Source organism: Hippoglossus hippoglossus, chromosome 7 (genome assembly GCF_009819705.1).
Source record: "Hippoglossus hippoglossus isolate fHipHip1 chromosome 7, fHipHip1.pri, whole genome shotgun sequence".
Classification (NCBI taxonomy): domain Eukaryota; kingdom Metazoa; phylum Chordata; class Actinopteri; order Pleuronectiformes; family Pleuronectidae; genus Hippoglossus; species Hippoglossus hippoglossus.
Genome location: NC_047157.1, coordinates 4,108,254 through 4,173,155, shown reverse-complemented (window position 1 = coordinate 4,173,155; position 64,902 = coordinate 4,108,254). Strand labels below are relative to the sequence as shown.

At 40.8% G+C, this 64,902-nt stretch overlaps 3 protein-coding genes across 3 annotated transcripts; all 3 read left to right on the top strand.

The window, feature by feature from the left end:
- Window positions 1-14,416: 14,416 nt before the first annotated feature.
- Window positions 14,417-25,325, top strand: nsfl1c (NSFL1 (p97) cofactor (p47)). The gene is made up of 9 exons (XM_034591314.1): window positions 14,417-14,554; window positions 15,993-16,093; window positions 16,232-16,309; window positions 17,531-17,696; window positions 17,869-17,985; window positions 21,126-21,235; window positions 21,621-21,758; window positions 22,892-23,062; window positions 24,136-25,325. Exons 1-9 carry the CDS (start codon window positions 14,453-14,455, stop codon window positions 24,296-24,298), a joined length of 1,146 nt encoding a protein of 381 aa, XP_034447205.1. The 5' UTR covers window positions 14,417-14,452; the 3' UTR covers window positions 24,299-25,325.
- Window positions 25,326-29,646: 4,321 nt separating this feature from the next.
- On the top strand, window positions 29,647-39,497 carry fkbp1ab (FKBP prolyl isomerase 1Ab). The gene is made up of 5 exons (XM_034591332.1): window positions 29,647-29,793; window positions 29,997-30,044; window positions 35,008-35,120; window positions 35,708-35,871; window positions 38,067-39,497. The coding sequence occupies exons 1-4, from the start codon at window positions 29,757-29,759 to the stop codon at window positions 35,834-35,836; spliced, it is 327 nt and encodes a 108-aa protein (XP_034447223.1). The 5' UTR covers window positions 29,647-29,756; the 3' UTR covers window positions 35,837-35,871; window positions 38,067-39,497.
- A 1,518-nt stretch (window positions 39,498-41,015) lies between these two features.
- Window positions 41,016-62,186, top strand: sdcbp2 (syndecan binding protein (syntenin) 2). The gene is made up of 9 exons (XM_034591323.1): window positions 41,016-41,200; window positions 49,170-49,220; window positions 50,083-50,179; window positions 53,414-53,514; window positions 54,140-54,304; window positions 55,408-55,583; window positions 57,894-58,065; window positions 59,226-59,317; window positions 60,606-62,186. The coding sequence occupies exons 2-9, from the start codon at window positions 49,170-49,172 to the stop codon at window positions 60,658-60,660; spliced, it is 909 nt and encodes a 302-aa protein (XP_034447214.1). The 5' UTR covers window positions 41,016-41,200; the 3' UTR covers window positions 60,661-62,186.
- The last annotated feature ends 2,716 nt before the right edge of the window (window positions 62,187-64,902 follow it).

Genomic DNA, 64,902 nt, shown 5'->3' with positions numbered 1-64,902 from the left:
CTGTTATTTTTCATACATTACATATACTGTATATTACATGTAACATGGGATCTAGAGCCTTCAGCCGCTCTGCTCCCTGCCTCCGGAACTCCCTCCCACCAGACATTATTATTATTATTATGTTTGCTATTTCAGAGGTTAGTTAAGCACTTTTCAAAATAAAAGCTCTAGATTTCAGCTTGATGTAAAGCATTACATGTTCTTTGACTTAAAAGACTAATTGCTTGAGAGGAAGGGATTCTATGAATGTTGTCGTCATGATAGAGATCAGCTACTGTGACTCCCGCGAATGTCCGTGTTTCAGTCCGATAAAAACGAAATACGCATAATGATCTGCCTGCAATTTTTGACCCGCGGTTTGACCCAGTTACCAACCACTGCTGTAGTTTATCAGATAACGTAGAAGAAGACTTGTTCAGCTCAGTCCACACACTGACGCCTGCACTGACAGAGCACTGGTCGGCTGTTTCTTTTATTTTGTATCAATATGAAATGTATCATGTGTCCAAATTGCACCAAACTCAGCACTGCACTCTCTCTGTATTCACAATAAGCATGTGCCAAGTGTGAAGCTGATGAGATGAATGGTCCATGAAACAGACAGACGGCTGTTTGTGAAATTAGTAGGTGGGTTCCCTGTGACCCGGAAAATAAAAGCAAACGTCCTGCTTTAATTTCTTTTTTCATTAGTGATATTGTGGTGTTATCAATAGTTTCAGCTATTTTGTGTTGGTTCGTAAGAGATAGATTGAAAACAGAATGGTCAACATGCTGCAGCGGACATATGTTGATTACATAACCGTTATATGGGTCAAGCTTAAAATACACAGATCCTACATTTCCCACAAAGCAGCCCATTTGCATGTTTTTTTGAGGCTATGCTTTTTTGCAGCTTACTGCTGAAAATGTTTTTGGTTTAATTCCATCTGCAGTGTAAATGTGTATTTGAAAAGTTTTCATCAGCTGTCACAGAAAGTGGCAAATGCTCTTGAATGGTGAGGAAAACATCATCACTGCAGATGACTAGCCTGCAGCTACAGAGGTATTAATTGATTTCGTTATTGGGCTGATTTATTCATCAGTGCGGACAGTGATTTGTAAGGCTTTAGCAACAGTCATGCATCTGTATAATCCTGTTAATTGCTCTCAGTCTTTCCAACTCTGTGCTTTGTCTCTCTGCCTCTTTCTCTCTGTTCTCTCCATCTTTCTCCCTCACGCTGCATCTTGCTTTTCTGTAACAATGAAATTTCGGTGGCTTACATAAGCACATGCATAGAGGGAGAAAGGCTGAGCCTTTTTAAAACGCAATGGCTGTACCAGAAATTCAAAGCCCCCCCCCAAAAAATACAAAAAGACAACAAAAAACACAACGATGAAAAGAAGATGCTTTGGAGCATGTGTGTCGAGTGTCGAAAGGCCAAGTTTGGATAAACCAAATCAATACATTACTCAAACCAGTCATAAATAAGCATGTACAGCTTCAAAAAAAACTAAAAAGGTGTCAGAACATGAGAAGTAAAACCCAGGAGCCACTGACTGAAGTCACAATAAAAATATGTATATATTTTCAAATTCACCACAGAGTAACCAGCCCCTCCCCCAACACAAACGCATCTACTCTACTGTACTGTACACCAACTCAGACACTAAAGGCTGCCAAATGTCAACTGAGATCTGGGGCAGTTTCCTCGCAGGCATGGCACAGACGCCCGTATGCAGCCAGATGAGGTCCTGTATCTAGCGGAGCATGTGGTTACCACGGTGACCCTGGTCTCTCTCCCTAACCACCAATGGGAATGCTGGAAAGCTGCAGAGGGGGGATTGTCTGGGAGGCATTTAGAGGAATGTCATGTGGTATTACCCCCCAAACTGTGTGTGTGTGTGTGTGTGTGTGTGTGTGTGTGTGTGTGTGTGTGTGTGTGTGTGTGTGTGTGTGTGTGTGTGTGTGTATGCGTGTGTGTGCATGCATGTGTGAGTATTGGACGTTTAAAGGGTTTTAAAGGGCTTTGGAGGCTGTCTGGATGCTCTGGTGTGGTAATAAAACACACACAAAGAGACCAGGCTGTTTAATGTGTGTTTATAGGCAGTTTTTTATCTGTGTCTGATTTAGGTTTAGTAGCCATTAAGAGCAGCGCACAGCACCGAGGGGCTTTATTACCCTGATGATTACACAGGCTCATTGACTCTCTTTTTAAGTGTTAGGTGCTATTTAAATGGACACATGTGACCCTGCCCACATATTCTGTGTTTTCTGCATTTCCTGATGACTCTTGCTTGCAGTTGCAGGCACCAAAACAAAAATATAAACATTAAATCATGGAGTATTAAAAACTGTCCCTACAAAATGATTATGGGAAATTTTTGTATTGTATATCTGTCTCCAAGAGAAAACTGTGTGTCCTCTCTTCAGTAGTCATATTCTTTTAAAGCTACTCCAGTCAGGAGGCATAAAGCTACGTTTAGAATAAAGGAAAGACGAGGAGGGAAACAGTATAGCTGGCTCACCTAAATAAAAAAATTAATGCTTACCATTACCTGTAATCTGCACTTAAAGAGATAGTTCAGCAAAAAATGTAAACCACACAAGCAGTATTGAGGCATGTCATGTTTTCTTTCTGTTGTTTTATTACATCTGAAGAAGAGGTCACTTTGGCTGAAACACTGTTTACCCCTGCGACGCCTGTGTTATTTTGACTCTAACACTTCACCCAGCCCTCCATCGGCATAGTGGTGAGTAGATACTGGGTGAATTTAGATTTTTCTGTGAACTATCCCTTTAAGTTGTTTTCAGACATGAACTTCGGAGGATGTCCTCAGAATCAAGTTCGGACTTTCTCCAGAGTTTGTCACGCATGAGAAACACATCAGGAGATTCTCAGTCCAGATGCGTTCACAACAACACAGAAATCTCCAGAGCGTTCAGGTGAGGGGTGGTGCAGCAGACAGAAGAAGGATGTGACTCGTTAGTTCTGCTGCCACGGTTTTTTTCTTCAGCACATGGACACTGACGTTGGCCCTATCAGCAAAAGCTCTTTTGACGTTCTGTCAGTGTCTATGTGTATGGCACCACTTTTTCATCCTGAGATATTTGCATAGTTTTAGTGCTTCTGTCGATTGGTAGAAATGTCTGCAAACCCCCACTCGCTCGTGGTGAATCGTGTGGAGGATCTGTGTTTGCCTCATTGCGACATTCTAAGGAGTTTTTTCTTGGAGGCTGGCAGGAGGACTCCGCAGAAAGTCTGGAGCCTCTCTCTCGGACATTTGGGTTCTCATGTACAGCCCCTTCGTATGTGCAGAAATTATCCTGAGATCAGTGCATGTCTGAAAGCAGCTCATATAGGTTTTGCTGAGCAACAGTGACTTCTGAAGCCAAAAGTGTTAACTATTCCTGTTGAGTCCGAGCAGTCAGGAGGTTTTCAAACTATCAATCATTGACGGCGGCTGTGTCCCACTCTGAAACAAGGCTGGATGTTACATCTTTCCTAATGATCCCCAGCGTCCTGTAACAAAAGTCTATAATAGTCTTTGTGTATAATCACCTAAAATTGAGAATCATTGTTTTTTTATTACCTTGCAATGAGCCCTATATATTCTCTTACCAGCATGAAGACTGAAAACAGAGTGAAACAGCTGATTCTGTCCATTTGTAATAAAATCCAACGAATAGTATTTCCAAAACTTCCCAAAAAAAATAACAATATATATTGTAGTAAACCAGTATTTATTGTGTATACCATAGCACATGTCAGTGGTCAGTGGTGTTGGAGCTGCATCAGTCTTGTGTAATCTCTGTGTTCCATTCTGTTGACCTCTGACTGTGTGTGACAATCGTCCATTATACACATATCATGTTCAGATCTCATAGTGGATCATCAAAGAAAAGAAAAGAAACTGCTCTGGTGGTTGGGATGCATAAATGACAGTCCTGTTTGTCCTGTTATCGCATTTCCAATGACGTATAGTGTATCCAAAACATTCTGGCAGGTTCTTAAAAGTTGAGGTTGTTTGAAGCTCCAGGTTATGAACTGTGAATATCCCATGGTGAAAAGCAGTAAATGGATCAGTCAGAGAATTTAGGCTGAAAGACAAATGTCACCTTCATAAGAAAATGCTTAAATTTGTGAAACATATACTAAATACACTTCATGACAGTAGTATAAATGTATGTATATATCTGTGTGTTGCACTTACGAAAGACACCATAAAGTAAAACTCTTGTGACATAAGGAGCAAAAAAACAACAACAAATAATGATTTTGTCTCAAACGTTGAGTATTAACTCTAATGCACTTCCCTCATCTCATTAAGTCACATGAGGTAATTAGAGCAAATTTAATTACTTCATGTGACATAAGGAGCAAAAAAGCAACAACAAATAATGATTCTGTCTCAAACGTTGAGTATTAACTCTAATGCACTTCCCTCATCTCATTAAGTCACATGAAGTAATTAGAGCAAATTTAATTCAAATATTCTTCAATAAATATGATGAAACTAATTTACACAACCACTTGTTTTCTACAAACAAGTCAAACAGACACTAATTACAGATTGACTCTGTATCCACGCTGTATCCACGCTGCCCTAAAATTTGAATTGAAAGTGCACAAGATAGCAAATCCTACTTTATAAAAGTGTGTCAGCTGTAAATCACTGTGGGTTTAATTAAAACGTGCACACTGCTGTGTCAGTGTGTTACGATGTGGGAGTGGTGGGTGCTTGACCCTTGGTGACACTGATGTGGAGGGAGAAAACATACAAAGTAAAAAGAGGAAATGTAGGAAGGAAAAGGGGCAGGAAATGGGGGAAACGAGAAAGGAAGAGACAAAGGTGTGAAAATAAAGGAAGGGGGAGAGACGATGGGGAGGAAGGGGGAGACAGCACGCTGGTTGTAGTAAATCTCTCTCTGGCAGACGAGCGAGGAGAGGGTTGTGTCCAGATTTATGGCTGCCTGCTGGGGTAATAAGAGAATGGATTGGATCCTCTTCAATTGCCCCCTTCACTGCGTTGCATTGCCTGCAGCCAATATCAGAGTAACCCCAGTGCTGCTATATGATGATCTATACACTCTGTGATCTGCTACATTAGGCAGACTGTTTAATCCAGCATGATTCAAATTCTTGTTATATGTAGGTCAGTGGCTCCTCTCTGCAGACATGGTTGTGCCAACTGTATCAAGTGATTGTCTGCCGCCATGGATATAGTGAAAAAAACTGAGCTGGCTGTTTGGTGTTTAGAGCGAGAGACAGGCAGAAAGACAGATTTTGAGTATTCGTACGTGCAGAGAAGCACCTTGTGAGATGCAGAAAAAACCTAATGAGCTATCTTAACAGCATAATGGCTGCATAGATAATAAGCCCCTTCCTCTTTCCTTCTTCCTGTTGATACCAGACTGTTTCTCTTCTTCACATTGTACAGCCTCATGGGCTGAACCAAAGCTAGAGATGATGTTGTCTGGATTACCACCCTGCCTCACATTACTCAAGGGAAAGTAGTGATTGGAAATGTAGATATCGTTGCCTACAGCAGCGTTGTGTTACTTCTCGAGAAGATTTCACAGTTGTGGAAAGTAATTATATTCAAGCAGTGTACGCAAAAATCTTTACATGCTTAATTTTGATGCTGCCTCACTGTATCCCAATAAATGTATTTATTAGCTCAAAGCTATAAGCTAAATATGCACCTTACTGAATCAGGAATTGTTCATGGATATTGGACATATAATTGGCCACAATTGTAAATTGTGGCCGCTTTATGGCCCCTGATTTTAAAATATCCTTGAACCACCACTGATTTTGTATATATGAAAGGTTAAGGTATCTCCAAAGTTATAACAGTAACAAACATCTTGTGGGAAACTTGTCTGGACCAAATTTCCTGGCAAAGTGTCCAACAGTTGTTTAGATACTTCAGTTTGTACCGAGAGATTTCTTCACCAAGGCTAAAAGCTCCACCAGACATTTTCAGGGCATCAGGTAATTAAATACTTAAATGGTTTTGCTTTGAGTAATTGCACTTTTTCTACCACTACAAGTTGATGTCATCATATTTTGAGATCATACAACTTGCTGCAGCTTATCTATGTCAAGCATGTGTTTCTGTTCAGGCATCAGGACTCAATGTCACACAATAATCAGTCACGAACTGCCTTCCATCCTATTTCTAACCTGTTTCGATGACTCTATAGCTAAATGTGCTGAAAGTAAATATGTTATTGTAGGTGGTTTTACTCTATTGCATGAATGGGGACAAACGCTTCTTCTTGGGCCCCTTAGTCCCTAATTCTCCACATATTTAACACATTATAGAATGATGCAAGGTATGTCCCTGGTGTATTACGTCAGCCAGACCCCAAGAAAAAGATTTGACAGTTTGTAATTATGGTTGAGCTCTTGATGGGTGAGAACAAAGCCCCACAGTGACAGTGAGCCCCCGGGACAGCTGACTTCACCTGGACTTCAATGATGGTGTCTGGTGGTCACAAAGTTTCTCCTAAAGGGAAATACCAGTGTAACAATGTAAATGATTTCAACAGACTAAACCACTGCTGGTGATGACACTGATACAAGCAGTGTCCTCTGTCTCCTCTGGCTCCTTAATAAAGATATAACAGCATACTGGCTACACATTCTGTGGTAAACTGAATGAATATGATGATCTACTAATCTAACTTCTAATTCCACAAACATCAACAAAATAAACTGCAGCTGATGAACCGTCCATCTAATCAGCTTTATGCTTAGCATAAGTAATGTTAATGGAAAGGAAGTGCAGAGTCGAATTTGGTGCGATTTGGACATGGTATAAGTTCAACAATATTAAAAATGGAATAAACATACGACCAATAATCTGTAGCAGTCAGTGGGGGCGCGGCTGTTTGTCTTCAGTCTGTGGACTGAGTTGAACATCTTCTTCTACGTCTTTTAATAAACTACAGCAGTTGTCGACAGCTGGGTAAAAAACGTGGGTCATTTTGCTAATTTGATTATTTTTATTTCACCATATCAGACTGAGATGTGGACACAGCCCCACGACAGGAGCAGATCTCTGTCATGGCAACAACATTCAGTTGCACAATATTCTGTTGTTGCTGCAATGCTTTATAATGAGCGGAATTACAGAGCTTTTATTCTGAAAAGGTGTGCACTTGGTTCTCAAGATTGTGTCGTTTGCAGACCTCTGAAATAGCCAACATGTAATGTATGAAAAAATAACACCAGACAAGTAAATCATTTAAACTTATATATAAAACACATATGAACAATAATGAGGCAAATTCCGTTTCATTTTATGAAAAACATTGAATTTAAAATCTTCATAGCAGATAAACCAGATAGGATGAACACAAAGTTTTGTAGCTTCACTCTGAACCATAGACTGTTTATAAAAAGCTCTGCACACAAACAATATACAGTGACATTGTATTGTAGAGCTGTTTGAGGAGAACTCACTAATGACAAGGAATAGTTCTGTAGAAGCTCCAGAGCTTTAACACAGGACAAGCGAACAGGCAGGTATAACAGACACTGCACTAGTAAAGAATATTTCATCATGTTGCAAAGAAAATAAAACAGGGTACTCGAGTTATATAAATATAACTGATTGGATAAGGTGTTATTGCCAAACTTTTTTTTCTCTATCACGTGTTGCCCAGAATCCCCCTGCATGCTGGCTGCTCATACATCATGTCCAGTCTTGTTTTCAGATTCCCACTCTGAAGAACCAATGGTTTGTGACTGTTGACCTTTAGCAGGGCAGTTAACTTAACACAAGGCCTTGACCCCTCACAAAACGTTGCCACTATTAGCTACTGTCTGGAGGCCTGGAGGCGAGGGAGATATATTGTTCTGCTTGACACTGCTGCAGTGGGAGGAGAGTGAACAAGAGTTGGGGGAGAACAAAATATACTAATGTTGTTATCTATAATGAGACTATCAGGGAACAGGACAGTCCAAATGACAGGTAAGTATAAGGAAATCAGTTTTATTTGACCAACTATACTTTTGATGTACGTTTGCTTGCTGATCAGAACAGAAATTCACACATTTAATTTAACAAGTAAGAGATAAGATGTCTGATTTATTTTAATGTGCCTTCACATCCTTATGCTTCCCATAACGTATTTTTCTAAAGTGCATTTCCGTCAAAAGGTTAGGTGTTTTCCTGAAACGAGACCAGTTGAGATCAGGGTGGGGTGATGAGACATAAACGATGCTGTGGTTCTATTTCAACATGGCGCCATTGCCTGAGGGAAGGAAAGAAGAGCAAGATAATTTAACAACTTGTGCATATGTGATTTAGAGGGGTGGGGTACACAGATATGGAGGGATGGTCAGGGTTTATGGATGCTTGTCCTAATCATGCTCGGTACAACAGGTTCACTTTTACAAGCTGCTGTTTTACCTGTCTTTCACAATGCTCTGCTAGTTATTGACCTGCAGGTAGCTCAAGGTTAAATTACCCTGCTTGGCTGCTTGAGGTATCTCACAGCAGGAGTGTATTTCTCCTCAGATGGCAGAGTGCAGGAGGTCAGATAATCAGGATACTCACACAAGATCTGCCCTCCTGTTCTTACATTCAAAAATAATTGGATTTTTGAAGAATATTTTGTCGTAATGATGAATGGGGATTTGTTTTTAAATACTACAGTATGAAGTTTACAGTGTTGTTGAACAGGAAATATTTTTGCATATGTGAGCACAACGTTTTCTTTTTAAATCAATAGCTCGATATTTTGGGAAAGATATTTATTTCCTCTGTGATTGCTAACCATGGGACTGGAGCCAGGAGGCATTTAGCTTAGCTTAGCATAAAGGCTAGAGGCGGAGGGAAACAGCTAGCCTTCTCATTTAAATTCAAAAATATATGCTTAACAATACTTAAAGTTCATTAAGAGATGCTCTTGAAGACATTAATCCAGGACCCTAATATTAGTAGGGTGATAGCTGTGTCTCGATTCAGGGGCTGAATCCTTCGGAAGCTGCATTTGAAGACCGATTTGAAGACAGCAACTGGTTGTCACATTTCGAAGGCTCTACTGCTTTACTATCATCCTCGAGAAATAAAGGCTCCAATGCTTCAGTTCAACAGAACAGTGGTTAAAAAAAACTTTTAAAACTTCCATTAAAACTTTCTCGACGAGCTGGTGACAGACAGTCTCATTTTGGTTCAGCCTTCACGTTCTACGCTATGGTCTTCATCTGTGATTAAAGTATGACTTTGAAGTTGATCAAAGGAATCCTCCTTTGATAGGAATCCTCCTTTGATCAACTTCAAAGTCATACTAGTGTTGTAGAATGAAACAGATCATAGCAAATTAGCTCACCTATTTAAGAGAAACATTTGTCAGTGGAACCAGACACGACGACCGTGAGCCAACGTCAGACACACGAGAAACTTCTCTCCAGTGACTTTCGACCATCACAAGAGAATACTCGACAAAACCTTTTGTACACAGCTACAGAAGAAAGTACTCTACAGAAACCTTCTTGCTACACTGCAGCACCTGTTAATCGACATGGAGAGGATCAAAAGCTCAGGAGATGAGCAACACAAGTGCAGCATGAAGAAAAGGCTCCGCCGGGCCCTCCAGGACTCGCAGAGGGAGAACCAGGAGCTGGCGGCTGAAAACGCCCGTCTGAAGGAGCTGGAGGCTGAAAGCGCCCGTCTGGAGGAGCTAGAGGCTGAAAACGCCTGGCTGAAGGAACTGGAGGTACTAAACGGCCGACTGGAGGCTGAAAATGCCTTGCTGAAGGCTGAAAATGCCCGGGTGAAAGACCTGGAGGCTGAAAACCAACGGCTGGAGAAGCTGAGGGCTGAAAACGCTGCTCTCAAAAAGCAGATCACCATGGAAAATATTTCCTGGGGAGAAGAGAGCAAGAAGATGGTCGAGAAGTTGAAGTCTTCTGCCTCACTTCTGTTGAAGTCCAAAGATGACCTGAGCAGCTTGATTCAGCTCGTGGAGTCTGAAAAAGCCCAAAAGAAGGAGCTGGAGAAGGAGCTCAGAAACATGAACATGAGCTTTAAAGTAAAAGAGGAAGAGGTCGTCTCCCCGAATGCAGACCTGAAGCTCCAGCAGGACAAGCTGCAGCACTACATCCTCAAAGATGAGGGCAAGTCCGAGGAAATAGAGGAGCTGCAAAAAAATATTAGAGACTTAGATGAAAGGAGGTCCACTGAGCACGAGGAGTCCCTAGAAAAGGAAATCAAGCTGGAGGACACCATAAAACTCCCGATCCAGCAGAACATTGTGCTTCAGGTACGTTACACCAACTCATTCTGGTTGAATAATATTGGATTGTTGATTTGTTTCCGATTCAGACTTTGAAAAAGAAAAGAGTGAAACTTATGTTGTCTCTGTGTTTTCAGGAACAGGTCTTGAAGACTGACAGCTACAAGGAGAGGGTCAAGAAGGAGAAAGAGGAGAAGAAAGAAAGGAAGAAGAGCGAGAAGGAGGAGAAGATGGAGAAGAAAGAAAGGAAGAAGGAGGAGAAGATGAAAAAGAAAGAAAGGAAGAAGAGAGAGAAGGAGGAGAATGAGGGGACGACGAGGAGGAGGTTCCCCTGTTTTCTCTTCAACTTCAAACCCTCCTAATCTCCTCTCCCATCCTTTCTCTCCCTCTGCCCTGTCAATCATCCTCTCATCCCAGCTCCCCCACCTTACACCTTAACCCCCTACCCTCCTTACCCTCTTCCCTCCCCTCCCCTCCTCACCCTCCATCTACCTGTATGTGTTAGAAAATGAAAAAGAACAATCTATCAATAACAGTGACCTTTCCTCTGTCTAGTGATTCCAGAAAGCTCTGTCAGTATGTGACTTGTATATCTCAAGAACTGTTCTTCTTATCAGCTACACACATGTTTATTCAAAGGCCGATTGAAGAGCAGTTTTTGTGACTGTTGTGATTTCTTTTTTAATAAACTTTGAATAAACAGACAACCAGCGCTGTGGCTGATGTTTGGTCCACAATCAAAATGATGAAAACCAAACATTTATATGTAAAAAAAACTAAATATCTATTTATATTTTATTCCTTTGTATTTTAGCTGGAAAACACACATTCTCCGCAGCACTATCCTTTTATTAGATTTAATTATATTATTTTGAAAGACACTGACAGACTATGTATCTACTTAACTAAGGTATGTTTACTTAGTTTTTCTGCTTATTATTCTGCATCAAAATATACAGAGGCTGTACATCACGTAATAACTCAGCTGCAGAGATCACATGGTTTTGTTGACACCCCATCGACACCGGTGTCAGCTATCCTCACAACAAACTCTCTTTACGTCTTCATCCTCTATGGTTCTACGTTGCCCACGAAGACCACCTCCTTTGTGGGCCGGGTAGACACCTGACTTGAGACAAAACTTGCGTGTGAGGATTCAGGAGAATTCAAAGATGAAATCTCATTCATTCTGATGTAAGAAGCTCACTGGGCACATACCCTGAAAAGGTGTCCGCAGGCTTCCTCATGGTTCAGCATTTTGGAGCAAATTGAGCTTGTACAGTCAAAGCAAGGCTACCAGTTTGTCCTCACATTCTTCATGCTAAGTCACACTATCAACTCCCAGCTTTAGCTTCATATTTTACAAGTAGACATGAGTATGGTATAGATTTTCTCATCTGAATCTCAACAAGAAAGTGAAAAGGTATATTTCTCAAAACAATTTCCGGCAAAGTATTCTATTTAAAGTATAGTGGCTTTATGTTTGCTTGTCTCACCCAGTTACTATACTGAATCCCATTCATACACTTTGTTTCTTTCCATCAGGTTCACTGGATCAGTTCCTTGCATCGTCTTTTCTCTCTGTGTTCTGCCCCTTGAAGACTTTCAGGGCTTCAGACATTTCTCTCTTTGTGCTGACATTCAAATTGACATGATGGTGCCCACTGTCTGTTTTGTAATGATACACTGCTGGTGATATTACAAGACAACAACATGAGCCTTAAGTCTCATGGGAAGATAAAGCACATACAAAAACACATGCCTTCAAGGCTTTCCTGAGGCGACATCCACAGCTGTCAACCCCCCACCTTGGTTATGGCTGACTCCGACTCTCCTAACCTGGTGTGATCAGCGTCAGGTATAGTTACACAATACCAATGTCTGATTTATCGCTTTTGTCTGTAGTTCATAATTTTTCTTGTTTCTTTCTCTGTTTCTCCTGCACACTTCTTCTTGCTCTCAATGCTTCAGTCTGTGGTAGCAGCTTTCTCTTATTTCCAATGTCTTCGTGGTGTCTTTCCCTCTCTTGCCCTGATTCTGGGTGCTGTTGCCTCATCTCACAGACCCTGAAGCTTAAAACATCCAAAGGGGAAACAATAAATTGTAAAATCGCTGCTGCTTAAACCTCCTCAGTGCTTTGTGCTGCATTTTTTTCTGACTTTATTTTTGTTCTTTGTGTGCATCGAGGAGAAGTGGGGGTTGGGCTCCACAAGGTGATGTGACAACATGGTTTTCGCACTCTGCTGCAGTTTAATTAGCCCCAAAGATCAAACAACCAACAGTGAACGCATGAAGGTTCGTCGACCTGTTTCCCACCAGAAACAATTAAGACGCTCCCAATCTGTCTAGTGCTTATTGCTTTGTGCCATCTGACCAACCTGCTATCACAACTTGGGTACCAGGGTATCTCCCATGGCAATGCTCTCTCCATCTGTTTGTCACACCGACATCAGAGGCAGGTGTTTACTGGAACAGTTTGTCAGAGGTGAGCTGTCTCACACACCTGTTTCACTGCGGACTGGCACAAGGAGACAAACTTGTGTTTGGGGCTGAAAAGAAAAAAGAGATAAGACACAGATGATGTGACTGCTCTATTAGAAGCTCTGCGGTCTAATACTGAGATGTCACATTTCAGTTATTTCACAGATCGGAGTAAAGTACAAGGAAAGTCATACAAACAAATATAGGATGGGTGGAAATGGGACACCCCTGATAAGCTCAACAGTCCAGACTCTGCTTGTATTAATACATTTACTACCACAAAATACCTAAAACCCCAAATCATGCAACTAAATGGTCGCAAAATACCTTTCTAATCATCATCCAACTGTAATTCATACTGCTTATCTGTTTGAGGGTTGCAGGGGAGCTGGAGCTGACATTGGGCGAGAGGCGGGGTACCTGGACAGGTCGTCACCATATCACAAGGCCAACAACTCTTCATGCTCACATTCACACCTACGGTTAATTTAAAGTAAACAACTAACTGTAGTTGCATGTTTTTGGACTGTAGTAAGAAGCAGGACTAGCTGGAGAAAACCCAGTGGGGAGTAACTACCAAAAATTGTTTTAAAGTTTAAAGGTTCAGTGTGTAGGATTTAGTGTCATCTAGTGGTGACGTTGCAGATTGCAAACAACTGAATCATCATCTTCCCCCTGCAAGCGTGAAGGCAAACCTTTTGTGGCCTTCAGTTACTGTAAGCCAGTGTTTGTCCCTCTTCTGTAGAAAGATGGCGGTACAACTTGGCAGCCTCTGTGGAAGAAGACCTGCTGCCTATGTAAATATATAGGGCTCATTCTCATGTAACAAAATTCAACAATTCTCAATTTCAGGTGGATATACACTCATAAAACCATAACTATTTAGATTATATGCAATTTCTAAATCCTACACACCGGACCTTTAAGAACTTATCAGTATGATGCCAAGGATTTGAATTCTCTCTATGGCCCGAGGTTCCACAATATATCAATTTCAACTGAAATGAAAAACAATGAAGGTTGTCTAGCTTATGTTTAAGATGATATGATACGAAACACATTAAATGAGAAGAGACTAAACAAAATGAAAAATAATAATGAACATGAGCATCATCATACTCAAAGACAAATGTCCTAGAAAAATAAACACTATGAATAAAGTAAATATTTTATATCAAGTGTATTTGTACTATGTGGTGGATCATGATCGTGGTGGCTACTGATCATGGACTATGATTAATTTACAAAAAGACCGCTTGATATACAATAAGCGTACTCACATATTCTACCATTACTGGCAAAAACTTCTCCAATTCAATTGTCATTGCTGCTCAGATCCTCCTCAGTTTCTTTTATCAAACATAAAGACTTTAAATCACAAGTTTTATGCACATCTGCTGTGATCCCGAGTCAACGCTTCAGACCTTTTGTTCTACACAGACAAAGCGCAGGACTTATTGTGTAACCCGTGGATAGACTGCCACCTAGTGGTCAAAACATTAACAGCGCCACAAATCGTGAATGTGATAAAACTGTGGACTTTTAAAATAAATAATCCCAAATATTCTTGTAAAAATGATAGAAACGTGTTTAATCCACATGTCAGTCGTGTTATTATACTCTCTATGTGTGTCTACGCCTCTGTGATGATGGTTCCTGCTGTGAAACCACATAGGAACCATCATCTGTTGCTTGTTTCCTCAGGTGGAGCCGGACGAGTCGGCGGAGGAGCAAATCAAAATGGCGAGCCAAGAGGAGTCAGTGAGGGAGTTCGTCGCTGTGACCGATGTGGACGAGGAGAGGGCCCGCTTTTTCCTGGAGTCCGCCGGCTGGAACCTGCAGGTACGTCCTCTCGGTGCTTTTCAGCCGAGTTGCGGTGCAGCGTTCTGCGGCCAGTCCCGAGGAAACGGCGGCAACATGTCATGTGTCAGACGGATAGCTCGCCGGCTAACGCTAGCCCTTGTTGCCGGTAATTTGTGCAAGTCACCCTTTGACAATGGCCCGGCCGCTTTCTGTCACCAACAACACGGCTGCTGTGCTGCTCGTCAGCCGACACGGTCTTAGTTTCAAGAAGTCCCTTCCCTGTCGTCTCACTTAACATTATCTGCCGTTAAGTGTGGCTGACGCTAGACTGCGTCCGTTGAGCCGTGCTAGCTAGCGTTAGCCTGGGTTAATGTTGGTTTAACCTAGCTAACAACTCCGGTTAGCTACTAATGCTGTTGAAGTGAGTGTCTGTGGGCAGGAAAATGAAGTCGGACACTTAACCACTCGTATTGTTATTATACTGTGAGTGAGATACATAGAGAATGAAACCTAACGACTGTTGTGATTCAGTTTCTCTGCGGTTAGAAAGAGAAAGTACACGAATCAGCTGCGGTGCCATGTTGTAAACATCAGTCCTGTAGAGAACAGACAGGACATACAGTTACTGAGGTGATCACACATGTCACTTGTTAGACAGGCGGTGAGGTGTCAGGATGAAGATGCTGTTAGGTGCGTTTGAGCTGGACCTGCTCAGACTGCGGCTGCACGGGAGGACTAAACAAATCTTCTTCCCTTAGCGTCAGTGAGTCGAAAACACATCTCATCTAAATCAGTGTCTTGTTTCATGAAAACATATGAGGGAAAAGTCAGTGATATGTGTCAGAGGAACCCTGTTAGAGAGAGAACATGTTTATTTCTTTCTGTTTCATTGGGAACCAAAGACTTGACAGTAAAAATACATCAAAACCTGTATTACTCATTTCTCACTTTGTGTTTTGATGTATGCCTCTTAAGTCCTGGCCCCATTAATTAATATTAATCTAAAAGATTACACATACATGTACTTTCATTAAAACCTCCACTAATCCTTTTTTCTTGTATAGTTTGTTTATGTCCTTAACAAGTTCTTGTATGTATGTTCTGATTTATGATTAAAAACAAAAGTCCGAAATAATACAATTTAAAGGATGAACATACAACCTATAAGATCACAACTTATTTTGCACCAACAAAAGCTTTTTAAAGCTGAAAATGAAAACTGTAGTAAAAAAACTACCAGAACAACATTGAATACATCTCTACGTCTTTGGAGAGAAACAAATGGCTGATAATGCATTTGAATTTCTTAGAATAAAAACATAAGAGTTTTCCAGGTGCTGCAGCTGGAGGAGAATAACGGCTCTTCTAACCAGCATGCACTGTGTTAAGATCAGTGTGCATCATGTTAAGTCAGCACTGAGCAGAGCCACTTTAAGTGGAATGCATCTGTTGACTTGTTACCTTTGCCTCTTTACAGCTTGCACTCGCCAGTTTCTTTGAGGACGGAGCTGATGACGACATAGTGACACTCCCTCAACCTGAGGGAGGCTCCTCGGTCTCCCGGTCTGCAGGTCCAAGGTGTGTTTGTATTGTCTTTTATTAATTCTCTGCCACTGTATCCACATCAGTACAAAGACTTGGCTCACTCCTCATCGTCTGTATAATTTAACGACATTCAATTAAATGCATGAACCCGGTGTATTTCTTTAATATCAGCTCGCAGCCCAGAGTGACGTCCTTCAGAGATCTGATGCATGAGGCAGAGGAGGAGAGTGACGAGGAAGAAGGTCAAAGGTGAGTTAAATTTCCTGCATCGTCTGTTTGTTTATCAGTAGTCTTCACTTAACAGTGACAGTACATGATAAAGCACTAAGTCAAGACTTTTTTCTGCCATGATTGATTTGATCGCCATACGAAAGATATTTGCCCTTCCTCCACAAGAAACTCACAAATCATGGTATTAGAAATGTTATAGAAAAACATTCATGGCCCTGGTAGAGATTGAGTGTCAACCTCTGAGTGAATCAGGGATTGATATAGACGCAGGGACAAATATATAAATAAAATGACTGCTCGTGTGTGTAGTAACAGTAGCTCTCGTTGGGACAAAGTTCTAGGTTTTACGAAGCGTTCTGTCTGTGCTCTACATCCACAGTGTTTGTATGGTAGAAAGTCTCACTCAGTGGGTGTTAGTCCAGAATGCACCAAACTATTTTAGGTTTCACCTCATTCATTGTGGACAGGTTGTTCACAGTTTTTCTGCGGCATCAGCATATTGTCCTGCTGGAGCAGTGCAGCGGACTGGCTGTTAAGGGACTGTGTGATGTTGATAATGGAATTTTTGTCCATTTACATTGCAGTCCCTGAGCAAGCTGAACTAATAAACATTAATTGTTTTATTTAGAATCAATTATACATAATTTATATTAGGGCAGCATGATATATGGAAAAGTTATCTTCTCATGATGTCAACATGCGTGATATGCATAATGCAAAAGACAGCTTGAACTGCGATAAATGGTGTTGCCTTCACACTCTGTATGTCAATATATTTGGCCAATCAGATGGAGCCCTGCTGCCTTAGATAATAAATGAAAGATATTGAGATCATTGACAGGTTTTCGTCAGCTGCTCTCTCTCTCTATATATCTCTATCTCTCTCTGTCGCTAAGACTATGCTGACGTCTCTGACTCGCTACAGTTCGCACCTCAATTGTATTTCTTTGTCATAAAGGTTTGATGATGATAATCTTGTTGAATCATGGTATTTGTGACATGGTATATTACTCTCAAATATCAGTATTGGCATCAGCCCCAAGTATCCATATCGGTCTTGCTCGAGTCACACAGGCATGAAAACCTGCAGCACTATGCATTACACATAGATCTATCTAACTATTTTACTTATTTGACTTAGTTGATCATTCATTTTACTTTCCTTAATCTGTACTCTGTTACGTGTTCTGTGGAAGAATTCCCTTCTGTCTTGATTCACCCTCCTATGTCCCCCTCCAGGTTTTTTGCAGGGGGATCAGAGCGCAGTGGGCAGCAGATCGTTGGACCTCCCAAGAAGAAGAGTTCCAATGAGGTGGTGGAGGATCTTTTCAAAGGAGCCAGAGAACATGGAGCTGTGCCTCTGGACCGGAGTGGGAGAGGTCCAGGAGAGACCAGTAAAGCCAAGGTAAGAGAAAGCTCATCAGAGCAATCTCTTAATAGCAGATGAAGTTTATGTATATTTTGATTTGGTTTGGGCAATTTTATGACCGTCTTTTTTATTTATAATTCTCCTTCCTCTTGGTGATCCAATCCCATTGACTCATATTGTGTTTTTATTATCACCTCTCATCACCCAGGCCTTTTTGGGGGGAGGTTACAGGCTAGGAGCAGCTCCTGAGGAGGAGTCCGCCTATGTGTCTGGAGAGAGACGCGGCGTCGGCGCTGGCGGCGGCGGCGGCGGCAACCAGCAGGATGTGAGTGTACATCCTGATGGACTTTTTTCAGTGATTGTTTTGTATCAAGTACCTTTGGCACTATGAGACACCATAGTTAGGGTCAGGCACCAGTTCTTACATGGAGGTTACCTACTGGACCGAATAACAATGCTGATGGTTCTGGGAGCACATAACGTTAGCCTACTGGTTAGCTAGTAGCTACCTCTAACTCGAGTTGACACAACAAAATTATTAAAGCTAAATGTTCAAAGGTGTGGCTGTGTTTCATGAGAAATGATTCCGACACCAGGGACATGCAGCAAATGTTTGAAAACAATTCCGTTTAAAGGGAGGAACACGACAAAGTTAATGGGGCACCTAGTGATGCATTTGAAAGCAGAGGGATGCTCCGTGTTTGACTGCTTGTGTGACCCCGTTCCAAGCGTACATGTGACCAAATATTTGTCTAAACATTTTCCTTGATTAGTTCCAGAATTTATGAGACACTATTTTAACACATTGAATAACAGCCCAACATTTTGTGCGCACTCTCTGCTACACAAAAGACGAGTGTTAAGTGACCAGAACAAACCGGATTCATGATGCAACACCATTGATTCATAACTAAGTAATTATGATTGTCTGTGTGAAGAGCAACAGAGACGAGCAGACACTCACACACACACAATCCTAGAGGAAACGCGGGAATACTAACCTAATACAATACAAAGCTAAAAGCTCATGTAAATCATAACCATCCTGTTTACTGAGCTGGTAACGTATATCCTGTGCCAAATGTTTAAAATGTAACCAAGGGCAAATTTTGGTCCCTTCAATTCATTGTTTTGATTGTCTGTGGTTTGTTTTATTTATTTTGGATATTTTAATATTTTTTACTCTAATTCAATCGTCTGACTGAATATTCTATTTTAAATGGTTTCACAATAATGACAATATCAATCAATCAAATTTTATTTGTATAGCCCATATTCACAAATCACAATTTGTCTCATAGGGCTTTAACAAGGTGTGACTTCCTCTGCCCTTAACACTCAACAAGAGTAAAGAAAAACTACAAAAAAAAAACCTTTTAACAGGGTAAAAAGAAGGTAGAAACCTCAGAGAGAGCCACATGTGAGGGATCCCTCTCCCAGGACGGACATAAGTGCAATAGATGCCACGTGTAAAGGAGAACATCAGAAAGATAAGAGTATTTGCAGCATTGATTTGGAATAAACACTTATAGCATAATGGAAGGTCAATGAATTATCAGATGCCAACACGATGCAGGATGCGCCATTATTATCACGATCAGCCAGCACGATACAGATTCCGCCATACAGGATCCACCATTCCGATCACGATCTCTGATACGCGATCCACCATCATAATCCACGATGTGGCCGCAGTCGCGGCCCTGGATCTGCAGACGATAAGGCAAAGGGACTCCGGGGAAGAAGTCAAGTCAGTAACATGTATTGATGAGATATTAATTTCTTTGACGTGATAAGGATTGAGAAGAGGAAGGAGAAGCTGGGAAGAGAAGCTCCGTGTGTCATGTGTCCCCCGACCTTCTAGACCTATAGCAGCATAACTAAGAGCAGGTCAAAGACAAGCCTGGACCGGCTCTAACTATAAGCTTTATCGTAAAGGAAGGTTTTAAGCCTCCTCTTAAACGTACAGGAGAGGAGCTTGATAGCTGAAAGCTCTGGCTCCTACTCTACTTTTAGAGACTTTAGGGACGACAAGTAAGCCTGAATTCTGGGAGCGCAGTGCTCTAGTGGGTTGATATGGTACTATCAGCTCTTTGAGGTATAATGGTGCCATATTATTAAGGGCCTTGAAGGTGAGGAGGAGAATTTTAAATTCTATTCTAGATTTAACCGGAAGCCAGTGTAGTGAAAAATTGTTACAGGCCTACCTTAATATTTCTAATAATACATCAAGTTAGAGGTTTCCTTGTTCAGTTTACAGGTTTAGTTTGGCACCTGACATGTCTCCAGTAAGGTGTTAAAAATGTCTGAACAATGGAGACAGCTGATCAGCACAGTGCTTCAGGGTGGATGGGGAGACAGAGTCAGGTCCGGCTGCTTTGCGGGGCTTCCCTCTCCTGAAGAGCTTGTTAATGTCCCTCTTTGGTGCTTTTTTGAAGAAAATAAATATCGGTTTAGCATCGGTATCCGGAAAACCCAAACGACACGCAACCTTATTTTTGACTTAGTCGTACAGCACATCTTACAAACTACCTTTGAGACACGATAAACCTACCTGTGGCCTCCTCTCTCTTTTACATGTGATTTAAGGACTCTTAAATCTTTACAGTATCTCTTAAATTGTCATGTGTCTCATTCTCTTCTGGGGCATTTGAGTTCAAGGAACAGGTCAAGCTTAAATGGGTTTGCTCTGGAACATCACATGAGCAGAGTCACAAACTCAGAAATAGTTTAAACCTTGTATGGGGACATATACACATTTTGTTCTTCAATTTGAAATGAAATAATGGATACTACTTTCAGTACAGTAACAGTAGGTTTTGTTTCACTGTTGAAATAACTGCGTGGGAGATCTTTTTCTCTTGCACGGTCACGTCTTCACTCCTTGTATCGACAGACGACAAACAGCTGCTCATGAAACATTTAGTAGCCACGTGTTCAATTTGAAATTGGTCTGTCAAAATGAAATGTGACATTTTGAAGAAGCAGCTGTGCTCACTAGAAACTAGAAAATAACAACCAGATTGTTCGACTGAGGGGGAAAAGTTGTGTGGATCAGCAGAATACGTTTGCATGGTTGAAAAGAAAGTCTTTCTGACCTCAAAAATAATTTACTAGATACAAACTGTTACTGACAATATATGGTCTGAAGGCCATCTGTTTCCCACCTCTGCTTCACAGTGAAGGTGACGCTAAATAAATCTAAAGGTCTAATGATTCTTAGTTACAAAGACTTTGATTCAGTTTGTGGTTTTTAAATTTCAATAGCTATTTACAGACTGGGCTAAAACTTAAGAGAAACCAAATTCTTTTTCTATAATAATTCATTACATGTTCACAATCAGGTGGGCAAGCACATTAAATAAGCAACAATTAAGATTAGTGTTAATAGTTGGTTACTTTATCACACTGGCTTGCTACCTCATAAGCCCTGGAATTAAGTGTGTGTGTGTGTGTGTGTTTTAGGTACATGTGGTGCTCAAACTGTGGAAGACAGGTTTCAGTCTGGATAATGGAGAACTCAGAAACTACAGCGATCCTGGAAATTCCAACTTCCTCGAGGCAATCAGAAGGGGGTGAGAACACCCTGCCAACTTCATCTAGGTTACACATATGGTCATCATAGGCCTTAGAAAACACCCTGTCTTTAATGTTATATTTGTGTGCGCGCATGTCTTTCTGTAGTTATGAGGGCCAATTTTGGTTCAATACCATCATTGTGAGGACATTGTGGCTGGTCCTCACAAATTCAAAGGGTTGTTTGAGGGTTAAGACTTGGTTTTAGGGTTAGGGTTAAGCAATTATTTGCGATGGTTAGGGTATGGGGCTAGTAAATGCATTATGTCAATGAGTGTCCTCACAACTATATTTGACCACGAGACACCATTGTCTGCTTGAACAGCACACATTAGCAACACTGACAGCATTCAGCCCCTGTTACTGTTGGTTGTCACCCTGCAGAGAGATCCCCCTGGAGTTGAGGCAGCGGTCTCGAGGGGGCCAGGTCAACCTGGACATGGAGGACCACAGGGATGAGGACTTCAGCAAACCCAAGTTGGCTTTTAGGGCCTTTGGAGGTGAAGGACAGAAGTTGGGAAGGTGAGATTGATGAGTCTTGTTTTTCTATTTAACATGGTTTGTGAATCTTTACAGTTCCAAAAAGCAGCAGCTGAGTTCAGTGTAAGTAAAGGTTGGTAAATCAGTCTTACTCGACATGGGAATGAATCATCCTAATTCTAGGTCTTGAATGTCAGACGACATTGTTATTTTTACTCCAAACTCTTGGAGCACATTCAGCTCTCAATCAGAGTTGTCTGTCCTGTCTAAAAATATATCAGCACACATAAAACAGCAATACATTTCAAATAGTACATGTGCTTTACGTTCTACACTTTTTTGTATCGAGTGAATACAAATCTAATATCCACTTTGTGCAGCTTCTTTCACTTTTAGCAAAGGGATCATATTTTATAGAATTAGATGCCAACTTAGAATTAATAAAGTAAAGAATACTAAGCTGCTTTTTCCTGCTTACAGCATAGTGCATGGTTCATCTTTGAGAGCAGCTCAGGACAAATCACTTGTGAGCTCAAAGCAGGAATACATCATGAAAACCCTTTTAAAACCACTGAAAGCAGTTCTTGGCCTTACACAGGATTCAAATGTCTTCTTACAAAGTCTTTAAGTTCATATTTGTTTGTATAAAGAAATTAATGTTAAAGCTATTGTCTACAGTTGGTAAGTTCATATTTCTTTGTGCCTGCTGTAGACGATGGCATTCATTTTATTTCCGTATGTCATTGTGGGATATTGGAAGCCCACTAGTGAAAAAGGATTATGTCATGTAAACTAAAAATGAGATTGTTTTGACAGTAGATTGTGCAGCAGGAGGCTGTTAAGTCTTTTTTTAGGAATTTGTATATTTGTACTGCTGGGACTGAAAATAAATGTTATTCTGCAAAAAACTGTCCATCAAAAACAACATATCTCTATATGTGATTATTTTGTTAAAGGCTTAAGTGTTTCTTTATAAAAAAAAAAAATGTAGTTACCAAGTACACAAGATACAAATGATCAGTTGAGAGAACTCATATTAAAAAAACAACATTCCAACATAAAACAAATGTTAAAATATTACAACTGACAAACTGAGATGATTGTCCTGGGTAAATATGATCCATCATGACCACGACTGGACAAAATATTAAGTGTGATCTTCTCCCCCCCTGTAGTGCCACCCCAGAGTTGGTTACAGCTCCGGCCTCAGCCCAGCAGGACCAGGCTGCCAACGAGGTCCAAGCCAGCACCTCAGTGGCCCTCGACCCCTCCCAGCCCGTCACCAACATTCAGATCCGACTGGCTGATGGTGGCAGGCTGGTCCAAAAGTTCAACCATACCCACAGGTGACTGTGACAGAGACTTGTGTTCCTGCATGTTTACTGTGCCATTTCAAACAGCTGAAAATTACATCTCTGCCGGGTGTTTCCCCCTTTTTCAACCCAAAATGCATCATTGGCTCTGTTCCTGATAAAACACCACGAGCAGCAACTAATGGCAGAGAAATTAACCTATGCTTGTGTCATTGTAGCAGCTGCTTACAAACACCAAAGATCAAAGGAAAAGTGTATAAATCAGTAAATCATACTGTACTATAGCCTAACAGTACATGTCGCTGTTTCCAGCCATGTCCAGCTCTCTCACTTATCATTCATGAAATATTAATTTGGTCAAGATGCAAGCAGAATTACCATTGGTCAGTTACTATTTGCTTTAATAACTAATTTCTTTCTTGCTCAGTAATCTGACAACATACAGTTATGTGGATGACAAAACCTGACGCAGTTGTTTTTTATTAGTTGAAGTTTGAGTTTGGTTCAGATCTGTTCTCTTCAGCAAAATCAAGTGCGCTCCTCTAATAATTGCCTCCTTTGTTTTGTCAGTGTCCTGTGGAAATTAGTCTTTTGTAATAAAATAATCAACGTACTCTCTTTCACTGTCTTCACAAGGTGCAGTTGCACTTTGGTATTGACAGAGATCGCTTCTCTCCAGAGCAAACTGACTTTGTGCATGAATAGATCCTCTGGAGTGTTAAGGTGAAGGGTGGTGCAGCAGACAGAGACAGGACGTAATGTGTGTATGGCACCACTTTTTATCCTGAGATATTTGAATATATATCAATATATCTACATACATTTTTTATTTTTATGCCAAAAAGTAGATTATACACAATTTGAGCACACACCTCCATATGTTAGAGTTTACGTTCTTAGAGGGGATGGGGTTCATTTTACAGTGGAAGAATGATACAAAAAACACACAGATTTGCAAGCTCTGTATCAGGTACAATAAAAATGATTGATTACCTTACCGATTGTAAGGAGTCCGAGTTGCTGTTGTAGTAACAAAATGTTCTTTGAAGATCTGAACTGTAGCTATGGAATAAGAACCCTGCATAACGTATCGTTGTGTCCCTCAGGGTGTCTGACCTGCGCGAGTTTTTGGTCGCGGCCCGGCCTACCATGGCCGCCAGAGAGTTTGTTCTCATGACCACCTTCCCCAACAAGGAGCTGACGGACGAGAGCGAGACACTGCAGCAGGCCAACCTCCTCAACGCTGTCATCGTTCAGCTGCTAAAGTGAAGTGCCGAGTGTAAGGTCAATCCCTGCTGGTGCGGCAGAGTAGTGCAGCCACGTGAAACCTGCTGCCCCTTCTGAGGGAGGAGAAAACATGGACTTATATATGGACTTCTAATTTCTGAGTTTTGTTTTCTAAAGTCAAATGTAACATTCTGCTCCCCCTCCCCACCACCACCACCACTCTCACCCTCCACCCTTGCGTGGTCTGTGATGGGCACTAATAAAGGGGGAAACTTAAAAACCTTCCTAAATCGAGCAGAGAACTCTCAAAGTTCTGGAAAGCTGCAGATGCTGATTGTGGTCGTGATGGGGACGTGTTCCCCTGAGAGCAGTAGATGGTCTAATCCAAAATCGCAGCAGCAGTCCAGCTTTCTGAGGAGCAGCTTGGTTGCAGAGATGGTCAATAAACCTGGCTCTTTTTTTTCATTAACTTGCTCCCCTCTTCTCCTTTTCTATTAACCTTCATTTGGCCCTTCAGCTGTGTTTACTGTCAGGTGCTGGAGCCCTCACCAGACCACCGGCAGAGTCCCAGTTCCAACCGCACAAACCAGAACCACATAAGGAATACTAGTCTTATTAAAAGTACATGTTGACAGTGTGGTTTTGTAAACGTTTCCTTTTCTCTCTGTAAACTCTGCTTGGAGAGAAAAGTAAAACGTTGTCACAAAACACTTTTTTCTTTTCCTCCAAGCTAACCAATACCAGTAGCCTTACTATCCTTTATTCACCTCCACAAACACATTTGTTCAAAATCCAGATGGAATTATTTTTTTAAGCTGCCTTTTCTCCCTCTTTTCTCTTTTCCTTTACAGATTGTAAGGTTGTCCCGGTTACACATTTTGATATTGTGTAACATCACAGCTACACATGGCTTTTTTGTCAAACAAAAGATCATATAGATTGTAAACTCTGGTTTGTAGTAGTGGATTCCTATGACACACTGACATCTTCTATGCATCCTGGGGCAACACAGAAATATGTTTGGACCTCCTGGTGTAATAAATCCATTTTATGGTTGATGTATAAAGAACTTAATCGTCTTGTGTTTTTGTTATAGTTAGAAAAATGGCATTTAGACCATTTGTGAAGTGAGAAGCATGGATTCTAGTTAGATTTTTAAGAAATGCAACTGATGCCTCCCACCCCCTCCCATCAGTCCTCTTTTCAAAGCTATGCCCCCAAAACACATGAACATGCAGTGTCCGAAAACTGCTGGAAGCCGACTTGTACGTGACTTGCAGGATAATTTTGGACTTTTGTCTCTGCCACTGGTGTATGTCTCTCCAGTTTGTGAAGACTGTGGTCATCCAGAGTTGCATGGGCAGGGTGTGCGAGGCAGGTACGCCGTAATCGGAGGTGTTTATTACGATCCTGCAAGGTCCGAAAGACAGCGCCTTTTTTCCCCCCAGAAGATTTTGTTGTTGCTATTGGGACTTGAAGAGGCTTTCAATTAATAAGATAAAGTGTTTCAGAAACAACTTACCAACCCTACCTTGGCACAGAGCATGTTGAATCATTCATTGATCATTTAAATGTTTCTGTTGTGTTGGAGAGAGACCTTGTATCTTTTTATCTACCATCACATTTCCAAAATATCTTACCATCGATTAAGAGTATATACAAATAAAAAACACCCAATAGGTTGCTGCATCATAATTCAATAACTCAATTATCACCTAACTTGTTATATATCTGCTGTTTGAGCAAAAAAGTCAAGCTAAAATCAACACGGATCCTTAAACCATGTTTTATATCCGTCTTGTTTATAAGAACAGTCTTTTACTGCATTATCTTTGCTTGAAAATCACTTCTAGTAGCTTTTTTAAAATGTTTATCCCCAAATAGAAGAAGCTCAATGATTTTTTTATTTTTCTGACCTGAGTATCGTCAGATGATGTTTTTTGTTAAAATCGACCCTTTCACAATGTTAACCATGTGCAAAGAGCTTGAAAGTGAACTTCTCCCATGTGCATGCAGCCATGGCGACCCCCATGAAGAAGGTAGGTCAGGTTGTATGTTGCCTGAAAGGAAAAATCACAGTGTGCAAATCAGCCGGCGCTGCTTGTTTCAAAGCTTTATACGCTGTCAGATAGTCAGAGGTGAATATACATCTTATCGTACTCTTTGTCCTCTGACTTCATGATGTGACTAATCATTAGAAGAAATATTTGACTTTTAATGAGCAATAAAGATTTATGCTTGTTCTCCTCTCAAGATAATGTGTGAGGTCAGTTTTACAGAACAAGTGTTGGATTCTTACAAAACTGTGATAGGCGAGTTTTAAAATATAAATATATTAACTCAGATATTTAACCAAATGCTGTGGTTTTGTTGTACATTTTTACATAGAAGCAGTGCTGACATTTTCATAGTGTCTGTATGCTGCTTTAAGATCTTATTGAGGGTTTTCAACAGTGAGCATATTACCTATGTCTATCAAAAATCTTTGGTGGAAGAAATGTGACACAGTCATGTAGTAGAAGAGTTACAACAGGTATTTTAAGCTGCTTTCAGACATGCACTGAACTCTTTGAGAATCTCCCAACATTTTCCGGAGGGCCTGTATGTGAGAACACAAATGTCCGAGGGAGAGGCTCTGCAGTTTCTCCTGCCAGCCCCCTGGTGAAAACTCTGGAGAGTGTCCTGTGAGAAAACAGCAGGAGAACTCATTGCAAGCGAGTGAGGGTGTTGTTTGATGTTTTTTTTTAAAAGCGACATACGCAAAAAGGAAAACAAATAAAAGAAGACAACTCAGAATGAAAAAGCAGTGCCATAAATGTTGCAGACATTGATGGAGAGAGCTTATAGTGATAAGTTCCAACGCCGGTGTCAATTTGCAATAAACAAAAACATGTTATCTCCACAGCCGAATCTGCTCCACCTTCCCTCACCTGAACGCTTCAGGGATTCCTGTGTTGTTGTGAACGTGTCTGAGCGGAGAATCTCCTGCTGTGTTGTTCATGTGTGAAAGACAATCTCCAGAAAAAGTCTGCACGCCGTTCTTCGGGACATTCTTCAGAGTTCATGTCTGAAATCCACTATAATGTATGTGCCATGTCAATGCTTCAGTACACCCTTGACTCTTGGGAGGATATAATATGTTTTTGGTTTGCTTTCTTGTCATAACTTCAGTCAGCTCATAGTATTTTCATTGTCTGCTATCCTGTTTTCTGCTTTGCCATATACTATCTCTCATGTCGTTTCAGAACTCAGCCACTCCCCCCTGCTCTGCATCACCTCTTCCCATGGATTCCAATTACCTGGCCTGCCCCACCCCCAGACTCACCTGCTTTCCATCAGTCAATCAGTATATATACCGGCCCATTTCCTGTGTTCTGTGCCAGCTTGTCTAGTGTGTTTTCCTAGCGGCCCAGCGTTGTTTCTCGTTTCTCTGCTCTGCCTGATTCCTGTTCTGACCTGCCTTCTTGGACCCTGGATTCCCCTTTTGCCTGCTCTCTATTGGATTTGTTTGCCCTCGTTGACTGTCTGCCGGGTTTTGACCCCTGCTCGTTCATTAAACCTGAACTCTTGCTACATCTAAACTGCTCAAGTGTCGTGCTATTGGGTCCTCGTTTGCCATTTTGTGTACCCTGACATTTCTGCAGAGTTTTATTAACTTAACAAACTCAGTCTGACCCGCTGTGCTGTATGTTCGGTGTCACCTCCAGTTACAATCTCACTCTCACGTATGTTTTTCTTCCTTCAGTTTAATGTATTTTGAACCAGCATTTATCTCCTTGCTTGTGGACACCCATATGAACACTCCATGGCACCAGAGCCAGTTAGCTGCTTTATCACAGTGGAAAACAAAAACCGGAAAAAAAAACCTGTTTCGCTGCATTTAATGAGTATTACGGGAAGTTAGGAATTGAAAAGTTAAAAGGTGAAAATATTTGACGATTCTAAGAATAGAATAGACGGTGAGTGGATAAGATGCAGGTGTTGCTATGGCTGCACATTTGCTGTGGTGATGTGAGTGCCTGCTGGGACAGTGCTGTGCTTTGACTCAGAGTGCCTCACCTAGAATAGCATCATTTTTCTCTGCCTGCTCACTTTGTTCACTCTCTTTTCATTAGTTTTACACTGCAGTCACCTGAACCTGAACCTTAAACAAAAACTAAATCTAACCTAAACCTAAACCTTACCTTGACCTCAAACTTGAACCACACACATGCATACACTGGACAGTGTCACAATGTACACACTGCCTAGCAGATATCAAGTTAGTCACAGATAAGGAAGAAAAGAAAAACCTTTCTCTTGTGCCTTCAAAATAAAAGCATTTTTCTCACCTACCGCTCCTGTCAGTCCCCAGAAGTGGAAGCGAGGCTGGACTATCAGTTGATCAAAAAGAGACATTTTACAGGCCCCAGACCTCCAGGGGCCCTAAAAGCATATGAAACAAGACGTTTTAACATGTCACTGTTGGAAAATCACAGGTTTATCACATGCCCCTTGTATTGTTCATGCTGACTCACTGTCACACTGTCATGACTCACTGGGACACATGAATAGAACAGAGTTATTGTTAATGATTAATTGTTCCATTTATTTATTAGGGAGCAGGTACAAAAACAACAAAGATGGAAACTGGCACGAAGGGCCTATAATTTGTGTTCCAGAGATGTTTGAGGAGAATAAAAATCTCTATGACACACAAACAAGTATGTAAGAGGAAGAACTTCTGTTCAAACAGAACAAAGAACAGTCTAACAAACGATATATGGTGCAGAGTGAAGTTAGAAAACTTTCATCCAACCTTGTCTATCCACAGTGAAGATTTTGTAGTCAGTGTTTTTCATAAAATGAAACTGAATTGGCTTTATTACTGATTACTACAAACCAAGTTCACAACAGCTGTAGTTTTTCCGAGGACACATGTTCAACTTGGTCCCCAACCTGAAAGGCACACTGCCCCACTGACTGCTACAGAGCGCTGGTCACCTGTTTATTCAAAGTTTATCAGTACTGAACATATGGCAAGTTTAAAGTCCATAAGTTTAAGGGATCAGTATGTAGATATAATATAAATGGGTTAATTTGACCTGCACAGATTTAAAGTCCTTCTTTGACAGACAGTCTCCTGACTCTGCAGCCATTGTGTCATGAAACAGTAGGTAACATGTTTTAAAGGTTCTGTTGTATTTAGGTACTTTTTGCCGAAGTTAATTTGATAAGTGAACCTTATTTTTGGGTGTATATAGTCTATGGTATATACATATGATAAAGGGGTTCATGATACAGTGCCTCCTGGCGGCTGACATGCCTCTGTGAAGGTTTTACTTTGGAGGTTACGGCCGGAAGTGTTGTTGTGTAATGTGATAAAGTGACGCTGGTGTCCCTGCAGAGGAGAGAGAGAGAGAGAGAGGACCGCGGGAGGAGCGCGCACATTCACAGACAGGCTGCGGGAAGAAGAGTATCGCCGGGCGCAGGGAGAGCTCCACAACACACCGCCTCAAACATGGGAGTCGAAATCGAGACTATAACCCCGGGTGACGGTAATGCGACTGCACAAATAATAATAATGATAATAATAATGATAATCATAATCATAATCATAATCATAATCATAGTATAATATGTAAATGTGCATGTGTCAACCACTAGGCGCATGTTTGCACTTCTCTGTTTTCATGTAACTAATACAGCCGCAGAAAACACCGCCTTAATTGCCCGTTATTCCTCTTTGGTCTCTCCACAGGAAGGACTTTCCCCAAAAAGGGGCAGACGTGCGTGGTGCATTATGTGGGTGAGTAGTTGTGCGTGCACGGATCAAACTCCGCTGCACATTTCAGCCCCTGCACTTGGGCATTTTTCTACTAATGAAGGCCGCGCAAGTGGAGTGACGGCCGCGGGCAACTGTCTCCTGCAGCCGTCTGACAAATAGCGAGGCGTGTGGTAATCCTGTAAGTGCCACAGCTAACACCGTAAATCCTCACAGGGACGCAGGGATGTGCTGATCCTAAACGCCGTGCAGCGCGTTCAACTGTGCGATCAGACGTTTCTGTTGCAGGCAGTGATTCCTCAGTAGGGCAAAGAGTAAAATGACTGTCAGTCAGCTGCATGAAGATTTAACCCCTTCAACACACCACCACTCTCTGGAAGCACATTGGTGCTCACGGTATGTGGAGGAGGATAGTGGTGTTGTAGCGGTGGTGATGGTGATGGTAGTGATGGTGGTGATGGTGATGATGGTGATGGTGATTATGATGGTGATGATGGTGATGGTGGTGATGGTGATTATGATGGTGGTGATGGTGATTATGATGGTGATGGTAGAGATGGTGGTGATAGTGATTATGATGGTGATGGAAGTGATGGTGATTATGACGGTGGTGATAGTAGTGATTCTGATGGAAGTGATGGTGATTATGACGGTGGTGATAGTAGTGATTCTGATGGTAGTGATGGTGATTATGAAGGTGGTGATAGTAGTGATTCTGATGGTAGTGATGGTGATTATGACGGTGGTGATAGTAGTGATTCTGATGGAAGTGATGGTGATTATGACGGTGGTGATAGTAGTGATTCTGATGGTAGTGATGGTGATTATGAAGGTGGTGATGGTAGTGATGGTGAATATGATGGTGGTGATGGTGACTATGATGCTGGTAATGTTGGTGATGGTGGTGATGGTGTTGGCGATGTTTGTGACTGAGATGATTATGATGAGCGCTCTGAACGCTACAGTTTGGGCCAAAGGGTTGTGAGAGACAGACAGACAGGCAGAGAGAGAGAGAGAGAGAGAGAGAGAGAGAGAGAGAGAGAGAGAGAGAGAGAGAGAGAGAGAGAGACATTGAGAGAAAGAGACAGTCACCTCAGACAGACATTCAGCTCAGACAGACAGACAGCTCAGACAGACAGACAGCTCAGGCAGACATTCAGCTCAGACAGACAGACAGCTCAGGCAGACATTCAGCTCAGACAGACAGACATTCAGCTCAGACAGACAGACAGCTCAGACAGACAGACAGACAGACAGACAGACAGACAGCTCAGACAGACATTCAGCTCAGACAGACAGACAGCTCAGACAGACAGACAGCTCAGACAGACAGACAGACAGACAGACAGACAGACAGACAGCTCAGACAGACATTCAGCTCAGACAGACAGACAGCTCAGGCAGACATTCAGCTCAGACAGACAGATATTCAGCTCAGACAGACAGACAGACAGACAGCTCAGACAGACAGACAGCTCAGACAGACATTCAGCTCAGACAGACAGACAGCTCAGACAGACAGACAGACAGACAGACAGACAGACAGACAGACAGCTCAGACAGACAGACAGCTCAGACAGACAGACAGCTCAGACAGACAGACAGACAGACAGACAGACAGCTCAGACAGACAGCTCAGACAGACAGACAGACAGCTCAGACTGACAGACAGTTCAGACAGACAGCTCAGACAGACAGACAGACAGCTCAGACAGACAGACAGCTCAGACTGACAGACAGCTCAGACAGACAGACAGCTCAGACTGACAGACAGTTCAGACAGACAGCTCAGACAGACAGACAGTTCAGACAGACAGCTCAGACTGACAGACAGCTCAGACTGACAGACAGTTCAGACAGACAGCTCAGACAGACAGACAGCTCAGACTGACAGACAGCTCAGACTGACAGACAGTTCAGACAGACAGCTCAGACAGACAGATTTAAAATCCTGTCTGATTTCCAGCGCCTCTCTCTTTGTTGGAGTTTCTGGGTGGGGGGGTTAGTTGAGCGGATTATAAGCGTCTGGGGCACAGAAATAATGTCAGACTTACTGTAGTAAACCTGTCACATTCCCTCAACACACACACACACACACACACACACACACACACACACACACACGCACACACACACACGCACACACACACACACACACACACACACACACGCACGCACGCACACACACACACACACACACACACACACACACACACACACACACACACACACACACACACACACTATATTTAAATGTACATGATCCCACTAAATTATTCCTGTAGTGACTCATAATATCAGTCAGATTCATATAGTCTTCTCTATGGTAGAGATTTTAAAGGACCAGTACTAGGCTATATCTAGGGAGGCAACTAATGATTAATGATTGCTTTCCTTTTTTATTATTGTGCGGATTATCCATATTGATTAATTGTTCTATAGAATATCTTTTTTTCTTTTTACAATTAATTGATCATCAAAGTAGTTTGCATTCGATGAATAAACATATTATTTCAGCCATAAGTATTTATTGTCCACAGTGATGCTAACTTTGAGCCAAATGCTGGTGTCAGCAGCACTAACATGCTCATAACGATAACATGTTAGCATTTAGCAGGTGACCATAGTTTAACGTGTTAGCATGCTAATGTTTGCTAATTACCAACTAACACACTGTTCAGCTGGGGCTAATGGCAGTGCTTTTAGTTTTGCAGGTGGACAAATAAAGGTTTGAGGTGACGTCTGTGGGACAGCAGCACCAGTTTTGACATTTCTTCCTGAGGTGGACATAACTGGACCAAATTCCATGGCCTCCTGTCCAGTGGTATTTGAGACATTTGACCGGATGACGACTCTATTGGGAATAGTCAAGGGATAGCTAAGGTCTGTAATGTTCATCCTTTGGTGACCATCAATGTTTGTACAAAAAAAATTGGTTATTCATTTCAGCAGTTGAGATTTTATTTGACTGGAACAGCATGGTGGAGCGACTGACAAACAGGAAAGCCATTCATAGAGCTAGGTTGCTAGTATTGACTTCATACTTGGTATGTGTATTATTAATTGTGCGAGGAAGTTTAGTTTTGAGTTTTGAGTGTTTTGGACACAATATATGTTCAATATTAACACAGATTGAATAAAGTGGCGAGGGGGTTGGGGGGGTTGGGTAATGAACAGAGCAGTCAGTAGACCGAGTTGAACTTGTCTTCTTCTACATCCTCAGATTGACCACAGCAGTGTTTCACCACTGGGTCAAACCAAAATCCCTGCCAGATCATTTTGATAATTTGATTATTTTAACAACATTCTCAGAATCACTTCCTGTTTGGCAATTTGCCATCAAAGTTAAAGCACAACGTTTGTTTTGTTGCTGCAATTCTTCATATCAAGCTTAATAATTATTATTTAACTTTTATTTGGACAAGTTGTGAGCTTTGGTCTGAAGATTGTGTCAGTTGCTAAACAGACCTCTAAAATATCGGATATGTCATGTATGAAAAAACAACAGCATTTTTGTAAATCACTCAAACTTATATATGAGCCATATGTATGAATAGTTATGAAGCAAATTCAGTTTAATTTTATGAAAAACATTGACTTTAAAATCTTCATTGCAGGTAAACCAGGCAGGATAAACACAAAGCATCATAGCACCATTAGTTTATAAAAAGCTCAGCACACAATGTCCAGCACACAAACAACAAAAAGTGACAGTTTATTGTAGAACTGTTTGAGGAGGAGTCACTAATGACAAGGAATACTTCTGAAGTAGAGCTTTAACACAGGACAAGAGGACATAACATTACAAATAGGCAGGCTTAGCACAGGTAGTGCACTAGTGTTGTAAAAGACACTATTTGAATACAGTACCAGTAAGGAAACATGTAGCTTCAGTAGAAAATTTAAAAATGTTAGACTGTATATTTGTCTGCATCTGTTCTGGGTTTGGCAAAGCTGGTCTCAGCCTTCTCTCCTGGTCAGACAGACATAACTCTCACTGTAATACAAGCCTGAGTTGAACATGAAGTAAGATCCAACTTGGGCCGTCCTCAGTGAAATATGTTTTTTTATTTCTTTTAAGGTATGAGTCTGCATTCTTGTTTTTTTTAATATCACACAAACTACAGGATTTCCTCTCTGGGCGGTATCCCTTCCTGTCAGCCCACAAAGCGGCCTTAAAATGGGACACGAAACAGGATTGTCCCTTACACAAGCCTTTTGAAATGCAGATGCACATGTGAAGATGAAAACTTGGATTTGCTGTGTTTCTTGTTTTTTTTGAAAGGCTCTGTCTGCAGGAAATGGTTGATGTGAGAAAATGTCAGCGCTGTGTTGTGTGGTGGTGAAGTGGGAAAAGCAGTGTATTGATGCTCATTGCCTTTGATACTTTGGTAGGACCTTTCAGCTCCTGCACATAATTCCATTGGATAATATGTAGATGTCCAGAAGAGGACAGAACACCCACTCCACTGCCTGGATTAAAGGCTGCATCCTGCCAGACGCCCCCTGATGTGCCCAACAACACGTGCAATTGTTGCACCTTCTCCCTTCTCCCACACACACTCACATCACAGTACATTAAACCATTACACACACATGCTGCCTTTCTGCTGCTAATGACAGTAATAGTTCTGGCATAAATAGTCTTGGAGGGGGTGCTATTCTGCAGATGGATGCTTGCGATCTTCCTGACTGTCACACTGAAACCCACCCTGCAGACAGCTGCAGCAGTTATTCTGAGATCCTTGGAATCCCTTCATTTGTGCTCTCAATATACACAGAGCAGGGAAGGTGGATGTCAGACCAGCTTGGAGACATATTTGTTTCCTATGTTTTTTATGAAATGTTATTAATTTAATGTCTTAAGGCTGAAGTTTTCTGCACAGATGACCTGTATTGTTCAGGTGTAAGAGCTGGATTCTGTCACCCTGTGCAGCTGCTCCACGTTTTGTCCTGACTGTACCTCTCTCTGTCTCCTTGTTCGTAGGCTCCCTGACAGATGGACGCAAGTTTGACTCATCCCGTGACAGGGACAAACCTTTCAGGTTCAAGATTGGCAAGCAGGAAGTCATCCGAGGCTGGGAAGAGGGAGTGGTGCAGGTGGGCTTGAGAGCATGAATCATACATGTGCATCTAAAATGCACATATATTTTGATGAATCTGATTATAAGGTTTGTGAACTGATATAGATTCTGAAGTTTGAACTCACTCAGCCCGTCAGAGAAGAGTACACCTGACATTCTGCAGTGTATTTACTGTATTTATGCCACCAGTACACAGAGATTGAAGTAAACACATTTTGCTGCTGATGTTGTAAATCTGTTGAAATGTATTAATCTGTTGACACGGTTCCATTATCGAGTTTTAACGCAGCAAGGTTTTCATTAACTCTGTAAACATGGGGCCATACAGCCATTGTCACAGCTCTGTGTCTTACACACAGAGCTGATGGCTGGTGAATAGTACTGCCTGTGTGAAGGTCCTGTAGATTCATGGTAGCTTGCTGTCCTTAGTTATATTCTGTTTGTTAGAACATCACCTTTACAATTTTTTTCACTATTACTGTTCGAGTCCGCATCACACAATGAACTGTATATCTTATGTCTCACATGTTATTTTCTGACACCTGTTGTCTCTCTCTCTTTCTCTCTCCTGTGTTTGTATTGTCTGCCTCCTCCTACCTCCAGATGAGTGTTGGTCAAAGGGCCAAGCTGACCTGCTCGCCTGACTACGCTTATGGAAACAAAGGCCACCCGGGCATTATCCCTCCTAACGCCACCCTCATCTTTGATGTTGAACTGCTGGGTTTGGAATGAAACAGATCCACAGCCTATTTTCTTTTTTGTGTTGTGTAAGTAATTTAGTTTTAGCTACAAATCACACCGTTCTTAGGTCATGCCAGAAAGTGGCAGAGCAGAAGTCATCAGTGTGAATTAAGGGATGACAGAGCCTTAGGTCACATCCACACTACTACGTTTCCATTTGAAAAGGCCTCAACTGCTCTGAGTTTTAAAGTCACTAAAATGGATAAGTTTGGAAATGCTGCTAGCCATGTTTTATTCTGAAAACTGCGGGGCTGCATTTAAGCCTGGATGGGCAGAAACAGAGATGTTTGGAAACATTGACATTAACACTCCCGGTCACGACGTAGCCCTTGCTGATTCCATCTGGAAGAAAATTCCCATCATTAGCCTTGGCTACCAGCATAGAACGTAACATACATGGATAAGTGTTACTGATCCTGTTGTCTTTGCTAACAGCTGTTGTGTTATCAAATTCTGCATTTTAGAATGAACTGTTAAAATGTTTAGGAGACCAGTTATTTGAGAATTTCCTGTTTATACTGGCACGCACATGCCCAGTGTACGCCAATGGATACACGATATGCGTTTTCAGGCGGGTTAAGTTATAAAGTCATATATATAAACTCATAAAGCTGTAGCTGGTGAACTAGTGTATTGCAGTGTGGCCATTTTTGGTGAACTAACAGCTAACACGTGAGCAAGTAGGAGCATTTTAGAGCTGGTCAGTCAGAGGCCTATATTTTCTGTTTCCTCTGTACTGTGCTGCTGACTCCTCCCTGGTGTAACTGAATGTGACTGACTCTGCTTGAAGCAGCCTCTTGACTCTGTGTTGTTGTGATGGGTGGAGGAATGATGGATGGAGGGCCTGTTTCTAGCTTCTCTTTCTGTGCTGTCATATGTTATCTAGATAGAAACAGAATAGTTCTGTTTGACATTTTCACATTTTATTCAACAATATCAAATACATTCATAATTGTGATTTTCTTTTAAAGCGTTGACGTGTTTTAAAAAAGTGCTTACTAAAAAATGGCTAAATGACTACAGAGGTTGTCAGGGACATTAAACGTCACCAAACGTAAATAAAACAATCTACTCTTTAATCTCCTTTTATAGCCCCAGTGACTACATTTACATGGACACTCACATTCTGATATTAACCTGATTAAAAAAATAGTCTGAATATTACTTTGCCATGTAAATATCACTTTCAGTTTACCATAACCTGAATAAGGTCAGACTCGGAATAAACAAGAATCAAATTAAGATGTGGAGTATTCTGACCTCAGTTGTGTTATGTAGACATAATTATTAATTGTTAATCACATTACAACGTCCTATTTGAGTTTTCACAGGATTTAGCAAAATCAACATACGGCAGTTAACAACTGCTTGACAACATATGTCCTGGTTTAAAGTGTAAACAAGTAGTAGGACTTAATGTTCGAGTCATAATCAGACTATGCTCTTTTATATGTAAATGAGAACATGAAACAAAAAACTATTTGCAACTAATGTTAACATCATAATCAGAGTCCTGTCCAATTCAGAATAAGGTCAATAGTCAGGATTTTGTAGTCCAGGTAAACGTGGTCAGTGTGTTTACAACTGTTAATAACTTTCCAAGAGGAAAGGCCTTTGTAGAAGAGGTAAATGCTCTAAATCAATCTTCAAGTTGGAAGCTTATGATGGTGACGTTAAATAGTAACATATAATAATAACTTTATTATATAAGTGCTGCACAACAGAAAATTAATGGTTAGAATACAGAATGACATAATAATGGTAATAATACTAATAAAAGACCATTAATAGCCTGGCACCCCAAGTACATTTTTCAGTAAATTGAGCTGAAAAAAAAGGTAGGTGTTTAGCTGAGACTTAAAAGAAGAGATCTCAGACAGCCTTATTTCCTCAGGTGATTCAATCCAGTGCCTTTGGGTCCTGTTGGCAAATGCTCTGTCCACCCGAGTTTTCAGTCTAGATTCAGGAAGTGACAGCAGACCCTTGCCTGAGGATTGCAAGTTGAGCAGAGGTAAATAGGGAATTAAAAGATCAGAAATATACGCTCGTATATGTCCGACCAACTAAGCCAATAGAAAACCATTGTATTTTAGAAAAGAAATGAAACAAATGAACTGCACTAATGCATCAGAATGTACACTGGTCAGTGGTGCCTAACAGTGACCTGAAGCGTGCTTTTACTTGTGTGTAATCCTCCTTTCCTTTCTTGTTGTCTTCACAGGTGACTTCCTACCTGGGTGACTTGGAGAGAAGCTAGGAGAGTCTGCACTTGATTCTATAAGAGGCTTGAGTCTATAGTTCCATTACTTATTTCATCAAACTATGGCAGTTTGTGTTCTTTTGTCTATGTGACTGAGTTCATTCTATATTTTCCATCATATCCTTCCTCGTGAGAAGTATGGGCCATAACCTCACAACCTCCATGTTCTCAATCTTGAATTGTTTTGGATTGCTCTTTACTTTTCTTTTTTTCTTTTGAACTGCTGGTTGTGCATGGTTACACTGAGAAGTACAAAATAGCATTGAACCACTGGCAGTGATAGTCATCCTTAATGAGTCAGTGCGTGTCGGTATAATAACGTTTGAGAGCTGGTGGTTGTTATATTACAGAAACAAAATAAAGCGCACTCAAGAAAACGAAAAGCACACAGCAATTATCCAGCCTAAAACCAGAACAAATGCAATGAGTCTCTGTTAGAGAGATGACTTGGTGTTGAATTTAGTGGCAACCTTGAGTGAAATGTCAAGTCATGGGAGGCCTTAATGGTGCAACACAGCAACTGTGCCCTAAATATAAAATATAGTGCCACTGTGTTTTCTTTCTCTTTTAAATTGGTAACTGAAGTGAGAGCTCCACAGGGGTAGTTGACAAAAAGTAGAACCAGTCCCAGTTGTAGATAGCTCTAATGTGTGCCTAAGTATTCTCACCAGAAACATGGTTCCTACCTTACACTGTCTGCATGCTCAAGGCCCGATGGAAATCTTAGTATGTAGACGCTGATCGCTTTGCATCCGATTTGCGTTTGTACCGCCTTCTCATCTCGCCAAGTCTTTAAACCCCATTTAAAGCCATACACAGGTCGAACAGTGCACAGATAGGATTTGTGGTGATGCACAACAATTGGAATTTTTTTGTCTTTGAAAAAAGGGAAATGCTTGAATTTACAAAACAGGGTTGAGGAATCGATCAAATTGTGACCTCCCCAAACCTTATTTTGTGTAACAACTTCAACTATGTTTATTTTCGATGCCAACTTTCTATTTCTGAAAATCAACAACGTTAATGAACATGTAACCTATGATGATAAATGATGCTCTTCTTTTTCTTTGTATTTCGTTTTCCTGCCAGGGTCAGTAAAGTACCACGCTGCCTACCCAACGTCTGTGTGGTTGTAGAAAATTAATGCTGACACACAGGCATCCTAGCGGTTTTGTATCTCAAATGAATAGTTGTAAATGGAGTTTAAATGAAGGAATACGCTGGCCTGGCTGTCAGATATTGACTGTGGCTGTCGATGTTACATATTGGCCAAGCTGCAATTGGTGTGGCAGCAGTCCACCTCTGTACTGTGTAGTTATGTGCTGATACGTTACTGTATGCAGGCTGAACCAATGATGACGTATTTAAAATAAAAGAAGTACTCTCCACCTGCCTATGGTTGATTTTGTTCCTCATATTTTCTCTCTACTACACCACATATTTGAGTTATTAGAAATGTGCCACATACAGATTTGGCGTGGTCCACCCTCACATGAGCCCTAACACAGTGCAACAATACTTTACACAAACACAGCACTCAACCATCAACTGTCTTGTTTATACAACACTTTCCGACTAGATTTTATGTGGGCCACCCTTTTCATATACATTTTTTACAACTGAAAAGTATATACACACAAAAACTGTCTATGTCAGGGGTAGTAAAAAAGTAAAAAACAACAAAACAAGCAATTTAAATACAGTAGTGCAGTGCCTGTTCTTACCCTGCCTATTTGGAATGTTCTGTTCTCTTGTTAAAGCTCTGGAGCAACTTTATAATTATTCCTTGTCATTAGTGAGTCCTCCTCAAACAGTTGTACAATATACTGTCACTTTTTATTGTTTGTGTGAAGATTTTTTTATAAACTATGATCTATGATGCAGAATGAAGGTAGAAAACGTTGAGTTCATCATGTGAAGATTTTATAGTCCTGTCACCACTGACTGCTACAAAGCGCTGGTCGCCATTAACATTTTATCAATATTCAACATATCGTGTGTCCAAATTGAGCCAAACTCAGGACTGCACTTCCCTGGACTGTTAACAATACACATGCCAAGTTTGAAATATATACGATGAATGGTTCTCGAGATGTGTGTTCCACATACAGACAGACAGACAGACGGATGTTTGTGGAAATAGAAGGTAATAGTGATGCGTGGATTGCAGTTACACCCGCAGACTTGCCGTTGATCTGCAGGTTGGGTGGGTATAGGTTTGTAAAAATGAACATTTCTGATTAATAGCGGTTGGGTTTATGTGGGTGAAATAGGCCAATTGGAAGAGTTATCAGAGGTCAATTTGCTTTCATTTTTCATAGAAACAAGACCGCTCATTCCCACGGCTGCAGCACCTTACAAAGAGAGACTTTAGCATTTCTGCAACGAGCGCTGCTAGCGAGTGCTCATTCAGCACGGCCGGGAGTATCATTGAGGCGTGGATGACATTTTATTTTTGGAATGTTCATCCAGGTGTGGTTCTCTAAATTGGAGGAAATAATTACTTCGGGTGGGTGAGCCAAGCCTACATGCGAATTAGGATGACATCAGAGCCGATCCACACATCTCTAGAAGGTAGATCATTAAATAGATGGACAAAGAAAGACAGAGAAAGAGAAAGAGAAAGAAAACATAGTAAATGTAGAGATTTATCAACCAAGTCTTTTTTTTAATTGCCTTCTTATCCTCAGGTCCTCGTAATGTGGGGCTATTCTGATGCAGATCAAATTTGAGTCTGGGATGAGGATAAAACGATCGCACAAATAATTGTATATGTTTATTCAATACTGTCAAAATATCAAAGCATGTGTTTATCCTCTTTAATGTTCAGTGTGGAGCCATCAGGTCTATGCGCAGTCACCGCCCGTGTGACCCGCACGGGGCGTGGCTTAAGGCGGCAACAGTGATTGACGTGGGCACCGCGAACCAGGAAGCCAGCAGTGACATCACTTTCCAGAATTCCCCCTCCAGAAGCGTCTCATCGACGGAAGCCAGAGCGACCCAGGAGAGCGAAACCAGAGAAATACAGAGAGGAGAGTGCCGCTGTCAGCCGTCCACGCGTGTTTCAGTCTGTTTCTGCCACCAACACATTAAAGGTGAGTGTCTCCATCAAGCCCCTCGCACCTCAGCCTTGCTAGTAGCAGCTAACGGTTAACAGCCAGGTTTACCTAACAAGCTAACGTTGCGGCTAAGGTTAGCTCCCTGCTCCGCTGCTCCGCTGCTGTTTGTGTCGGAACAAAGACGCGCAGCTCCCCGCCTGCTCGGCCGTCCTTCATATACTCCACAGTGGGGGCTAATCCCGCACATCTGTTCGCTAGGCTGTGGAATATGTGTCTGTCTGCCCGGACCAGCTAACAGCCTGTGGTTCATTTTTAATGACAGTGGAGTGGGGGCACCGCAGCGTTAGCTAACGTTTATTAGCAAGTCAGTCATATGACATACACAGGGCAGTTATACTGGCCTAACAGTACACACACACACACACACACACACTTCACCTCAGTATTATAATATGACGGGATATATGCTAATGAAGCTAGCGTGTGTTCAGCCCTGTGTATTGTCTCAGCCTAATGGAGTTGCTGTGTTGTTACAGCGTCATTACAACAACTCATTGAGCCTGTTTACATGAGATGACTGTATGTTAGCCTCTGGACTCGTGTAATAGGATCTGGTCTATTTAACATGTACATTAGGAAAGAAAGGGTGTGGGTCACTTCAGTTTTTTCTTTTTCCATTAACAGTCCTCTTCCTCCTCCTCCTTCTGCTTCTTCCTCCCACTCCTTCTGTCTCTTTCCCAGCCATATCAATAGACCGGAATAAGTTGCCAAGCAGACCACATTCTTCTATTTAACCAATTCGTTCAGGCCGGCTGAAGTTAGCTCCGTCTTTCCTCTCCGGGATCCACCAAAGCGTTTTGGTTTGCTTCCTTTGCCTCACACCTTGAGGCAGAGGAACAAGGAGCACAACAGCTAAACCGCTCTGAGTTATATATAATATAAATAAAAGCCTCTTACATGTTTTTAAATTTTTTTTTTTTTACAATTGCTGGGAATTCCTCCTTTCACATTCCAATTGTCCCTCTCATCTGAGCTGCAGTACCAGAGGTGACTCAGGGATTAGATTATGGCTTTACAAGAGCTGAATCCAAGCAGTCATTTTTTTCCCAGGCTTATTTACTTATAACTCTGGCCTGCACGTCCGAAGGTGGGAGGGTGAGGGTAATACACGGAGCAAACAAACACAGCTGAAAAGTAAACACTAGTAGGTATTGAAATGCCCCTCTGTGTCCACTAACACAATGATGCACTTGTCTGCCAGCACTGACAATATGAGAGTGGAGTAGTGGCTGGAGTAGCTTGGAGAGTGAGATGTCGCAGTAATGTGATTGTGGTTTATTTCAGGGAAGACTTGGGCTTTTGACCTCATATAGTGATGTGCTGTGTCAGATTTTCACACATGAACTACTACACAGACATCTCCGGAGGTGAGCGATGCTTGAGCAGAGACAGGCATCGGACCATATGGCCAAAAGCTCTCTTGTCTACATGTTTGGCACTGCTTTTTTTATCATGAGATATTTTGGCAGCGTTTCTTTGACTTGACCTGAGTGTGAGGATCAACATATCTATTTTTATATAATACTGTTCTCTTCCTTCCTTTTTTTTTTAGCAAGATAACTGTTAACATGTCTTGTGATGGTGACACAGTGTGGTGAGGAAAATCTGTTGCTTCGGTTCCATTAGTAGAGGGTCTGGAAAGAGAAAGACTGAAGTTCAGTCTCTTTGTTTTTTATGACTTTTCATTTTATCTCTATTTGAGAGACTCATCAGTGCAATACACTGGGTTTGTGTATGTGATATGATACTTCCCAGGTCAAGCGGATCATGTATTAGCTGTGACATGACCACATGACAACATTGAATATAGTTTCTTTGTCACTGTCTTGATAAAATTCAGTTTTTTCGTTATCAGATCATTCAGTCACATAGTCATCGTGGGATGCCAACTCAATTTGGCCCTGTGGCCACTAGAACAAGTTCCTAGCTGTGTGATTAATTTTAAATTCGAGTTTAACTGAATTTGGTATTTGCACTACTTCAAAGCTCAAAGTTATAAGATTTAACCCAGAAAGAGGTGATGGGTTTAACATGAAAGACAGACATTTTCAAAAGAAGAAGAAAGAAAACATTTAAGGTATATATTGAGTTAGCTCTGTTAAAGGATTCCAACATGCCGTGAATTTAGGTACTGGAATCTCAAATCTGTGACGGAAGTAGAGCTGCAATAATTAGCCGATAATCGATTTAGTTGTTGACGTATATTTTCAAGCAAAAATGCAGAAAATATTTGTACGTTTCTTCTTCACAGATATTATAGGGTCAATGACGTATAAGGATTTTCAACAGGCAAATTTTAAAATACAAAAAATAAGAATATCTATTATAATTGTTCAAACATTAGGAATGTTGTGTACACATAAAATCATATAAAAATTTCGAATTATTTGATTTTATTGTTTTTTCATCTCGCTGAATTGGCTGTGGCCTTAAAAAATGTCATGTGGTGCGACCGTGATTAATCTTAAAATTAATTCATTTCCTTAATATGCTTACATTGTTTTTACAATTTCTCACTAATATAAAGTCATTAAAAACAAAGTAGTTGCATTTCTCTTGAGTTTTTGTAAACAATAATCTCATAAATTTGTTCTATAATGTCACCGTCCCCTTCTTAAATGTAGTTAACAGACTTATTTTCCTGTAAAGCGCATAAAATTGAGAAATTTAATTTAAGCATACTGTATCAGTGATTAATATTTCAGCCACAGAAAATTTATATTTTACTTTAAATTTAATAAAAGTCTTGGTATAATTGGTCGCACCACATGATGAGTGGTCGCTCCAAATGATATGAAAACCTCCTATCGTTTAAAGAGATCAATAAACAATAAATTCCGTACAAAAAATTGATTTAAACCAGATTTTATTAAAATTTCATAGACTTTTTTTTTAACACAAACATTTCATAAACATAACAACAACAAAAAAAATATCATCAAGAACATTTAAGTGCAGCACACATTGTTGTGAACAAACAATTCATTAAACTTGACGGGTGAAAGTGGGGCACGTGCATCTTCTGGCTGCTCTTGTGCTACATCTACATCAACCAGAACTGGTGGAATGTTCTCCATAGATGGCGGGGTAAGGTCTAACACAGCGTTTGCCATATTTTTACTTTCTCTGTAAGTTCTGGATGCAGCCCTCCATTTCTCTCTCTGTTTCTTTTTCTCTCTCTCTGCCAACTCACTTGACTTTGCATATGGAATCTTTCCCTGCTGTTCATTTCTCTGGTAGCTGAATAAGATATGTAGTGTCATGCCATAAATCAATAAGTTATTTTGGACTAATGATAGATGAACATTTTAATGAAAATATGCATTTCGTCCAGGTAATGAAAAACACATAACGCAATATGTACTTCATGTTGTTTTCTTTGTAGTTTTCATTTTTAAAATGTTTTAACATACCTTTCTCTTTTCCGAGCAAGGTACTCCGCTCTTGCTGCACAGTCAGAATTAACGCGCTGCATATGGCGAGTGGTTTTTATTTGGCTTGGAAATGGTATCTGGTAAAATACATTTAAACAGTTATAAATAAATAAATAAAAACATAAATAAATAATCAATTACTAATAAATGCATAATTACCGAAGTGAAATTACATGTACAATTTTTGGGGTGGTATATTCACATGTTATTGTACAAAAATTAAACATAAACCGTTGTTTCTGAAATATTAGAAAAAATACTCTAATTGCATAGAAATATTTTCCAAATAATACTAAAATAAAGCACTTTATGTATATAAATCATTAATTGAATATAAAAATAGCACAAAAACTCCCAATCTAAGACTTATATCTATCATGTAAACCACTCGCACCACATGATATTTGATCGCACCACATGATATTTTCAAGTTCAGTCAAAATTTACAGGCACAGAATTGGCCACCTAAAGAAAACAAGCTAGGTCAGCACAAAAGGCCACTATGGAATTTATAATCAAAATATATATTTTTAGAAATAGCTTAAAATTCATAGTTTGTTTGAGGTCATACCACATGATATCCAAATGTGGCAACTACATACCAGCTCTTAAAAAGGTTGTTTTTTTCCAAATTTGAGAGAGAGTTACAAACCTGTTGCTGCTTCCACGGGTCCTTGGCAAAATGGTTTATGATGCAACTTCCTGTCTTTGAATGGATTTCAACATCAAAGTCCCATATTAGTCCTTTCTTGATGCGCACCACATGATATTTCATAAAATGGACATCATCAGACAAAGTTTGTTTGTATAATATGATGGAAATATAAATACAAATGCTTTGCAAAATTTGTATAGGACTACAAAACACTTTGGAAATCACGCAAAATATGGCAGAAAATAAATTTGAATAGATTTTAATTTCAAATAAGTTTTCACAACAGCAGTCATGACCGGACGGTAGCACCACACGATATTTTGACACTTTAAAAAACAGAAACATTGAAATAACTAATGTTTTTTGGAAATTTTAAAAAATTTCAGAAAATTTGGAGAGGTACTATATATATGGTATTTCTTTATGTATTTAAACCTTCTTTTAACTGAAGAAAATGCAGCCGGACAGAAAATATAGGCATCACGTCAATGACCCATTATCTTTTTTTCTGTCTTTATTATGTCTACTTGGATCTGTACACCTATACTTTGACAGTTGAGACTGACAGAAAATACGTGGAGAGGAGGGGTGACATGCAGCAAATGTCTGCAACTTGAGTCAAACTGGGGACATTGCTGTTTATATAACACTTGATATAATAATTGTGTACCTTTTTATGTTTTGGTTCCAAATCACCATAGACAATATGGCACAGAGAGAAATGTGGTCATTGGATTAAAACGAACTGTTTTCAGACTCAAACATACTTGTGTTTACTAGCTGTCAGATCATCCCTGCATGTCTCTGCTTGTGTTATTGTTCTGTGGGCGTGATGCTGGTCAGGTGACTGACTTATCGCTCACTTCCTCTTCAGGCTGTTTAGTTTCTGTGCTGTACTAATGAATCTAGTTTTGGTTGGAGCTGAACCACAGGGAGTTCCCACTGTCATGTAGAAACCATCATGATTTGTCACATAATGGGATCCTGTGAGCCAGCATTGCCTGTGCTGTGGTGCTTTATAAAACTCCACCCATGTTTACACATGTATGTTCTGCAGCAGCTTGTACTACTGAGGTTTTTCATTGTAATTTTGCAGTTTTAGGTGTGTGTTGTTAGTGTTTGAGCAACAAGTGGAGCAAGAACAGTGTGGAAGTCCAGTTGCCCAATGTAGCTGAACTACTTCTGCCTGTGTTCCCTCTGTCCTCCTTTCTTCCTTTGGTCCACATGTTAGTCATTTGCAGTAATGAGGCTAAGCTCAAAGTCATCACACTCATTTATCAGCCGTGTGAGAACAAGATTAGATAAGAAGATGTGGTGCCAGGGTGAAGTGATCCATTGTGAAGTCACAAAGTCACATTACAATAAGTGGCCCTCTTATTGTCTCTGTGCTTTACACAGACTGACAGTGTCTTTGCAGGCACCCGTCCATAAGCTGATGTGCTGTGGTATTTTGTGCTATTTCTGGAACTTTGCTGCCAGTGCTAAACTGTGTTTATGGAAAGTGTACTGCATAAACCTGGCTATTCGGTGGCTTTATCTTAGATATATGTGTTATTCTACCAAATGCTGTTTGGTACCTCAGTTTTCCATGTTGGACAATATAATTACATTATCTGCTTACTATCAAGCAACAAACTGCAGAGGTTTAAAACAATTCTGTCAAAATATATGCCAGGAGTGGATTTTACTAATATTGCCCATGTTAAGTTATACTCTAATTATTAGGGCTGGGCAATAAAACAATATCATTATTAATTGCGACATAATTTCCATCAATAGCTATATAATAAACTTGATATAAGAAATATACATTGTGCAAGCACAGTGAGGATGTATAATAGTTAATGACATACCTCGTATTTGTAACATTAATCTTTAAACTTCATGAGCCAAATACTAATATGAAATTTATCATGATAATTATCAATACCGACTGATAAGAATATTTTTATTTGGCCAAATCGTTTATTAGGGCCCGAGCACCGACAGTGCGAAGACCCTCTTGCTTTTCATTTGATTATTCGGGAAAATGAACCGGGAGCTTCAGGCCTGGTGAAAATCAACGTATTCTGGAGTAATTGGAAATGGGCGTGGCAAAATGGCTCAACAGCGCCCCCTAAAATGCAGCAATTCCGTGTGGTTTAACCGATCTTCACGAAATTCAGAACACACGTGTTTCATGACCGAATTAGATTAGATTAGAATGAGATTAACGCAACGGGAAATTGGCCATTTTGGATTTAGTGGCCATTTTTTACCATTTACACATGACGAACTCCTCCTAGAGATTTCATCAGATCAACTTCAAATTCAGTGAGTGTCATCTCAACAACATGGAGATTAAAATGAACTCAAAGTTTTAGTGTGCGTGACATGGTCTGACCGTGGCGTGGCGTCAAAGTTTGATGATTTGCCAAAAAGAGGGATTTATTATAACTCCACTGTGCATTGTCCAATCAGCACCAAAATGATGTCACATGATCAGAGTCATGGCCTGAACAGCTCGATGTGTCAAAATTAACTCAATTAACTCAAACCTGAACAGATCTATTATGTATGTATTGAGTAGTATGTAGTGATAGTGATAGCGCCACTTACTTTACAACTTAAATTCGATTTACATAAAATTGTCACCGTGTGGTCTGCACTTGATGCACTTTAATGCGTGATTAGTAGGCGGGGACCGGCGCCGCGTGACGGACGCAGGAAGTGATGCCTTTATCCTTCCTGCAGTGCACATAACGCACGCAACGCAGAGCCGTTTTGCCAGTCCCCATCGACCCTCCCCCATGGCAGCATCAGGTCCCGGGTTCGCAAGTGTTCGGGCCCTCACAGTGCGGCTTCGCAGCCCTAGTTTGTGACTTACTATTTAACTCCACCCAGGCTTTATATAAAAGAACACAGCAAATAATTCCTTGTTGTCAGTTTGCTTTAATGTCAGTGGTCATATATTCCTTTGATATCTTTGAATGTTGCAAAGATGAAAGATTTATACGATCTGAAAAGAAACAAGCGACCAGAACAGATCTATGTCTAGTCTGTCTGTAGTGATAGTGATAGCACCACCTACTGCCAAAAGAAGGTAAGCCTCGTTTTACAACTTTAATTTGATTTACATAAAATGTTCACTGTGTAGTCTACACTTGATGGCGTGGACTGTAATGCAGTGATTAGTGGGCGTGGTCCAGCGCTGCGCGACAAAACGCACGCAACGCAGAGCCGTTTCGCCCGTACCTTGTTCGCCCTCCCCACGGCAGCATCAAGTCCCGAGTTCGCAAGTGCTCTGGCCCTCACAGTGCTGCTTCGCGGCCCTAGTTAATTATTATAATCATGTCCTTTGATTAATTGTTTTCATAAAAGTTATAATACGTTGTAATTTATTTTTGCAACCAACCGTCCAAACATATTTAATTTACTGTCATAAAAAATTATGAAAAGCAGTGATTCTAAGATTTAAGAAGCTGCCTGAAGCTGTGGTTAGTGCTGCCAACTCCTGAGCAGAACATGTGTCTCTCTTTGGTTTTCTTCATCAGTCACTTGTTTATTTTATCTCTGCATCATTTCCTGTTTGTCAGGTGAACAGCACTGTTTTGGTTTTGTCTGTGGTTTGTAGAAAACCACACTTAACCAGAGTTGCTTTTGTCTCTGTAAAAACGGCAGGACTAGCATCCGTTTAGAATCACATGGTCATTTGATGCATTATTAATGTAGAATGGAGCTTAATGGAGCTTAAAGGTAATGGATAACTTAAGGCCTATGCTGAGGCCTATATAGCAGGGTTATTATCTGATTCAGCCATTCTGTTCTCCTTCTGTTTAGGTCATCCACTCACTGCTGTTTGTGTTTTCTCTTTAAGATGTCTCTGTATCCATCTCTTGAGGACTTGAAGGTCGACAAGGTCATCAAGGTAAGTTTTTGTTTTTTTCAATTTATTCTACTAGTTGTGTAATATCTTTTAGAGCTTTTACAAGTTTGAAGATAATCTAATAGAAATATTTTAAATAAGATAAAGATAAAAATTTATAGTAGTTTTATGGGCAGATCAGGCTGCTTTAATTTTCGATATTCTTCGTTTGATCTGTGTGTTATGAGTCCTAATTTAATAAAAGTCAATAGAAAGTAGGGCTGCACGATATATCGAAAATGTATCGTCATTGCGATATCAACATGTATCGCAAAAGACGGCTTAAACTGCAATAAATGTTGTTCCATGCGCCATGTATTCACGCTCTGCATGTCAATATATTTGGCCAATCAAATGGATCCCTGCTGCCCTACATAATAAATTAATGATATTCAGATCATTGACGGGTTTTCCTTCAACGAATCATTGTCGGAAGAAGAGAATAAGAAGAGAATAAGAAGAGAATAGAGAGAGAACAGAGAATTACGAGGTGGCTTCGTCAAATCTTGCTCTGCCTGCTCCCAACCAAATTCTACTGTGGAAACTTCTAGTGATCACGTTTGTCATGGATCAGATTCATCACTATGAGCGGTTGATTATATAACATAATTGAGTAGCTTATTTATGATCATAGAACCTGAGGGAAAACCGCGAATGCACACAAAGAATTTGGTCTCTCTCTCTCTAGTGGTTGACACATGCTCTCACTCTCTCTCTCTCTCTCTCACTCTCACTCTCACTCACACTCACACTCGCTCACAGCGCTCATCATAATCATCTAAGTCACAAACATCGCCAACACCATCACCAACATTGATTGCATCTCACTGCCATCCACTGACTGTTACATTTAATTACTCTCTAGGCCCAGGCCCAGTTTGCTCAGACCACCACCCCCATGCCGGCCATCACTGAGGGAACCTACCAGCCTCAGCTTGCTACTGCTGGGATGCCAGGATCAAGTGAGTGTCATATATAGTTTTAAAAGCTTTTATAGAATATGTTATCCTCTATTGTGTTGAAAATGTGTTTACACATTACACATTACAAGTAAATGCCCACCTTTACAGCAGAAATGCCTCCTACTGTACCTGCTCTCCTATCTCCATATTATTTTGTGTTCCATTGCCTTGTTTGTAAAGGGTGTCTGCAGTTCTTTGAACAAGCACAGATCTCTAGTATTGGGGGCGGATGAATACGTGTGGAGTGAAGGGACTGGGCTGGGAGGTATACATGTAGTTATGCTCCCCCCCTCCTCATCGGCTATGATTTCTCAATCTTTTTTTCTGTGTTTGTGACTTTCTGTTTCTGTCTCACCCGTTGTGTTTTGGCTCGGGATATGTGTTTTTTGAGATTGTATGAAAATGGGCCCGAACTGCAGTAAGTTTTACTCAGATGGAAGAAAAGAGAGAGAGAGATGAGTTAGGCACCCACAAATGATTAAAAGTGGGTAAAAGATGGGCATGGGGCCCATTAGAGATTAGAGAAGACAAACGTTCGGCTTATTTTCAATCACATCTTTCAATTTTCTCAATCTCCAGCTCATTCTGTTTCTCTTTTCTCTGTTTGGATGCAGAGTCCTGTGGGCTTTTGGTCTTTTGTTTTTATCTTAGCAGTGACCAGAAGTTACCATGGAGACTGGCTCTGGCAGTTGTGCTAGGACAGGGCATGATGGGAGACAGAGAGGAGGAGTTGATTTGAAAAAGAGCGAGGAGGGAGGGGGCGGGGGGCAGTAGTAAGCTCGAGGGGTAAAGGAAGAGTTTGTTCTCTTGGTGGTGAGGAAAGAAAGAGACAGGGAGGTGAAAGGAGATGGCCTGGTTGACATCCGTGCTGGACCACAGCCCACTGTGTTCCATCTTCTCAGATGTGCCATCCCTGCACACAAGGCAATGACAGTCCAGACTTGTCCTGATTGTGGCTCTCCCATGGTGGAACAAGGTACCAAATGAGCACGTCCGTCCCTCTTATCTTTAAGAACCTTTGAAGTCTCCCTTATTTCAAAGCAGCTCCTCTCCTGACACCAAACACCCTAGTAATTTAACTAAGCCCCTGTTCCACTGCTCAAAAAACCCACTCACATCTGGCTGCTTTTGTCTGCAATGGGAATGAATATAGTTCATTCCCATGAACTATATTCTAATGCGCGAAACTGAAAGGCAAACTTCTTTTATCGAGTTTATTGTCGTAATTTTTAGAGGGTTTAGACACATAACCTGTGTATAGCTGCCAAATTTGGTGTAAAAGAGGCACAACACTACACTACAACAGATTTTTCACTCAGCACTTACATCAAGGTCTACTGCTGTACTGAAGCTTTTGTGTTGTCACTCAGTTTTAAGTCGCATTGGATAAAATCATCAGCCAAATGAGTAAATGTAAATTGGTCAGATTCACTTAGTCTATAAATAGTGATCACTGCACATAAATGGCCTCAGTAACATGGTCTTTCTTCTGCCTGTCAAGGTTTTCTTTTATCCTTGTAGCAACACGATTCATACTATTAACATTTTTAATCTGCATTTTCAAAGCTGAAAGATCATTACATTTATGATTTTACCCTTCCTTCCTTAAATTTTCAACAGGACACATTTGCCTGGTAAAGCAAGATTTATAATCAGCCAGCAGGTCCTCATTTACTGACTAATTATGAAGTATGGGCTGAGTTCAAGGGCTGTTTCCCACACACTGTTATTAAAGATAGCACAAAAGGGGCAGATAAGGCTAAACTGCAAGAACAGGGCGATTGTATAGCTTTGGATATAGCCATTTGTTTTATTTTTATTCTGTGGGCTTGGATGTGTAGGCATGTGTTGGAGAGGTGAATGAAAGAAAAGGTGATGAAGAATGAAACCGCAGAAATCTAAATGTGGAAAAAAGAGTAGGGGTAGGCCACTAGAAAAGGCTTTCTCTGTTTTCTGAAATAAATAAAAAATATTCAGTAGTACATGATGAGTCAGATCTGACTTGTTCTATCATTTGTACTTTTTGTGCTAACATGTCGTTCTCTTCCTGTTTTGTACTATGACTAGAGCTGTTTCCTTCTGATCACATGGGTGTGGTTCATTTGTTGCTGACTCAAACCATGTTGACTTGACGGTATCTTGTAGAGTCATTGCTGTTGAACGAGAAAAGTCACTGACTAATACATAGATTAATTTCGACTTAGAAAACAAGTTTCGACTTAGCGTTATCTATATAATTGAATGTATCGCCTTTTCAAATTGCACCAACTTGGCACTGCACATTCTTGGGCCATTAACAATACACAGACCAAGTGAGAAGCTGATTAGATGAACGGTTTGCGAGATATGCATATATAGACAGACGGATATTAGTAGGTAAAAGGAATCGACACACACAGACTGTAGCTAGGACTTTACAGTAGCCCTTCTACTTGGGCTTTACCGATTCTGAGACTTAAGCCCATACTCTCATATCATGAAACAGGATGAGAAAACCAAGATATATTTCAACCTTATGTAACAAATATTGTCATTGCATAATTAACACTAAAACACATGTTAGTTTTTTGAGATGAAGTTAGGGACATGACAATATTTTGTTATAATTACAAATGACACCATCTGCTGTCTTCTTGCTGCATTTTTCACATAAATATTTTTGGTCGAACCATGATCGAGTGATTTCACCTGTGGGAAAGGTTAGGCAAGTTTAATCAGCTCAATTATAACCTGAGTGCATAGCACAAAACTGAATACTGGTGCCAGGAAGGTTTATTGCACTGCAACACACAGTGGTCAAAAGAGGCTTCAGTGAAGCTCATGAATGACCATGTTGAACAAAAAATACAAAATCTAGGAAAGAATGAGATCTGATTTGAAAGAAAAACAACTCTTGTGGTGTGGCTAATATCACCATATTTGTATACCTGCAACTTACAAAATACAATGTACATTTGGATGTGGACTAAATTTCTTAATTTTATTTGATCACGGTAAGAGCTTAAGAAAAACATACATTTGTATTGCCATATACACTAATGTATTTATGTATTCAATATGTAACCAATATTTTCTCTCCTCCTCCACCTTCTCCCTCTTCTCCTACCAACCAACTGTCTCTCACTCTCCATCTCTCCCACCTGTTTGTCCTCCCTCCATCTGCTCTCCACAACTCAATTCTTTCTTTGGCCTCGCTCCACCCACCTCCTCCTCCTTTCACCCAAATTCGTCCAGCCTTGTACCCAAATCTGGAGGAGCTGGGCGACTACATGGGTCTGGCCCTCAACAGTGATGAAGTCCAGAGGAACCTAGCCCTCTTGCCTGTGACTGACAATGTAAGTGTTTGTTGTGTATTTTTTAGACTTTCCCTAATTTTTTGGGGTGTTTCTGCTGCCTCCAAGTGGCCATTGTTTTGTAAATAGAAGGCGCCATGAGCTGTAGATGTATCCAGGCACCGCAGTATTGGGTTCCTGGTGATCCACATTAGTGAATGACTCACCATAGGCCTGGAGCAGTGTGTGGGAGTCTGTGAGCTCTTCACTCTCCTCCAATTGAGTGTATGTATGTGTGTGCGCACAAGTGCGTGGATCCTGCACATGTCAAGGCTCTTGCAGCACCTGAGCTTGTCAGCTGGTATTTCTGTGTTCTCAGCCTTTTATTAGTGTCTTCACCTCTACCATTATTTTAATTTTTCAAACATATGTATTTATTTCTTCATTGTTAGTTTGAAGCATATTAATGATGGAGTTTTCAAAAGCAGTGCCTGAAGCATTCCCGACCTCATTCACTGGGGGAGGAGGAGATGAAAGTTAATCCTCCCACATACCTTTATTTGAAGCTTAATTCCATTTTACCTCTAAATTTTAATTTAATCTTTAATCCTTTTTTTCCTGTCACCTCTCCCAAACCGCACACCTTCTCACCCTCCTTCCTGCCTGGCTTTCTTTCCTCACTCCTCAGCAAGTGGCTGTGCCCTCCAGCTCAGGTGTTGGGGCCATGGTGCGGCCCGTGACGGGGACAGACGTTGGCATCATGCGGGCAGAGATCCGCCCAGGGCTGCGGGAGATTATACTCTGTAAGGACCAGGATCGGAAGGTGGGACTCCGGCTCCGCTCCATCGACAACGTGAGTCAGCATCACTTCCTCTTTGACAGGAACCTGCATTGTTGTTAACCCCCATTCAACACCACACAAACCACGCCCCCTCTTTCACTCTCCCATATTAGTTCAGGATTAAGTAGGGGTGTAACAGTACAGGTGACCCAACCAAACATTTCTGGTACGGGCATTTGCAGCGAGTCCAACTGCAGACATTATTTGTGTGCGTACGGGTCTCAAATTCCGAGAGACAACTTTAGCAAAAGACCGGATGTGCTGTAGGCTCGTGATCATAGCGTCCACAGACAAGTGTGAAGACCCTCCCTCATCATTTAAGTCCCAAGTTTTCCAAAATATGATATCTTTCATACTAGTCAGCTCCCTAAAATGATCTTTTTATTAGCATGGAATATCCCTTGGAATTAGGGTAGCTTGTTAAAGTTAGCTGCTAAAACAGTGAAAGAGTTATGTTTATTATCAAAGGTGAAGTTGCTGTAAGAAAAACTAAAACAGTAAATTATCTGCCAGCTTTAGAGTGGTAATACGCGTCTGAATGTGGACATTCTGGTCTCAGACTTTTGAAATCCACTGTTGTTAATAATTCAGTTTGTACTGAGTTGCACTAATACAGTGGGCAGGGTTGATAAATGAGTTGGCAAACAAAGAAGATGCGTATTGGTAATGGATTTACTGCTGAAAAGAAATGGACAGCTCAATCGTGATTTTTTTTTTTCACACAATGCAAAATATTCTGCAGGAAACAAAGCAACCAAAGAAGAGACAACATGCTCCATTTTGACTTTTGACTTTTGACTCATCAATTTTCTTAGTCCTCCAAAAAAGCCAGTAAAACCTGAAGTGTAATGCTCCAGTCAAGTAAAACAGTGTAGCCCAAGCCTTCTTTTGATATTTTGCATCATTCCCTTCAGACGTTCATTGTTTTAAATCATCTAGAACTTCTTCTCTCTCTTAGTTTTCATGAATATCTAACATCTTCTTTCCTGTGTCCTCCTTCCACTTGAGTCAGTCCTTTTTTATAGCCACTGTCAGTTTTCTGTCTCTTCCCCTCCCTTCTTACATTCCCTGGAGCCATGTTCAATGTTTTATCTGTTTCCTCTTTCCTCTCACAGGGAGTGTTTATCCAGCTGGTGCAGGCTAATTCCCCTGCGGCCCTGGCCGGTCTGCGTTTTGGGGACCAGGTCCTTCAGATCAACGGTCAGAACTGTGCCGGCTGGAGCGTAGACAAGGCCCACAAGGCCCTGAAGGCTGCAGCTGAGACACGCATCGAGCTTGTGGTCAGGGACAGGTGAGGAGTCTTTGATTCACTGAGGACAAAAGATTTTAACAGCGTGTCCTGAACCTTACATCAATGTTCTTTTTACCATTTTATGTTGACTCCAATTTAATTTTTTCAATTATTGGTAATAAGAAGTGAAATTACAGAAGAGACATACACTGCTCAAAAAAATAAGGCGAACACTTTTAATTGTCAAAGAATAACACCAAGTCAGTTAAACTTCAGGTTTATCAATCTGTCCATTTGGGAAGCACAGGTGATTGTGAATCTATTTCACTTGCTTTGGTGCAAATGAACAACAGGTGCGATGGAGAGGCTAAAGCAGGACAACCCCCAAAAGGAATGGTTTTACATGTGGTGGCCACAGACAATTGCTCTCTTCTTATCCTTCCTGACAGATTATTCTCTAGTTTTCTGTCCTACTGGTGTCCTTGTCACTATGGTAGCATGAGGCGGTACCTGCAGCCCAATCAGGTAGCACAGGTCGTCCAGCTCCTACAGAATGGCACATCCATATGTGCGGTCGCAAGAAGGTTTGCTGTGTGTCCAAGCTCAGTCTCAAGAGCATGGAGGAGATACCAGGAGACAGTTACACAAGGAGAGCTGGACAGGGCCTTAGAAGGGCATCAACCCAGCAGCAGGACCAGTATCTAGTCCTTTGTGCGAGGAGGAACAGGAGGAGCACTGCCAGAGCCCTACAACATGACCTCCAGCAGGCTACTGGTGTGCATGTCTCTGACCAAACTGTCAGAAATAGACTCCATGAGGGTGGCATGAGGGCCTCCTCTAGTGGGACCTGTGCTCACAGCCCAGCTCTGTGGAGCTCGATTGGCATTTGCTGGAGAACACCAGAATCGAAAGTCCGACATTGGTGCCCTCTTGTCTTAAGAGATAAGAACCAGTTCACACTGAGCACATGTGATGTGTGAAAGAGTCTGGAGAAGCTGTGGTGAACGTTAGGCTGCCTGTTACATCATCCAGCATGACTGGTTTGGCGGTGGGTCAGTGATGGTCTGGGGAGGCATATCCTTGGAGGGTCGCACAGACCTCCATGTCATAGCCAACGGTGCCCTGACTGCTGTTAGGTACTGGGATGAAATCCTCAGAGCGATTCTCCGATCTTACACTGGTGCAGTGGGCCCTGGGTTCCTCCTGGTGCAGGACAATGTCCAGCTTCATGTGGCCAGAGTGTGTAGGCAGTTCCTGGATGATCCAATTTAGCTCCTATGGGACGTTATGTATCGGTGTATACGACACCACCAAGCTCCACCACATATATATATATGATATGATATGATATGATATGATATGAGTATAAAATGGATGGTATGCATTAACATGACATGCACTTTCACAGTTCCTGATAATGTTATTTTAATTTTAACTTTGCCTTTTTAGAAAAGTGTATGTCATTGCTTGCTCCCTGCTTTGATCCGTTTCTTTTTTTTTCTTTCTAAGAACCCCCAACGTTAGTTACTGTTGCTGGCAGAGACAAACAGTCATTGAAAAACAGACTGCAGCTCATGAGAACAGGCCCGGAAGCTAAATCAGCCTCTGAAGAAGATAGTTCATTTTGACAGCAGAGGATACTGTTTGCCAGAAGCACACAACATGATTCTGTAGATTCATGCTGGATCTTACAGAAGCCTGCAGTCAAACAATTAGTTAATTTGTCTATTTGACATTATTGCTTAGTTTGTTGACGATGTTTGTTTTTTCTGTTTTAATGTTTAATCATTTTCGTACCCTTGGTTTTGTTTGTAGATGTAGATAGTTTGAGAGAAAAGTACTGAGAATGTCTTAAATGCTTTATGATCCTCCAGATTATATTTTGATGATCATTAATATATTGAATGGAATCAGACAGAGGATGTGTAGATCTCATCTCTATATCTTGTATTTAACAAATAATCTCCATTTCTCCAACGAACAAAGAAAACATACAAACATCACATGTGCATAAAAGCCTTACATTTCTATATGTATTTCTATATTTAACCCTAGAGAGATTGTCTGTTTCCTGTCAGTCTCACAGTATTCTGCAGTGGCTTCAATGTTTGGCTCCCTCTGGTGGTTCCTCCATCATTTGCTCTTTGCTACACAACTCTTCTTTTATCTATGATTTTAAAAACGTCAAATAGTCTATTTTTATTTTATAAATGTACAGACATTCTGCCAAAGAGTCTCATTGTTACTCTTTGTAACAAAGCTTTATACCTGTGGATCCCTAATTCTCTCTCTCTCTCTCTCTCTCTCTCTCTCTCTCTCTCTCTCTCTCTCTCTCTCTCTCTCTCTGTGTCTCTCTCTGTGTGTCTGTAGGCCATTTCAGCGCACCATCACCATGCAAAAAGACAGCTCAGGTCACGTGGGCTTCATCTACAAGTCTGGTAAAATCACCTCACTGGTCAAGGATGGCTCTGCTGCCCGCAACGGTCTGCTTACTGAGCATTTCATCTGTGAAATCAATGGACAGAACATTATCGGACTCAAGGTCAGACACTTGTTTTTCTGCATATGAGCCTTTGCATCAAATAGTTTGATCAGTATAAGTTAATAATTGGGTATGAAATAATGTGTGGGATGTAAAGAGCAGAGAAGAACATGGACTATAAATGATTCATTACAATGATTCTCATAAGATGTTTGGTGGGTTTTAAGTTTGCACCTGGATGGCTGCTCCTATATAAAAGAATGTAATAAAAAGTGGGCACGTGCAGCGATTTAAAGTAAGTGCAGCACTCACCAACTCCCAAGTCCGTAAATGTTAAGTGTTTAGTACGTATCAGCAATGTTTACTTATTAGTTTGCTTCACGTAGGCCTGTAGTTTTTGTTCGCCCTGTGGTTAGATTCAAGTCTGAACCTAACATTGTGATTCTACAGTTTTTCTCCTCTGATTTGATGCATTTCATGATCACAACACCACCCAGTTCTCTTTTCCAACTAAACAACAACTATACAACTAAAAGAAAACATGTTGTGCAGATTACACCAGAGAACCTTCTGTCTGAAGGACTCACTATGTTGGTTCATTCAGTATGAGGAAGGACAGAGACTCAGCAGATCAGTTACCTGGGGTTTACTAAAAAAAACAGAGGCAAAGAAACTAGAAAAAGTAGTTCTGATGTTTGACTGAGTAGATGAAAGTTGGGCAAATCTTTGAAGGGACACAAATTGTGGTTGGACAGTTTGAGGTTTTGTATCATCAAATATCCAATATCTGGTGTTTATGACCTATACTACACTTTTCTGTCCTTCATCTTTATACATATAGTCATTGGGTCATACATACACACTACCTCATAGCGTGTGGTGAGCTCTGGATTAGTCACACACAGCATTTCTATTTAAGGAGCAGGTAGATGTGGGTGACGTTCAATGACCTCCCGTAAATGGTACACACGTGTAGCAGTGAACAGCCTGCCTGAAATATTTAGTTCCTATTTATTATCTCTTTTAGCTTCCACTATCAGACAAGAGGTTTGTACTTAGTTAAATTGTTTTTTAATACCACAGAGTGATTTATATCTATTATCTATCAACACATTGGAGAAAAACTCAAGTAAATGTCTTTCACAAAACCTTTGTTTTTAATGTCATTTTTATTCATTTAAAATTAAAAATGCTGACCAGTCACTGTGTGTAAATTCCAGGATTCTCAGATCAAGGACATTCTGACCACCTCTCCGACCACCATGACCATCACCATCATTCCCAAGTTCATCTATGAACACATGATTAAGAGGTGAGATAACATTTGACCTGATCCAGTGAAATAAGCTCATCAGTCATGTAGTCAATTCATGTCAGTGAGTAATAAATGATCCGGGTACAGTTCAGTTGGGCCTTTGCTCAGGTCTGTGATGAGTCCACAGATTAACCACAGGTATTCTGGTTCCCCGTGTTACACCCTCTCTTTTCACTTGAGGTCGGGTGAATAACCTTAAATGGTAAAAAGGTAAGTGGTAAAGAATAAGGGGACAAAGAAATTGGTAAACTTACATCTTTCCTGTTGCAATGGAAATAAATGAAGCCTTGAGAGTTAATGTGAACGGCAACACTTTTTCAACCATACTTGTTTTAAGATACACTTTTTCACTGTTAATTAACTGCTTATTAGCATATATATTATAAACACAGTGGCTCTTTATTAGTCATTGTAAATTAATATTGATTTCTGCATATTTTTTACAACCACTGGGCCATTAACTCAGAGTTTTCCTCCTAATTATTGCTTATTGATAGTAAGTGATGAATTTGTTATGCATGAATTACAATGTTATACCTCTTTTACACCAAAATTAGCAAGTATACGCAGGGTTTTTAAACACAGGATAACCCCCCCACTCAAAGAAAAAGGCGAGTAGAGGAGTTTGTCTTTCTGTGTTTTTACCAGGTGCATGTATGACGTCACAAAGGCACAAATTAGCTCATTCACACGGGAATCACCTTCTCATCACTTCCGATTAGAACTCGTGTTCGCAGTCGTTTGACCAAGGAGTGAAGGATGATTGTATCCATTCCCATTGCAAAGCCAGTTGTTATAGGTGTAGGTGGAAAAGGGTCTTTAATGTGCTTTGCTCAGTATGAGCTTTTTAAGGTATTCGTTTGTGTACTCTTTTGTAACAAATCAAACATTCAAAAAACTCTACACAAGTCTTTCTGACTCTTAACTTCTAATTACGTGTCTTAATTCACTAGTAGTTTTGCAATTATTAACATTATTGACTGATTAACCTACACAGCTAAAGGTGCCTACTTTTTACTCACGAGATACCAGGTCCAGTTGCAGTTTGGACTATTAATTGCCATACATTTTTTTTTTTCATGAGTTCTCTGTGACACAAGAGAACACAAACAAACTCAACACATCAGTTAACATGAATTGCTGTCAGTCTCCACAGTCTGATTCCATACCTTGGTCCATCCTCAAAGCTGGGTGACATGACCAGAACGGTCCACTTCCTGTGTTAGTTGTCTCGGCCGTCATTTGTAATATGTCTGAAACTTATTGGTGTGATTTTGTTTTCCAGGATGTCCACTGGTCTCCTGCGGTCATCCATGGATCACTCTGTCCCAGAGGTGTGAAGACCAGGAGGACGAGTGTAAACTGTCAAGATATCTACTATACAGATCTCTCTCTCTCTCTCTCTCTCTGTTCTATTCATATCTACCTGTCTCTTTCCATCTTCATACCAAATCCCCTCCTGCATCAGAATCACTTCACCGTTTCTCATCCTTAACATCATAAAAATGCCTTTTTTTTTACTCTTCAGTTGTTCACTCTATTCTTTTACCTTTTCAACATTCCCCTCACCGCTGTTGACATTTTTACTTTTTATATGTATTAACCTTGTAGTCTGAGTATTACATGTTTATTTTTCCCTTATTTTGTATTTGAGATCGAGGACAGTACAAAACATTTTTTGAAGCCATGCACACGATCATGAGTCCAGAGCTTCCTCCTCAGCGTCGAGATGAATCACTGGCAAATTATGTTTTTCACCTTGTCAAAATGCTGTAGAAGCCAGTGGTCAGTCATTAAAAAGCTAAAGAACCACAAAGATCACGGCTGTACTTTCTGTCCTAGCAATTGGCCCCTAAATGTGTATAGGTTACATCTAATCAGAGCTGCACTAACACCCGGGGCCTCATGTGAAAACGTTGGTTGACTTCGAAACAGACCCCAGTGTATGTTTTTACTTGGCCAGTAAAACTAATAGATTTTAACAAATTTGTCGATTTTAGTTTAAACCATATAATGGTGAATATTAGTGTTGATTTTCGGCACCAAGATCACGTTATGATTATTTTGTTCCTTCTACTTGACACCTAACCTTTATAGACCCTAGATTCTAACATGTACAGTAAGTGAGAGATACAATGTGGGAATTTCCAGCTCCTCCATGAGATGGCGATGAATCATTGCATCACACTTCCTGTCTCTGTGGGCAAACGTTACGATGAGACTCTAATGTGTTCGGCGGGTCGCTACTGGGAACAGTGTGTGCACATTCCAGGGGGAAGTGTAGGGAGATGGGCAGCAGTACATGTTTGTTGTCATATGCAGCTTGGACTCGGCCCTGTCCATAAACACACGAGCAGCACAGTCAGACCAGATCCTGGTGCAGTGTGTGGGTGTTCGTCTTGTGTTATTTTCGAGGGAGTCTTTGGTATTTGTTTGGACAGGGTCCGCGCTGGGCAGACCCACTAAGTGCACTTTCCACTACCTTTTAAGAGGTTGATTTTCCTGTATCCATTTCAAGTTCAATGGTCGTGTTCATGGTGCCTCATGTTAATGAGAGAATTCATGAAAACAAACTTGTTAACTGTAGAAAAGATATTATGCTGAAAAATCATCTGCTCAGTTTAAATTCCTTCCTCTGCTGATGAGCACAGTGAGACTGAGCAGAGCTCGCAGTGATTTCTACTTGTTATATATAGAGTCGCTCCTTTTAATGCTGTTCATGTTTGGATGCATGTATTTCCTTTAATTTTCTAGGTATGTAATCTGATAAGCATTACTGTCATTCTGTAAAAAAAAAAAAATTTATATACGAATGTAACCAAGATAATATTGTAAAACAAATAAAAAATCTTTCTGTTCACATTAACTGGGTTGTGTTTGTTTCCCCCCTTCACCTCATGTATATTTACACGTAACACAACATCAAGCAAAATAAACATCCAGAGACAGAGACGACAGAAAGATTTCCTCCATGCTGTTTAATATAGGGGGTCTGCTCTTTCTTTACACAGTGTGGTGGGAGTGTGAATGGAGAAGTAGTCTACTGATGTATTTTACTGTACACACTACTATTGCCATTAAAATAGTTCATTTACAACACATTATCTGTAGATACTAATGATGTCAGCTGATTGACTAAACAAGGCATTGAATGCCCTCAATGGAAGAATGTTAAAAGACTGGATATAAACTCTGTATACATTAATTTCCATTACATAGTCTATGGAACATATATTCAGACAATCAGACAAGGAATAAAGCATAAAATGACATCACATGTTCAAATATTGACAAAAAAAAAAAGGCAAACTCCCCTCCCACCTCCTCCTGTTGTCCCCAGGAAATATTCAGCATCATGTATGTCTAAGGATATACGTAGTATATAATCAACCAGTCACTCACATCGTACACTGACACAACCTCACACCACAGCAGGAAGTTCAGGTGTATTATGGGACAGGGGGGTCACTGTAGAGGTACAGTGAGGGACAGCCGAACGGCCTACCCTGCGTTACAAGGATCTTTTGATAAAGTGCTGTACGGTCAGGATTGATTGGAGGAAACTTATCAGTCACATCCCGACGAGTCTGAAGCCTCTGCTGGGACTCCAACAGTTAACATTACTGGACTGTCAGAATCCCAAAGAAGACCGCTGCAGCCCATGGTGTTTGAATGTTAATCAGCTAGACGTAGGAGATTTAAGATGTGACTGTCACCAAACCTGTTTAGCTCGAGAAAGTGAAGTCATGCAGGTTTAATACAGGCCTCTCTAAACATTGAAAACATATTAAATCAAAAGACAACAAGCTAATGAATACAAAGTCCCCAAAGTCCCATTAATAAAAAAAATTTGATTTAGTGTTTGCAGGATAATAATTTGTCATCTTAAATGGACACAACAATAAATTGGTAAGAAATTCAAGATACGCATAAAAGTAGCATAATTGAAGAGATTTAATAATAACCTGTGCGTAACTTGTATGTATATGATCCATAGTGTGTGGAAGATACACACAAGTTATTAACTCATGTGAACAAAGTCATGTTTATCTTATATGAAAAGATACAACCTCACTTGTGTGTAACTTGTGGACAATTGAATAAGAGATGACTTGTGACAACTTGTATCCAAACGTGTCACCATCATGTCTGAACAAGATAAATGTGTGTATAAGATACATAGAGATTGGAGAAGATTCACTATCATTCATTAATCCATCAAACTGCTGAATTTAAATGTTTTACCTTGTCCAATTTATATTGAATTTTAGTTTCTTATTTCTTCTTTATAATTACTTTTATTTAAAGCACTTCTGTATGAATTGGGCCATGCAAATAAAGTTTATTATTATTATTATTTTATTCATATGCAGAAGATAAGTACATACTGTTAGATGATATCTTTTGCTAATAAGTTAGTACAAGATAAGATCATATGCAAACAAGATAAAATAACATTTGCAAAAATGATAATATGTGCAAAAAAGCTCCAGGTCTGTGTTAATTCATATATATATATATATATATTAGTGGTGCACCGATGTATCGGCCGTATATCGGTAGCGGCCGATATTCGCCTCGTTTACTGCTATCGGCGTATCGGTAATAAACTTGACTTTCACCGATAACATTGGCCGATATTCATTGGTATGTTTTCTGCAGCCTGCCAATCTGGCATCCAGATTATGGTACACTGACGCCGGGTTTACACCGGGCGCTGAAGCGCCGCGCCGCGCCGCGCAGCAGCGCCAAGGAAAGCCAGGCGCCTCCCATCCGCCCCCCCCCCCCCTGTTAAACCTTTGTGCGGTTCACATGGGCTGCGATGCGCCGCGCCGCGCCAGCGCCCTTCACCGATGGTTTCGGCGTGCGAGCGAGCGTATCGCGCCAGGAAACAGACTGAAAAATGATTTTAAACTATATAAATGACATATTTGATATGATATAAATGATCAAATATGCATCCCATACTTTGTATTCCCCTTCTGTTGTCCTGGAGTTTTAATTTTCCCAATTTTCCCAATCACATAATTAAATGTCCCCCTCTGCCCATCCAATACAGCCACACAAGCAGTCATATAGATTAAAGAGAGAGAGGGGGGGGGGGCTAAAGGCTTGCTTGGAGAATACGTCATTTACCCCCGACACCCGACATTGAACGGGTTACATACAACAACAAGCGGAGAATCACGGGCTGACCGACGCGGAGAAATGCGGGTCCGGTGTGAACAGCCAGGCGGCTGCGCGCTTGAGAATAACGCTGCGCGGCGCGGGGCGGCGCTTCAGCGCCCGGTGTAAACCCGGCGTTACACACCAAGAAGGCCACATGCAAGTAATAAACAAATATCGGTATCGGTATCGGCTATCGGCTAGATTGTTGTTTTAAATATCGGTATCGGCCAAGAATTTCCATATCGGTGCATCCCTAATATATATATATCATTTATAGTCTTGTGGTCTCATGCACACTAGTTGCATCTTGTGCAACTATAATTACTCCTATGAACAAGATCGTTTAGAAATGCTAGATCCATGTGTACAGGAGACACTGAGCTAAACTCGTGCGAACAAGATAATGACCCGCA

Bases quoted from the DNA above. Each gene is read 5' to 3' on its own strand.
- sdcbp2 (XM_034591323.1), top strand. From the start codon at position 49,170: ATGTCTCTGTATCCATCTCTTGAGGACTTGAAGGTCGACAAGGTCATC. The intron at 54,305-55,407 runs GTGAGTCAGCAT...TTCCTCTCACAG, and splicing joins GGCTCCGCTCCATCGACAAC to GGAGTGTTTATCCAGCTGGT. The intron at 58,066-59,225 runs GTCAGACACTTG...TGTAAATTCCAG, and splicing joins AGAACATTATCGGACTCAAG to GATTCTCAGATCAAGGACAT.
- fkbp1ab (XM_034591332.1), top strand. From the start codon at position 29,757: ATGGGAGTCGAAATCGAGACTATAACCCCGGGTGACG. The intron at 29,794-29,996 runs GTAATGCGACTG...GTCTCTCCACAG, and splicing joins GACTATAACCCCGGGTGACG to GAAGGACTTTCCCCAAAAAG. The intron at 30,045-35,007 runs GTGAGTAGTTGT...CCTTGTTCGTAG, and splicing joins GTGCGTGGTGCATTATGTGG to GCTCCCTGACAGATGGACGC.
- nsfl1c (XM_034591314.1), top strand. From the start codon at position 14,453: ATGGCGAGCCAAGAGGAGTCAGTGAGGGAGTTCGTCGCTGTGACCGAT. The intron at 17,697-17,868 runs GTAAGAGAAAGC...CTCATCACCCAG, and splicing joins GAGAGACCAGTAAAGCCAAG to GCCTTTTTGGGGGGAGGTTA. The intron at 23,063-24,135 runs GTGACTGTGACA...TGTGTCCCTCAG, and splicing joins AAGTTCAACCATACCCACAG to GGTGTCTGACCTGCGCGAGT.